Raw genomic sequence first — 72,089 nt, forward strand, 5'->3', positions numbered from 1 at the left:
TAAACCTTGCTCTTCTCTTCGCATTCTGCAATAATCATCCATGAAGTAAGGCCGTAATCTGGGATTATGTTTCGGTTCTCCCTCAGTTGACTTGGTCTATATTTAGCAAAAAGATTATGTAAGGTCAAGTATTATAAACAATGAGATATCACCTGATGTTTTGCAAAACAGCACAGAAAAAATAGATCACGGAATGAATGGAGAGTAACTCGGCTACAAGCAAGAAAAAGGTTTAGAAATTCTAAACTTAAATGCATGTTTATTGTGAATTTGACTCACATTCTAAATTTGATTTTTCATTTGAGTTGTGTAAAATCAGGTTTTGATAGTGACAAACTTTATCTCTATAAATTAGAAATACTGTAGGCAAAACATGCTTCCCTCTCATCCCTAACACAGACGCAAAGAATTAAGAGCTTTTAGTCGCGGTTTCCCATTTTTAAGAGTGGGATATTCTTAATCCACTCACACACGCGCGCGAGTGCGAATATCTGAATGACCACACATTTTACCCTTGTAGGGGAAAAACACACACGCACTACTGCTAATGACCTTTCGCTCCACTAATCACAACTCCAGGCTCCGCCCTGCGGAAGCCCCCTCCCTTTTCCCCGACTGTGCTGCGGCGTTGGCGCAGGTTGATGATGTAAGGCGTAACCGCGGTAGCCTCCAATGTGCAGCTACCGCCCCTGACTCTGGGAGTTGAAGTTTCCGAAAGAGGACTCGTGAGCTGTAAAAACACCGCTCCAAAAGGCTTTCTGTGCGTACTCTCCCTGGCAACTCCTCAGCTAGGTAAGGTTCCTGACACTGAGGCTGGCGCTCTCCCGCTCTTTGGTACCCTCCGAGAATATAAGGGGCACGTTCCGTGCCGTGCCGCCCTCGGCTGGGAACAAGGGCTTCCGGGGGAGAGGAGAATGTGGGATTAGGGAATTGGCTGCCGCGAGCCCTTTGCCGGAGGAAGTGACGTTAGGTCGAGCGCGCGCTCGAGGCCCTCCGAGCCGCGTTCTGATTCGCTGGCTGCATCTCAGCGTCGCTTCCGGCGTGCGTCCGTAGGCGGGGGCCTAGGGAGAAGAGTGGTTTTTCTGTTTTTACGCGGTGGGACGCTTATCGTTGGTATTTGTTTAGGGGTCTGGATTGGGTCATTAGTGCGTGAAGAGTGTAAGTTTGCAAAGGATAAAGGGAGAGGGAAACCGGGACTCTGCCACGTGGTGGCGGTGGCCACAGACCGTGGGCTTGTACCTTTATCTCTTTTAAACCTGCCTTACCTCATCTCTCCGACGTGGGGCTGTTGTAGCCTAGCGCTCCGAAATATAGAGAGAATTGAGGGGAAACTGCTGCAGGTACTGTCAGGCCGAACGATGGTGAGCGCACGAGGATTGTAAGAACACCGAGGCGTTACTTGGTTTCACGGAAATATCTTAAGTGTTAAAGTTCGAGTTTTTTTTTTTTTCTTCTCTGGAGATACGCAGAGGCGAATTACAAATAATTTTATCCTCCCCCCCATCCTGCTCTCGAGACCCCTCCATCTCTCCCATGGAGCTTGGCAGGCGAACAAAGCTCTACTGAGAAACTGGGCAGGTGCATTTTTTAAAGGGTACTCTCCCATTACTGTTACGTCATTTAATTGCATTCTGCAATTATTCTAACATTCGTTCCGATCTTTCTGGAGGGAGACTGTGTCATGAAAATTACGAGGACTTTATTTAATTCAATCGATAAAACCTATGCTCGGTTTTTTTTTTTTTCATTTTTGTCCGTTAACTGATTGTGTCCTCCCTGCCTTAAACTGTGTTAAGCAGTGAGAATACAAAAACGATTGAGATAACTTTTTTAAGCGTATTTCTCTCATTGTAATAGCCTTAGTCATCTTTATCCAGTTCTTCGTTTTATGTGACCACCTGATAACCTATTTCTCTGACTAAAGGAACCAAAATTTTTTTTATTTTATGTAAAATTTTTGTTAAAGCAAACTAAATTCACTCAAGTGTTTCTATGAATACTACAAAATACTGTTCTTAACTATTTGTTGAACTTGGTCGAGTGAATGAATGGAAATGTATTGTGAGCTTCCCTGCATGTCAGGGAGGAACACAAAACTACGTTAAAAAAAAAAACCTGTTGCCCACCAGTGGATTCCAACTCATAGCATCGTATAGGACAAAATAGAAGTGCCCCAAAGAGTTTCTAAGGAGCACCCGGTGGATTCAAACTGTCAACCGTTCGGTTAGCAGCCATAGCACTTAACCACTACACCACCAGGGTTTCCACATGTTTAGAGTTTATAAACTATGGCCAAAACTAGAAAATAATTAGAGACCAAGTATGCTTAGTGAAATCCCTATTTTGCTTAACAGGTAATCAGAACAAGCCAGCACTCAAGCACTTACTGTGTGGTATAGGTAGTCGAAGTTGGTAGATAATCTCTGTGTATCTAAAGTATACAGTAAGCAATAATAAGATATCAAACTCTAGCATCATTTTTGTTGTATTCCACTTATTTGTGTCTGAGTGTGTCTAGCTTATTTAAAACAAAATTCACTTACCATAGTGCATTTCTTAATTGGGAATTGCTAAAAAGAAAAAAAGTGTTGACTAGCTCTTGGCCTTTCCTTGTATTTGATAGGCTGTTGAAAAGCAATAGTGTGCCATGATAAGCAAAAGCAAACCCCGTGCCCTCCAGTCGATTCCGACCCATAGCGACCGTATAGGACAGAGTAGAACTACCCGCCTAGAGTTTCCAAGGAGCGCCTGGCAGGTTCGAACTGCAGACCTTCGGGTTAGCATCCGTAGCACTTAACCACTACGCCACCGATCGGCCAAGTTAAATTTAACTTGACATTTCTTGGATAAGAAAGGTTAAAGCTCCCCCTGGTGTACATGGCATATAAAATATTGCTTTAATTTTCACATTAGAGAGCCAGTCAATACTTTTAGTTTTTGAACAAAATAGAGAACTAGCCAAAAACGAGGCCACTAATTAACAAGAATGTTCTCTGTTGCAGTATTAATTATTGCTTCATGAAGAGAGCAATGTGTGCTTTTAAGTTTGCGTATTTAGCTTAGTGTACCTCGTGTTTTCTCTGCTTTGACTTTTACTTAATGTACTGTGTATGAAAAGGAAATAAGAGTGATCCTAGTAATCACAAAATACATTTCAAAATTTCTTTCTGTCTAGTCTTTTAAGGCTTACTGGGTTCCCCCACCTTCGTTGCCTTAAATTGAATACCTACTTTATTTTCTAGCTTAATTTTTTTTTTTTTAATGAATTCATTTAAGGCTGTCTTTAATTGACTTTTTGGCTGCATCTCAGTCTGTTATCCAAGTGCTGTAAGTGCTCCATATTATATTTCCTTTCTGTTTCTCTGTGCAGCATCCTGAGTCAGACTGTCAGGATGTCTTCCAATTCATCAGTTCTCTCTTAGACTGCAGATAATTTGGAATTTTTCTTATCTTTGAAATTCTTTCTTCATTTCCTGGGTTTCAAATTGATTTTTGTTTTGCTTTTTTTATGTCTTGTGTTTTGGTCACTTTTTTCTCGTTTGTGGCATAATGGTTAAGTGCTGGACTACTAACCTAAAGGTCAGCATTTTGAACCAACCAGCTGCTCTGCTGGAGAAAAGACCTGGCGATCTGTACCTGTTAAGATTACAGCCTAGAAAACCTTATGGGGCAGTTCTTCTCTGTCATGTAGGGTCACTATGAGTCAGAATCAATTCGACTTTATGATCTTCCTGAAATAAAGCAACCAAACTTCTTTTAAAGTCATTTTCAAATTGCTCTGTTATTTTCAATTTGTATCAAGTGAATTAATCTTTTGATGGTTGATTTTGTTGGATTTATTTTTTCCTTCATCTCTTCTATCCTTTTGTAATTTCACTTTGCAGACTCATCTTGAATGGAGTTATTCCCGCCCCCTCCTACCACCTGTCTGCCTACAACTGATTTTGTGATTGCTCCTATCCGTGGCCCTTTCTAATGCTTCAGTCCACAGCAGGTCTTATATAGGTGGTTCAGAATTCTAATCATGTAGTGTTATAAGTTATTTGTCACCTCATGGCTTAGCTTGGGTTCTAATTGAGAAGCTGTGTCTGCTTCCTCCAGGCTTCTGCAGGTTCTCAGTGTGGTATAAACCATAGTCTAATTGTGCCTGTTTTCAGGCTTCTTGATGGAAGTTTTATGAGACCTTGTCCAGCCCCTAGTTTCAGATCATCTGCCTCCCATCTCCTGTCTTGTATTATTATTTCCCCTACTTTAAAGCTGTGAAAACTCTAAGGAGGAGCAATATCTGTTCCATTTCTTGTTTTTGCTTTTAAAAGAGTCTGTACTTTTTATTTTTTTAAGGGAGCCCTGGTGGCATAGTGGTTAAAGCACCAGACTGCTGACCTAAAGGTCATGGTTCGAACTCACCAGCCACTCTGTGGGAGAAAGATGTGGCAGTCTACTTGGTAAAGATTTCTTGTTAGGTTCCATCAAGTCGGTTCCAACTCATAGCGACCCTCTGTACAACAGAATGAAACCCTGTTCGGCCCTTCGCCGTCCTCACAATCGTTGCTATGATTGAACCCATTGTTGCAGTCACTGTGTGAATCCGACTCTTTTAGGGTCTTCCTTTATTTCACTGATGTCTTTCTCCAGGGACTGTTCCCACCTAATAACATGTCCAAAGTATGTAAGATAAGTCTTGCCATCCTTCCTTCTAAGGAGCTGTACTGACTGTACTTCTTCCAGCCACCTCATGCCTGCCAAGCTGTACACTGAGTAAGTAAGACCGAAGGAGAATTGATGCATTCGAAATATGATGTTGGTGAAGAATAGTGAACGTACCATGGACTGCAGGTAGAACGAACAAACCCATCTTGTACAGCCTTAAAGATTTATAACCTTGCCATGAAACAGACAATATACAAATGACAACTTTGGTGAAGGGTAAGGCAGCGCACAAAACTGGGGAAGTTAGCACCACTTGATCAAGACAAGGTCATAGAAGCTTCAAAGACACGTCCAAACTCCCTGAGGGACTGAGTTATTGGGCAGAGGGCTGGGAACCATGGTCTCAGAGCACATCTAGCTCAATTAGCATAATATAATTTTTAAAGAAAATGTCCTACATCCTAGTTTGGTAAGTAGCGTCTGGGGTCTTAAAAGCTTGTGAGCAGCCATCTAAGACATTCCATTGGTCCCACCCTGTCTGGAGCAAGGGAGAATGAAGAAAACCAAAACGTAAAGGAAACGTTAGCCCAAGGGACTAATGGACAACAGCTACCACAGCTTTTATAGACTGAGTCCAGCACAACTAGATAGTGCCCAGTTACCACCACCGACTGCTCTGACAGGGATCACAATAGAGGGCCCCAGAGGGAGGTGGAGAAAATGTAGAACAAAATTCTAACTCACAAAAAACGACTAGACTTACTGTTTGACAGAGACCGAGAAACCCCTAGAGTATGGCCCCCTGACAAACTTTTAACTCAATACTGAAGTCACTGCTCAGGTTCACCCTGCAGCCAAAGATTAGACAGGCCTGTAAAACAGAATGAGACTAAATGGGCATACTAGCCCAGGGGCAAGGACGAGAAGGAAGGAAGGGACAGGAAAGCTGGTAATGAGGAACCCAAGGTTGAGAAGGGGAGAGTGTTGACATGTTGTGGGGTTGGCAACCAGTGTCACAATATGTGTATTAATTAATGACAATTAATTTGTAAGCCTTCATCTACAGCACAATAGAAAAAAAAAAAAAAGATAGTCTTGGGAATCCTATGGGTCGGTTTCATTCTGTCTTAAAGGGACGCTATAAGTAGGAGTTGGCTCAATGGCACACAACAACAACATTATTTTACTATATTTTTAATCCCTTTCAATATTCTATTTATTCCACCAATATATAAGACACACCTACTGTATGACAGGCACCATACTAGTACTGATACAATGTTGAGCAAAAACAGACATCCCTACCTACATTGGGTTTACAGTGTAGAATCAAATCTGACTTGGAATTTCTAAGAGGTGTTCTGGGGATACTTTTTGGTACAAGACTGTCATGATGGGCCCCCTCAAAATATCTGTCAATTTGTCTTGGTCATGATTCCCAGTATTGTATGATTGTTTACCATTTTGTCATCTGATGTGATTTCCCTATGTGTTGTAAATCCTATCACTGTGATGTGATGAGATGGATTAGTGGGAGTTATATTGATGAGATCTACAAGATCAGATAATGTCTTAAGCCAGTCTCTTTTGAGATGTAAAAGAAGTGAGCAGAGAGACGGGACCTCATACCACCAGGAGAGCAGTGCTGGGAGCACAGCACGTCCATTGGACCCAGGGCTCCTGTGCAGAGAAGCTCCTAGTCCAGGGGAAGATTGATGAGAAGGACCTTCCTCCAGGGCCGACAGAGAGAGAAAGCCTTCCCTGGGAACTGACACCCTGAATTTGGACTTAGAGCCTCCTAGACTGTGAGAAAATAAATTTCTCTTTGTTAAAGGCATCTACTTATGGTATTTCTGTTATAGTAGCACTAGATAACTGAGACAGAGACTGAGGATAGTTTAGTTATGGGGATAAGGAAAACTTATAAACTCTTATTCAAGTTACTAGGTGATTATGTTCCCCTCTTCTAAGTTTTGTGACCTAGTAAAATATCAGGGCCTTTGCTAAAGCCCCCAGAGCACACGTCATTAAAATTTTTGTCTCTCAGGCAAAATTTGGTAAACTTTTTAAGTTTACTTCTTCTTGTTGTTAGGTGCCATCGAATCAGTTCCCACTCATAGCGACCCTATGTGCAACAGAAAGAAACAGGGCCCTGTCCTATGCCATCCTCACAATTGTTATTCTTGAGCCCATTCTTGTATCCACTATGCCAGTCCATCTTGTTGAGGGCTTTCCTCTTTCTTGCTGACCTTCTACTTTACCAAGCATGATGTCCGTCTCCAGGGACTGGTCCCTCCTGATAACATGTCCAAAGTACATGAGATGAAGTCTCACCATCCTTGCTTCTAAGAAGCATCCTGCCTGTATTTCTTCCAAGACAGATTTGTTCTTTCTTTTAGTTATCCTGTATGACCTATTATACGTTACATTTAAAGAAAGCAAGAACCATGTAACTACTGCTTAAATTATGTTCTATTATTTAAATTGTGAGTTTTATTTTATTTTATATCTTAGCATGTCTGCACAGACTTGTTAGCTATCTCTGTAAGAAGGATTGTAGCATTTTCCCTAAGGCCAGTAGGGCATTTCCAAGCACCATGCTTAATATTTGGTAGGGATAAAATACATTTTTAAGGTTCGTTCTTAATAACTATTAAAGGGAAATGAAATTTCAGTATTCCTAGCCTTTAATTCTGAAGGTAAGTTCAGTTCTAGTTAGTAAGTAGATATGTGTGATTAAATCCAAATAAAGATATGTTTGAGAAGACCATAGCATTTTAAGAGGCCAGACTGATTACATGACTAACTTCTGTGTTTTGTTTTTAGCCAAGATAAAAGTGAAATTTTTACAGTTACATATTTCAATTAACTATATTAGAAGGGCATCCAAATGTATTGTCTGCACTTTCCAAAGTTTATAAATCTTTAGCATGTATTTTCTTAAAAACCTATTGTGAGTGTACACCCAGGTAATGAAAGCATTCTTTTTTTTACCTAGTTCTATAGCATTAAAAAAGAATACAAGAAAGGTGCTTTCCATCTCTTCTTAACTTTTTAAAAATAACATTTTTTCTACAAAAACAACAGTTGTTTTCGTTATATAGAATTAGAAAATGTAGAAAACCACAGGTAATAATTAAGCATATGTGAGTGTATTTGTGAGCCTGGAAGACATTATGCTCAGCCAAGTAAGTCAGTCACAAAAGGACAAATAGCATATGATCTCACTTTTGTGAAATGACAAGAATAAGTATATATATGGAGACCAGTGTTCATTGGTAGTTCACCAGGAGTAGGGGGTAGTGAAGAGGGGGAATCATTCTCTAGGTAATAGTCACTTTTCTTTATTGTGATGGGAAGGATAGTACTGAACGTGGGTGAATTTGTGTGTGCTTTTTAAAACAAAATTGGGCATAATGTATGTATTGTTTTTTATTTTTATTTAGCATAACCATTTCCTTTATCACTAAATGTTTTGGGGACACATGGTTATTACTAGCTGCTAAGTGTTCATTCCTGGTCCATATTATAGATGAATTGTACTTTATTTAGTCCCTGTTTGCTGACGTTCAAATAGTTTCCAATTTTTCACTGTTAAAAATAACACTTCAATGCGTATACCCTTGTGCATTATTTTTGTGTACATTTATAATTCATTTATAAGAATTTATCCTAAGGAAATAAATTACTGGGTTTAAAGGTCAAAGAGTAAGAACATTTTCTGTGTCGCCTTCTGGAAAACTTTTCCATGACCCCACTAGTGTATGAGAATACCTTTCTCTAGACCTTTGCCAACTTGCTGAGAAATGATACTTAATTGGCATTAAATGATATCTAGGTGATCTTGACCAGTAAATAACATTTAATTGTCTAAATCTGCGTTTTATTTATTACTAATATGGCTTGTCACATCTATTGGTCATTTGTTTTTTTATGTTTGTGAATTACCTGTTTATGTAAAAAATTGCTTTTCACTTTTTCAGAAGCACCAAATTATGTCATCTGAAATGTTGCCAGCCTTTACTGAGACTTGTAATGTTGAAAGAAAGCAAAACTTAAATGAAAATCAAGAGCAGAGTCAGAAGCCAGGGTCAGGTGAAGGGTGTGAACCCATATCTAAACGACAGATGAAGAAGCTAATAAAACAGAAACAGTGGGAAGAACAACGAGAACTTCGCAAGTATGTTTCAAAATGCTTACACTCTACCTCTATCCAGAAACATAGAATATCGGACCTTGTATAAGCCCTTTGGTACATTAAAAATAATTTCATTAAAATTGGGGCTAACACTGTCACTTGGCTGTTAAACCGTATGTGCTCTGAATTACCGCTGTGTTTAGCACTATTGATGAATTTGCATTGAACATTTTTTCTGACCCAGAACCTTCTATAAGTAGTAGCACAGTTTCTGAAACAGCCTGTTTAGATAAGGGATATACTTAGTATCCATGTCTTTGATATAGAACAAAAATAACCAACTCTTGAAGATCAGATTTTGGCCTAAGACTGATTTTGTCAGAAGAAGCATTATAAACTTTGTTGAGGGCAGTTTGGCTGAAGCCATTATTTTATAATATTTTATAATGTTATTTTATAAACTTACTGGGAGAAAATAAGCCAAAGTTGATAGAGACTAGAGAAAAAGTATATGGGAGTTTTTTGGTTTTTTTTTTAACCAACGATTTTATTTTGCTTTCTTTCTATAGCATATAAACATTGCAAGAAAATCATATAGGGTAAGAATGATGAAAGTAAAATTAGTAACTCCCAAATTAAGTACTTATGAATTTTTCTTAGAATATGTAGCATGATACCAAGAATAAACTATTGAGTAGTACTATTAGTTAGTATTTGGATAGAAAGCTGTAGATGGTTTTTGCAAACTCATTTCTTTCCTGTCTACAACTCTTAGATGGGCCTGTAAAACTGCCGATATTTTGACCCACAGATACGGCAGTTTCATATAGTTCAACCTAATGATTTTAAAAAGTAATTGTTTCTTTATTTAGAAGAGTCTTGTGAAAATCTGACTATACAAATGACAACAAAGTTATTTCAATTACTAATTTTAGACAAAAGCGAAAAGAGAAACGCAAGAGAAAAAAATTAGAGCGACAATGTCAACTGGAATCAAACTCTGATGGAAATGACAGAAAACGTATTCGAAGAGATGTTGTTCAGAGCACGCTCCGTCTTATTGTTGACTGTAGTTTTGATGACTTGATGGTATTAAAGGTACTATGAATCAATGTTAAAAATTTTTATAGATGAACTAGGCTGAATCATTCTTGCCTTAATATGTAATACCACTTTGATTTAAATTAATGTTCTAAAGTGTATCCAAAATCAAGTTTTTAAAAATCTGAGCCTCCCTCAAATTAAATTAGCTCATAAATTGTCTTGTATATATGTTTATATGTATATATAGAGAGAGAAAGTCACTCAGGCGCCTTGGAGGAAAGGCCTGGCAACCTACTTCCGTAAAATCAGCCATTGAAAACCATGGAACATAATTCTACTTTGACACACATAGGGTTGCCATGAGTTGGAATTGACTTGATGGCAACTGGTTTTATACAGTATTAATTAACTTTACTTATTCCAGTAATTATTTTGTTAGGATATAAGGAAATTGAATGAAAATTTCAAGTATTTCAGAATAATTACACCTATCTAGTCACCCCTTCTGCTTATTCAGTTCCACTAAGATTGTGGAATGGCCATAGATGACTTTGATAACTTCTTTATATGTGAAATGCGCTCTTCTGTAGGACATTAAGAAACTTCATAAGCAGATTCAACGATGTTATGCAGAAAACCGACGAGCCTTGCATCCTGTGCAGGTATGTGTCTGGAATTTAAAACAGACTATAGTTTCTATCACACATTTATTTATGTATGATCAAAGGATGTTACAAATTTATTCTTACATGCACAAAGTATGTTGCAAATTTTTATTTTCTAGATCAATGAGAATGAATATATTTTTTGTCTAATTGATGATCACATGAGTGTTTTAGGAAAATAAAATATTAAACTTAACTAGTCATTTTGCTCTCTTTCCATCCATGCCTACCAATCACTTACCAGTTTTACTTAACCAGCCATGGAGGTCAGCTGAAAAAAAACATGGACGAAAATGACAAAGGATGGGTTAACTGGAAGGTAATTAAAACAGATTAACTGTCACCTAATTCCAATTGTTGTTAGCTTATAAAGGTCTGGATTTTTGCCTATATTCTACATGATGCTATTGAATATAGGAGTGAGCAGTCTCCAAGCCCTGTGTGTCACTGGTATGTAAGGCTAAGTTTATGCATGAGAGAAGCTAGAGAAGAGAATGATAAGTCTGTTTTTTTTTTTACTTTTAACATATTAAAAATTGTAAAAATTTTGAAGGTCTTTATACAGTCTCTTCCTAGCAAACTGGCTGTACTTTCCATAAGAGTGAGCTCACTGTAAAATTGGAAATACACCTGCATTCTCTTCAGTACTGCCCTACACGGTAGCCACTAGCCACATGTGGCTATTGGGCCCTTGAAATGTGACTACTCTGAATTGAAATGTGAAAATATTGAGTACCAAAAAAAAGGGGGGGAATATCTGTTTCATAGTTTTTGAAAAATATATACGTTGAAATACGTTTTTTCTGTATTTTGTTAAATAAAATGTATTATTAAAATGAATTTCACCTTTTCTCTTTTTTTAATAATGCCACTAGAAAATTTAAATAACATGTGGCTCACATTTTCTTTCTTTTGGGCTGTGCTGTTCTAAGTCATTGGTAGAGATGACTAGTAAGATTGCCTTAAAGTTCTTCAATCCCTGAAGATCTCTGTCCTATTAACAGAACTACTGGGTTATTCCTACACTTTTTTCTTTCTCATTGCCAGTTCTTACAATGACAGACTTTCTCTCTCATACTCACTAATCCCATAATGACTGCATTTATTTTATTACTAGCCTATAATATAGAACATTTTCAAAGGCTATTTTAGTTTCTAAGTATATTTACCAAATTTTTTCTTTGTGCCTATTTTCTTAAGAAATGATGTGATGTTAGCATAAACGTACTTTCAGTAATTCTTTGGCTTATTAAATTTATTATTTATACCACCAGCTTGCCCCAGAGACATGAGATTCATTGCTGTCTATTACTCGGGTCCTTCTTGGGGCCCTTACTAGATACAGGGGTCAAATTTGTGGTATACTATCTTTGGGAAATATGGCTATTTATGAACCAGTAGGTTATATATTTTAGGTGAGCATTCTCCTGTTTCATTCTTGGCTTTTCTCAAAATTATTGAGTAAATGTCATCTGAACCTGGTACTGTATCAGTGTGGTTTGCAAAATCCTGACATGCCTCTGGCCTGACAGTTTTGGTGGAAGAAGTTTTCTAATTTACATCTTTGTAGAAACAGACACATGGAATTTATTGTATCTATAAGTCTTTCCCTCTGCTGACTCATGTAACTTGAACTGGGCCTAAATGAATAGATGGAGAGGAAGTAATTGGCGATGCATTTGTGGCTGGATAACAATGTGAGCAAATACGTGGTGCTAAAAATGCATTTTGTTTTGTTTGAAGAATTAGAGCTCTGAGAGAGATAGCTGCTAAGGTAGGTTAATGTCACATTCAGGAAACAGTTACTAATTAAGGAGTTTGGATTTTATCCTACAGGTAAAGTAAAAACAGTAGTAGTAGTGTTTTCTAGAAATTAAGTTTTCCATCAGTGTGTGGAAGTAGATTGGAGAGGTCTAAGGCCAGAAATGGGGAAATAAAATTAGGAGGCTCTTTCAATAATTGAGAAGTTAGGTGTTAAGGATTCGGTTAGATAAGTAGTAGATTCTAAATGACACAGTAATAACAGTCTTTCAAATTTCATTTCATATGTTTTTCTTGAGAGAATAATTACTTCAGCCAACTTTCACAAAACCTTATTAATTAGTAATGTATTTTCTCTTGTGTCTTAAAGGATATCCACATCAAGCCAGAGCATTATAGTGAACTCATAAAGAAAGAAGACCTGGTATATCTCACATCAGATTCACCCAATGTACTGAAGGAATTAGATGAATCAAAGGCCTATGTGATTGGAGGATTAGTAGATCACAATCATCACAAGGTGGTTTTAAGCTTTTATTTTTGCTTTTGCTTGTACTTAAAATTCATATCAGAGTTTCTCGATAGTCACCATAACACTATTGGTAGCTAATCTTTATCAGGCACCTGCTGTCTGTTAGTTACCTTTCTAAGCAAAGCACTTCACATGTATTAGCTTGCTTAATCCTCACTAAAACCCAGCGAGGTGGGTGCTGTTATCAGCATTTTACAAATGAGGAACCTGAGGCACAGAGAAATTAAGCCTGAAGTCAATAGTGGCGGGTGGCAATGCGGGGATTTGGAACCAGGCGGACTACTCTGGAGCCCACATGCTTAAACACTGTCTGTACGGAGAGAGAATGATGCTGCCTGCCATTCAGGGGGTTACACCAAATGCCCCAAACGTCTGACTGTACTTATGGTCAAGAGAATGTCTCCAAGTTAGCAGTTAAACACGCACACACGCACACACACACACACACACACGACTCTTCAGATAATATTCTCTGATATAAAGTTATTTTAAGGATTATCTATACTGTCATAGATCCTTACTTTAAAATAATTAACGTTCTAGTTGAAGTCACAGTGTCTTTGTTTTAGGGAGTCACATATAAACAAGCATCAGATTATGGAATTGAACATGCACAGCTCCCCCTTGGAAATTTTGTGAAGATGAATAGTCGAAAAGTTTTGGCAGTTAATCATGGTAAGCTATAAAGGGGTACAATGAAAATATAATATCCTGAGTGAACATTGTGGAAAAGAACATTACATTTAAGTTTTAGACAGTCGAAAATTTTACACCTTGCTGGAGACAAAATTGTAAAAAAAATAATCATAACAAGTAAACTGTAGAAATAATACATGCTTATTTTAAAAAACTTGAAAAACGTAGAAAAGTATACAGGAAAATAAAAAAAATTTCTGGGATAGTTGGTGCTAACTTTTTGGTATGTTTCCTTCCAGTTTTTATATGCAGATGTAATATTGATTATTACATAATTGGATTCTTACTCTATTGCATACAGTTTTATAATTTAGTTTTTTCCATTTATCATATTTTTCAGTGTCACTGAATGATTGTTAATGGCTATTTATTCTGTCATCTGAATATACAGTAATTTAACCATTTTCCCATTATCAAATTTTTTTTTTTTTCAGTATTGTTAATAGACATCCTTGAACCTAAGTCTTTGGAGTTTTTTTGTTTTTTTTTTTTAATTTGAGAGAGATGTTAGTGTACAACTATTTATTATATGATAAATACTTTCTATATTGCAGGCCCTAAGGAGTTATAAAAATGAAATTATTATTGATCCAGGGAATGAACTTCTTATAAGACCTTTGATATATAGTGGAAATTACTTTTCACAAAGTAGTCCAAATTAAACTTTCAGCAATGTATTAAAGTGAGACTACTTTGGAGATAGTTTGGAATCAGCTCAATGGCAACAGGTTTAGTTTTTTTGTTTTAATGTTAAAAAAAAAAATCTGGTAAGAAGCTTCCCAGAGTAAGTGGTTCTTTATAGGAAAAATAGAAGAAAATTTAGGTTGATGCTAGGTGGTTTTTTTCCCTAGTTTTATGTTAGTACATGTGTGAAAAGGATAAAGAATAGGAAAGAAACTAAAAAGGTCCTTTGTTGATTGGAAACCCTGGTGGCATAGTGGTTTAGAGCTACGGCTGCTAACTAAAAGGTCGGTGGTTCGAATCCACCAGGCACTCCTTGGAAACTCTATGGGGCAGTTCTACCCTGTCCTATAGGTTCACTATGAGTGGGAATCCATTTGACTGTAAGGAGTTTGTTTGGTTTTGGTTTGGTCTGTTGATTGTAATTGACAAGGGATGATGAGATGAGAACTGAATTGAGGAAAAGCTCGAGGGGAGGGCACAGGCTTCAGAGCCTTTTGGCAGATTGTCCCTGACAGCATACAGGAGAAGGAAAAGAGAGAACCAAGTAGTTATTAAGACAAACTAGCATTCCTAACACAAGGTCATGGATTTTAAAAGACAGTATGCAATATTATGGTGAACTTGGCTAAGAAATGTATGGAGTTTGTCTTTATTACAGTGTTTGAGATTATTCTGGAATACCTGGAAACAAGAGACTGGCAAGAGGCATTTTTTACTATCTTACCCCAGCGTAAGGGAGCTGTTCCCACAGACAAAGCCCGTGAAAGTTCCACGAGTGACAAGAAAACAGCCAGTGTTGAAGATGGGCTGGACAGTGATTCCAGTGAGGAGGAGTATAGCAGAAATGAACTAGATTCCGCCCATGAAGAAGAGAAGCAGGATAAAGAAAATAGCACGGAATCTGCAGTGAACTCTGTATCACACTAGTGTTATCTGGGTTTTGGTTTTTTTTTTTTAGTTTAAGATTAGAAGAAATTGAGGTTCTTTACTGAATATTCAGAATTGGAAGAAAATGATATTTTTATGTTTTTTTTTTTTTAATTTTACAGCTAAATGATAAGTCCTTTAAACTCAAGCATTTTTTTGTATGTGTGTGTAAAATAAAATAAATGTGTGTCTTTTTAAATTGTTTTCTAAGCCTCAGATAAGAGTTTCTAGGGAATTTTACTTTATTAGTAGCCTTCATTCTGTCTCATTGACTGGATTGTATTCTTCAGAATGTGCCTTCTGTCCTTTCAGTTTTATTATTTTATGTTCATATCGGTGTCTTTCTGATCTTTTACATACTTATCTATAGGAGCAGATATTCATAAATCTACTATGACTATGAGAATGCTCTGTTTTGGGGATTACCCACTGTTAGCTTGCAGATTTTACATTCAGTGTAGTTACATCAAAGGACTATAGTGATTTTAAGAAGTATCAGATTGACAGATTCAGCAATTCATTTCTTTTGGACTGTGGAGCCCATATCTATTCATCCTTTGCTGTACATTTTTACAGCTCTAAAACAGTCACTGAAGAGATGAGAATCTCTTTAATATATTTTCTTTATTCCTGAGGAGGTGGTAAATTTTCCAATTATAAAATTGAATTTTTGCAGGCTAAACGATTTTAAAAGGTTACTTTTGAAGAATAATTTTTTTTAGCTGAATATAATAAGAAATTCTTAGCTATCCTTCCAAACTTTTTAAAAATATCTGTTGGCACTTAAAGTGCATAAAGTTAACTTTTTATGTGCATCCTTCTACTATGAAACACGCATATGATAGTATATACATTAGTTTGTCCATATCATGTATGGTTCTCAGTTATTAATTGATGATAACAGGATTAAGTTGTCATATATCCATATTATTGAATGGAGGTTGTATTGAACAACACTAAGCAATTTGAAGTTAATTTCGTGCAAAAATCCATAACTAACATTTTTACTGAAAAGTTGGCAAGGGAGGATGGGACTAAAAGGAGTTGTTTTAATTACGTTGTTGTTAGTTGCTATCAGGTCAGTTCTAACTCACGGTGACCACACGTGTACAAAGTGGAATTACTTCATAGGGTTTTCAAGACTGTGACCTTTTGGAAGCAGATCATCAGGCCTTTCAAGGAGCCTCTGGGTGGTTTTGAACCGCCAACCTTCTGGTTAGTAGTTTAGTGTTTAACCACGTGCACCATTATGTAGAGCAGTTATATTAAAGTTATAGTGATTATTCTTTGTCACAGTTAAAGTAAAATTTCAGGAATCTTCATTGAGTTTGGGCAAAATAAGTTTCTGTTTTTACTCATTGGTCTCTCAAATTACATGTATATTAAAAAGTTTATTGAATTTAATGTTGATGTTCACTGTCTTTTTGTTGCCTTAGTAATCTATTAGTATACCCATTTTAAAGTAAAGTCTGTGAGTAAGGTATGTAAATAAAGAAAAGCACCTGCAATTCTAGAGGAGCCAAGTTTATGTCTTAAGTCGTAAATTTCACATTATTCTGAGGAAATATGGTTTACTAACATGAAACAGTATGCCTTTAATTACATTATTTTATACGAAATAGGGCACAGTTTAATTTTGAAAGGAGGGGAAAACTCATTGCAGGTATTATGTAGTTTAATTTTCATTAATTATAAAAGATCCTTGTCTTATTTAGGCTGTTGATAACAAGAAGAAGATGACATTCTCTTTTGAAATAATTAATTTCTGAGGTATTTAAATGTTTTATTTTTTTAATTACATAAATTTTTCAATATTACTCTTTTTCTCATTTTAATATATCATTTTCTTGTTCAATATTGTTCCTGTTTATTTAGATGCCTTATTTGTTTATACCAGATATAGGTGTATCAAAAGGATATACCAAACCAAAACCAAACCCACTGCTGTCGAATTGATTCCGACCCATAGTGACCCTATAGGACAGAGTAGAACTGCCCCATAGAGTTTCCAAGGAGTGCCTGGTGGATTTGAGCTGCCGACCCTTTGGTTAGCAGCCGTAGCACTTAACCACTATGCCACCAGGGTTTCCAAAAGGATATATGCCTGTTGAAATAATAGGTTTCTTTCTCATTTCATTTGTTTAAAAAGCTTTGGCTTTCATAAGCAAGCTCAATCTTAAGGGAAGGGGTAGATCAGCCATTCTTAAGTCTGATTCTCCAGTGGCCAGTGTATTGACATCCTATATCATTTGAAAATGCTCATAATTGAAGAAGCAAAAAGGAAAGCAGTTCCACTGAAGAAATTTAGGAGGTGAATGTACAATGATAAAATCCTTCAATTACTGACAGTTACAAAGTAAATTGATACACCATTTCGCTTTATTGATAGAAAGGTTACTGAGATAATGTAGATAAAGGCAAGAATTTCCCATAGAGTGCTGAGAACATGTATGGGTGTAAAATGATACAAGAAACAAAAAACAGCAGGACTTACAATTAGTGCTTATTTAGTTCTGATCTCTGTTAGCATAGGGATATTTATCTTTGTTTCCCTAACTCATTGCCAGATACATTAAAAAAAAAAAAAAAAAAGGTATGTGAAGAAGAGAGTCAGTGACAGAATCAGGAGTCAGTGTGGTTAATGAAAAGAGTAGAGAATTGGACTCGGGGTTAAATCTCAGTATTGCCTCTTATTAATTGTGTGACTTTGGGCAAGCTATTCAACCCTTATAAGTTTCAGCGTTATTTATAAAATGAGAATGTTAATACCTGCCTCAGAGAGTGAGGAGGAATCTGAGAGAATGCATGTGAATGATTCATTACATCAGGCACTCAATATGCTTTTCTTCCCATCTGTAGCATAGTTGAGAAGGCAGGGAGCTATGATAGATTTTTCCCATCACAAAACCGATAACAGTAAAAATGTTAAAGAATAAATCATCAATCCTCTGGGGAATGGATTTGAAAATGGCTTATTTTTCTGAAAACTTCAAGTAGCAAGTGGTTGACTTAATGTTTATGACAGTGAAAGACATGGTAAAAATAACTTGTCACAGTGCATAATTTTGGATTCTCATATATTTGGCTTTTGCTGGTGTATTGAATGTAATTTATGCACTCCGTCAGATTTGCTCAGCTTCCACTTGTCTGTGCCAGGCCCTTGGCCACTTAGTTTTGGAGAGACACAGTTTCTGCTGTCATTGCTACCCTGCAGCCTGTTCATCTGTTGGACTGTAACTGTCTCAGCCCTCCCCTCCCCTAGGGTGAATGTTGGGTTTTGTTGTTGTTAGTTGCCGTCAAGTCAGGTCTGACTCATGGTGACTTTATGAGTAACAGAACGAAAGGTCTGAATTGCCCAGTCCTATGCCATCTTCATGATCCTTGGTATGTTTGAGCCCATTGTTGTGGCTGTTGTGTCAATCCATCTTGTTGAGTGTTTCCCTAGTTTTTCCTACCATGGTATTGATCATCCCTGCTGTGGTGGAAAATGCACCAGTTCCTACACCCAGTCCCATGACTCAACTAGACCCCTTGAAGCTCTTATTCCTCTCAATACTCCTAGAGTTGGATGAAGCACCATGCTGCAGGGAGTGGAAGCTAGCTTCCCTGGCAGCTCTATATGACAACCCAGAATGGGGAGTTAACAGCATATGGGACAAACTTTGACCAATGATAGGCACAAATGGAAGGGGACCAGTAGATAAATTCGTGTCCCTTCCTTCCTCAGATGGACTATTCTGAGGTAGAATATTTCTGTAAGCCTGTTGTGGAAATGTGTCATGTGACTGAGCAAATAGTTGAATCTGCTTGTAAAGCTGTGCCCAACTCGGTAACCTACCACTTCGTTGCTTCTCCACTTTCTTTGCCTCCATCCATTTTCCCTTAATTATGCTATTATGAATTTTCAACTACCAGTAAAAGATAAGCACACGAGTTTTGTTTCGTATTCTTTTCTAGGGAACCCCAGCTACAACAGTTGGTACCAGAAGGGCTCTTAGAAGACTGTCAGAATAGGATTTGTTTGTTGAGAGGCAATCTGTCATAGGTCTTGAGAATCCCTGGAGGTGCCAAGAATGCGAGAAGACCCTGAATGCTCTTTACCTGGGCCATTTCTCAGGACTGTGTCAGCAGTGAGCAACTTTGAGGGATGAGGTAAAAGTCTCTCCCCAGACAAAAAGTAGGCTTGTTTCCACTAGCTGTAAAAGTGATGAATCCACCACATGCAAGGTTCCTGTCTTGCAATGCAACCTGTTGCTTGTGCACGTATCCATCATGGGCCTTTAGCAGAGCCACTGTGGGATGTTATGGGCATGGGGCGCCAACACAAATCCACATGAAGCTCTCGGTAGCGTTTTTGCTGTGAGTAATAAAGTCCTTTGTCTCTGACCCAAGAGTATCATCTCTTCCACCAGCATCCATGAAACTGTTGCAGACTAACTTGTGGGTTTCAAGGAGGGTAAAATCTCAGACCCTGCACAGTTCTTAACATCTGTATGGAGGGCAATAATAATAGGATTGTGGAATTGGATGTCTCCTTTTGATGGAATTGCAGGCCTTGCAAAAAGAAATCAATAGGCTTAGAATAATTAATTGTCACTTTAAGGCACACTCTGGAGCCGGAGTGACTCTGACAGTGTTAAAGGATACTAGTCTCCTGCAGCCTCAGGGCAGACTGTACTGAAGATCAGACACCAGGTCTGATTATAACCATGGGAGAGCTGCAATGGAAACCAAATGCCAAGCCTTGACAGATCTTACGTGTCTGGGGGCTCTGATAAGAAAATAGTTGGACCCTGGGGCCTAAAATAATGATATATGGGTTGAAGAGCCTGAGAAATGAACAAATTCCCCCAAACCCTTCTGGTAGACAAAAGCAGTCTCTTCCCCCTTGGAATAAGAGAATCATCTCCCCTCACCAGAAAACCAGGTGATGATCTTGTTTGAAACAGTTGCCTCCCGAGATGATGCTTACTCTCTTTAAGATTCATCTGGAAGAATCTCCTAAATGCCTCTAAACCTCTAGGTTTAAGTACAGGTTAAGTCTGTCACTTGGGGTTGCTGTGAGTTAAAAATCAACTCGATGGCACCTAACAACAACAACTAGGGAACCACGACACCTGCACTAGGAAGAAATCTATTCCCCAAAGGAAGTGCAAGAACTGGGTAATATACACTCTCAGGAACAAGGGGAATACATGCGGAAGTGGATCTGGAATGTGTCAGACCAGGAGGCGCTTAATAAAAGGCTGTTCAGGGCAGAATCCATTTATATAACAGCATTCACCCATAATTCGGGATTCAATATTCTGGCAAGGACACGTGGAGCCAGTCCTAATAGTTTGCTGGAATAAGAAGTCTCCTTAAAGCTGTTCCTTAACAATGATGTATAATAAATGAGGTAAGGGATGTGAGAATTTCCTTAGAATAATGTTGAGGACATAGTCAAATGGCATAGAAAGATAGACATGTTAGACTGGATCTGAGAACTCACACTGTTTTCGGAGAGGGCCCTAAAGACACTCTCCAGCAAGGCCCCACTGTTGAGGGTCATCACTGAGAATCTGCAGGTTGGGATTAACAGAAGAGGAGTGCATCATGGAATGTTCCCTGCTACTTTCCTTCTATTCAAATTGTGGTCATGGGCCAGCATCACCTGGGAGCTTGTTAGAAATACAAAATTTCAAGCCCCACCCCAGACCTACTGAATTAGAATCTTCATTTTTAACAAGACCCCCCAGATGATTCACATGCACTTTAATGTCCATATACTGACAATCACTCTCCCAAAGGGATGGATGGGACTCGGAATGGCAAAAGCCAGCTAAGATCACTTGACTGTCACAAACAAAACAAAACAAAAACCCATTGCTGTCGAGTCAGTTTCGACTCTTAATGACCCTATGGGACAGAGCAGAACTGCCCCATAGAGTTTCCAGGGAGCATCTGGTGGATTCCAGCTGCTGACCTTTTGGTTAACAGCTGTAGCACTTAATCACTACGGCACCAGAGGTTCGAACAAGTCACAAACAAGATGGGCATAATTACCCTAAAGGACGCCAGGACTATAAGGCAATCAGAATGCCTTGTCCCCCAGAGATCCCTGAGGATAATAATCCTAGGAGTGAGATACATGGGCAGTATCATGGATTGAATTGTGTCCCCCCAAAATATATGTCAACTTGGTTAGGCCATGATTCCCAGTTTTGTGTCCTTGTTCTCCATTTTGGATTTTTCTATGTGTTATAATCTCTGCCTGTAGTTAAAGAAGAATATGGTGGGATGTAACACCCTTTCTCAGGTCACATCCCTGATCCAATGTAAAGGGCGTTTCCCTGGGATATGGCCTGCACCACCTTTTATAAGAGATAAAGGGAAAGGAAGCAAGCAGAGAGTGGGGGACCTCCTACCACCAAGAAAGCAGTGCCAGGAGCAGAGCATGTCCTTTGAAGCCAGGGTCCCTGCACAGAGAAGCTCTTAGTCCAGGGGGACATTGTTGAGAAGGGCAACAGGGAGAGGAAGCCTTCCCCTGAGCTGACACCCTGAATTTGGACTTTTAGCCTACTTTACAGTGAGGAAATAAACTTCTCTTTGTTAAAGCCATCCACTTGTGGTATTTCTGTTATAGCAGCACTAGATGACTAAGACAGGCAGTTTACTGAGGTGTTGCTTGATTTACATAATCAGAAGGAAAATTGAGCGTTGGTGTGCAGAAAGCTGAAGTTAGCTACCACAATGGAAAATTGCACTTCAGCTCTCAGTTTCTAGATTGAAATCAGTTCATAGTCCCAGAGCTAACTATTGATTAAAGGCGAGGCTAGGTCCTATTACAGGAGGTCCCTTCAAAGCTATAGCAAATATGTCTAGATAAAATTTCTTTCCATGGAATATGGAACATGGTACCTATCTGAGAGTACGTATCAGTCCTCTTTTCAGCTAGACTATTTCTCAGCCATGAAATGTGACTAGAAGTGATGTTCACTGTTTGAAGGCCAAGGCTTGGCTTTAAGCAGATGTACCTTTTTGTGGAAGGCAGAATAATGATTCAGCAAAGATGTCCACATCCTAATCCCCAGAAACTGATAATTTTATGTTACGTGGCAAAGGGGAACTAAAGTTGCAGATAGAATTAAGGCTGCTAATCAACTGACCTTAAGATTTTCCTGGATTATACAGGCATATCTAATATAATCACCAGAATCCTTAGAAGAGGAAGACAGAAGAGTCAATGTCAAAGTGATGCAATGTGAGAAGGACCCCATTCATCCTTGCTGGCTCTGAAGATGGAATGGGGCCATAAGCCGAGAAATGTAGGTAGCCTCTAGAAGCTGGAAAAGGCAAGGAAATGGATTCTCCCCTAAATCCTCCAGAAGGAATGCAGCTCTGTCAATGGCTTGATTTTAGCCCAGCAAGACCCATTTCAAAGTTCTGACCTCCAGAACTATAAGGTGATAAATTTGTGTTTTTTTAAGCCACTAAGTTTGTGGTAATTTGTTACGGTAGCAATAGGAAACTCTCTTCCACTCACTTTCCTCTTTTGCCAACCAGATGCAGTTGACATTGAGGCCCTAGGTGATGACTGAGCGATTGGAAGGATCTTGGGTCTCTGAATCACCAAGCATAGATAAATCACCTGCTAACTAGGAATATACACTTCGAACTCTTACATGAGAAAAAAATTGTGTTTGGATGATGATATTTGTTACAACTGTTCGTCCTATCCCAATGAATAGAATCTCTGTGCCTCAGTTTTTCTATATAAAAAAAAGTGAACAACAGTAGTAGCTATCACCAATAGTTGTGAAAATTAAATAAGTTACTAAATCTAAAATATTTAAAATGATGATTCACATACAGTAAGTACAAGTGTTTGTTATCATTAAGATTATACATGTGCACACATGCATGCATACACAATTATATTATCTCATAAATATCAGTGCAAACATACTAAACTCTTAAAAAAATAACTGTTACCTAAGAGTGTTTTTTTTTAAAAGTAAAAAAGTTCAATATTAGGAAATCTGTTAATATCATCCACCATTAGCATTGAGTAGTAACTAGCTCCTCAAAGACTCATAAGTTAGAGATAAGTTTTTTATCTTTTCTCTTTGTGGAAGAGGTGGGAATTCTTCCATAGTAGTTTGACAACATTAAAACATTATAGGTTGAGAAAATCAGCTCAGATATTAATGTTCTCAGATTTTTTTTTTCCCTCTAACAGAGTTTAACTGCCAATTCTGATTATGAATGATTTTTCTAGTATCATGGCCCTATGTTTATGAACTAACACTATTAGTGCAAGCTGGAAGTATATAATCACATTTCTTTTACGCATTGAATTAAAATTGACTGCAAATAGAAATATTGTCTCCATTAATGTTTACTTAGTAGCGTCATATATAAGTGCCTTGAGATTTACATATGCCAAGTAAAGAAGACCTATTGACTCTTTGATACCAAAATTTTTTTCTTTTAATAATTTGATGTTATAACAAAGTAAAGGTAAAATTTATGAAAGAATTAGCCCAGTCTAGAATTTCTATCTTTGGGATGTTAAAGGATAATACACTCTTTGAAGACTGAGATTGTTTCCTTGTTGCGTACTCCTCGCTGACATTGGTTTTGCTGGTATGCTCTCCTGAGTTTTAGGCCTGGGAGGAGGCTTTGGTTTGCTGAAATATTCTGCCATGGGTATTTTCATCTTATTTCTTTTTATAAACAATGGAGTCTTGTGCTCAGCCTCTGAAATACAAAAAAAAAAAACTAAATAGGACCATACTGTGATTGAAATACACAATACAGCTTGTAGACATCATAGTTGTTGCTCTGTCATCATTGTTCCTATGTTTGTTTTGGAGCTAGAAGCCGTCAGACCCACTGGGATGTTTTAATTGGGCTATTCTGAACCAACATAGGACTTTCCCAAATTCTTGATTCTCCCTGGTCTGAATTGTGGGATGGGGCAAATGTAGGCTGGGGCTAGACATCTGGTAGGGATACCAAATAAACAAATAAAAAACAAACCCCTTGCCATGGAGTCCATTGTGACTCATAGTGACCCCAGAGGACAGAGAAAATTGCCCCACAGGGTTTCCAAGCAACAGCTGGTGGATTCGAACTGCCAACCTTTTGGTTAGCAGCTGAGTTCTTAACCACTGCACCACCAAGGCTCCTGTTACTCTCTGTCGTATTCCAGGTAACTCCTAGGGCATTCACTTATACCTGATTTCATTGCTCTGTTTTCTTTGGTTGACTTTGTTTCTAGTGAGCATCAGTTGGCTCCATGAGAGTTAATCTGTGAAGGACCAAAACTCTGAGATCCTTATCATTTTGTTGGGTCAGTCCAGGGCTTCTCCCGTGGCTGGACTGGCATAACAAACCTATAGTTCCTGCTGTCCTGCTGTCTTGCTTCTCAAAAAGTGGCTGTCCCTGGTGAGGCACTTTGCCTTTCAAAACAAAATTAATGTCAAATTTATCTGTATGAAAAATTCAGCAATGCTGTCCCTTAAGAGTATAGTTGGAAATCACTATTTTATTTTACTGTTTTCCCTTAAAGCCATAGATCTTTAAAGTCTATGCCTCTAAGTAGCTACTTACTGGTTTCCTTATACCAACTCAGTAATTATCACAAACTGTACTTAACCTGTAGGTACTTCCTTATTTCCTTCAGATCCTTGGCTTGACACTCTAAACCAATTGGAGAAAGAGAAAATGAATTTCGAAGGTACATACAAGTATTGTCTGTAGATGTCACTGTCATTAAAGTATGCATATGTATGTCTTATGTATGCTACCCCAATTTTTTGTTTTTCAGTGCCGTTTTAAATTTACTTCCTAGTGAAAAATTCTTCTGACATTGAGTAAGTATCTAAACAGTATATTAGATGTTTGTCACTAAGGTAGAGAGACTGACCCTTTCTCCCAGTTTCTCATACCATAGAAACTTTAGAGATAAATTGCAATTCAAAATTCTCTTCTGCCCAAATGCTTTTTGAAGAGGCACCTTATGCTTTTTGAATTTTATTTTCTTTTTTACCCAAATTTTAGCTTTAATGCCACTAGATTTTGTCTCCTAGTTTAAATAACATCTTACAACACATTCTTTCACCATATTTTATATAAATATGTATTTTATGTGGTTGAAATTACAATGTTTAAGAAACATTTCTACTGAAATAATTTCCAGCCCTCCTAGTAATTATTTTTCCTCGTGGCAGTACCCAGGACCATGTCAGAGGAAATTAAAGGAAGCAATTAAGTTTATTCTTAAATGATTCTACACAAAAAAGTGATGTCAATGTGATGTACATTTAACAAAATATACAACTAACAATACAATTTGGTTTCCTTTCCTGCTTCTATTTTTAGTTAAACTAAAAGATAATATTAATGAATGTTCTTACATTTCTGCATTGCTACTCTTGCTTTGCCCTCAGTGGAGAGAGAATTTGTCTCAAAAAGAAAGGCTGTTAGGTTAAAGGGAGACATATCAGTACCGGTTACCGTCAAACTGCTTCTGACTCGAGGCGACCCCATGTTTGTCAGAGTAGAGCTGTGCTTCATGGGGTTTTCAAGGGCTGATTTTCCAGAAGTAGGTCACCAGGCCTTTCTTCTGAGTCACCTCTGGGTGAACGTAAACCTCCAACATTTTGGTTAGCAAGCGAATGCATTCACCATTTGCACCTCCCAGGGATTCCAAGAAGACATAGCCCCTGCCCAAACCCTGTGAACAGTAGACCAGAGAACAATTCTCATGTTGCATTTATGACAATGGAAGAAAACAAGTACACTCTGTAGTCATTTACTGAGTAAAGGGGACACTTAAAAATCTCGGTATGCTTAGCGTTTTGAAGGATAGTGACAAGAACATTCGAAGTCTTTACATGCCACATGTCCTCTAGGTAGCCATGTCGTCTGTCAAATTACCTGGTCGGTGGACGCCTTTCTCCAGAGCTGGTCAGCACTTTTGATTTTGCAGGTGAATCTGGGGGTGGTTTAACTGCAAGTGGCCTCCCGGTTTCTGCTGCGGGTTCTGTTGAAGTGTTTCTTCGGCGGTGATTCAACAAGCTGATCTCAGCCAGCTCGGCATGAACCAAAGCCGAGACCCACTCTTTTTCTGATTAAAAAGGGAGGAGGAGATTTTGTAATCACCGTGTTGACTAGAGACAGAGTTAGTTTTTTTATCCAGTACCCCAGTGTGAAAGGCTGCTAATCTATGTTCTAGGTAGGCACCTGTGATGGCTAGTTTACGTGTCGCCTTGGCTAGGCTTTGCTGCCAGTGGTTTGGTCAGACACCAGCCTAGAGTCTGTTATGAAGCGGCTGCATGCGATTAAGTCCGTTGGCCATAATGATGTGGGTGGGCCTCATCCAATCAGTCAAATGCTTTAAGAGCAAAAAGGGAGTTTTCCCAGGTTGTGTTCTGCCTCTAGACTGTAAATAGGCATTTTGTCAGAACTACCTTATTCACTCTTCCCATCGTCTGATCTACACATTTTGGGACAGAAGTTTTTGCAGGAATCTCTAGCCTGTCACCTCACCTACAGATTCTGGATTTGCCAGTCCCTACAATCATATGAGCCAATTCCTTAAAATCAATTTTGTGCTTGCGTACTCGCTCTCTCTCTCTCTGTTTTTCTAGAGAACCCTAAGATAGCACCCATGTGTGAGTCAAAGTTTCTGCAGAAAAGATGGTTCACATCAGCCTAGTTTCTGTTGAACTGTGACATTGTAGAGTCCCCAGCATAGTTGACTCACTGAGGCACCTGTTTCTGTATGACAGTGGAATCATTTTTAAACATTGAGTACAAAAACCAGCCTTATGGGCTGCTGATGAAGAAACATAATGATATTCATACAAAATAAAAAGTACAATATGATCCCCTTAAAACACAGACAGATAAATAGTTACAAGCATATCTAGAAAGATACCCACCAAAGTATTCACAGAAATGATGTCTGTGGTAATTTCATTAATTATTGTTTTTCTTCTTTTTTTTTTCTTTTCTTCTTTCTTTGGTTCATCTGTTTTTTTCCCCCAACAATAAGCATTTATTACTTGTTTCATTATTTAAAAGTTACATTTAAAATAAATAAATAAAATGGGGACTAACTAAAACCCCCTTGTTCCCAAATACCATCCTCAAGTGCCTGCCAAGTAGTCTTTACATTCCTGGGGTAAGGTACTATTTCCAAAATGCTCCCCATTTTAAAACATTAGTCTTTCCCTAACACATTGGTACTTCCTAACACTGACTAGTGTGGTGATTCTCAAAGAGTGATCCCCAGACCAACATTATCAGCATCACCTGGGAACTGTGAGAAATGTAAATTCTCAGGTCCCGCCATAGAGGTATTGCCTCAGTCAGTCTGAGGACCAGTTAGGTTTGAGAACAGCTGCTCTATGCCACTTATGGTTGTCCCATTTGGAACTGGTATGCGTTTTCATGGAACCAGCCAGGGCTGGGTAATGACTGAGTTGATGGTGTTTTGGTGGGGAATTGAAAGAGCTGTTACAATCTGGGACTTGGAAGGTTGTGCTGCTGTCCTACATACCCAAGGAAGGAAAGAGATAAGCAGGCCAGGAGAGGTGCTGGGTGTATAGACTTTCCAGAAGAAGCACAAACCAGCTCGAGCTGAGAATAAAGTCCTCCCTGGATGCAAGTGTTTCACGTCACCCAAATGAGTTCAATTTGGGGCATACTGAATTTGGGTTGGTTGAATGACCAGCATGTGTGTAGTCAGATATACAAGACTGCAATGCCTGTGATACAAAACACTGGGGAAATAACACTGCAACATTATCTTTGCAAATCCAAGGTAGAAGACTTCAGTTATTGCCAGTGTCCCAGTTTCTGACGATAAATTCAGCTCACTGTTTGCAAATGCTTATCCTAATCTCACCTTTTGAACTTGCATGAAGCAACCACTGTAGAACCTCCGCCAGAGAATCAGTACGTAAAATCTCACAGAGCTTTGCCAGGATCTGACAGAGAACGTTAGAGTTACATAGTGAGCAAATAAATGGTGCAAGGCTTATACGGCTTCTTTTATCTTCTCCAGAATCGCATCTTCCCAAATGTCACTCATACATGATGCTCAATTAAGTCAATTAGGATTCTAGCTGGAAAGCCAGATTCCAAAGAGTGCACAGTAGAACCTTAGCAAAAGCAGCATTTCCAAGGCAAGTAAGAGTTCAAGTTTGGCAACATTTTATGGCAGGAGCAATTCATTTTCCTTCTTTCGGGGAACTGATTCTTTCCGAGTGTACCACGGGGCTCTACTGGGGACCTGCCAGTCATAGAGTTGTTCCCATCTTCACTGCTCTTCTCCATAGTGGGGGTGGGGGTGGGGGTGGGAGTGAGAATGGGGATGGGGGTGGGAGTGAGAATGGGGATGGGGGTGGGGGTAGGGGTGAGACGTGTTCTGAGCTGGATTCATCACTCTATCTCGGTTCCTTGGGCATAGTGTTTGGCCCAATGGGACAGGTATTTAATTCCCTTTTGTCAATCAGAACCCTTCCCTGAGATTTTTTGTTCTTTATTTTTTTAATCCTGCACTAAGGACTGAAGTGTGGGTCAGGGAGGAGATAGCTATACCAAAAAAAAAATATTAATTCTAATAAAAATGAACTATAATAAAAAAAAATAGAAGTATAAAATATTAATTAAGCACATGTAATAAAGTTTCCGGTTTGAGCCTAAACTGTGTCTGCTGTTGGAGTTTAGACATGTCTGGAATTCATGCCTGGCTCCTGAACTTCAGTTCTATATATCCATCTGCCTACCAGACATATTAAGTATACTACAGGCACTTCAACTCAAAATATCTAAAACTGAATCCATCTCTCTCTTCCCAAAACCTGCTCCAACCTGCTCTTCCTTCTGGTTCCCCCATTTCAGTGAAAGGCACAGGCATACATTCAGTTGTCCACGCCAAACCCTGGGATTCACCCTGGACCACTCAGTTGCCCTTTTCTACAACATACTACTACACAAGCCTAATAAATTCTATCTTCTAAATATTCCTCAAGTCTACCCATTTCTCTTTATCCCTACTGCCCTGATCCAGTCTAAACCATCATTGGTCATTTCTTGAACTACTGCAACATCCTTTCTTCTAGTCTTGTCACCTGCAATCTTTTCTTAAATTATTATTAATCGAAGAAATATTTGTGTTTGTCATTGATTTAGATGCTGGAGATATAAAAGTGAAATTAAAAGGCAGGAAAATCCACTGCCCTTTATTGAGCTTTGCTATAATATTTTTTGTCTTCAATAATGTCATGTCCTAGGAGAGAACAAGTTAAATTTGCTCCTGATTTCACAAAAAATCAATGCCTATGCTAAAAATAAAAGAGTTCCATGATAACTCTCTAGATCACTGTGACTCTGATGTCTTTTCATCAATATGGTGATTGCACATTTCTCCCAGATTCTTCTTACTCATATATCACTGATTAGCTGTGTTTTTGAGAATATAATTATTATCCTTTTAGTGAGACTAAGTAGAATATGTCTTCCTAGGAAACCCGCTTTCTCTTCATTATAGCAGCTGAGCAGATGCGCAATGGACCACAGAGACCTTCAACCCCTTGAGGTAAATATTTGTTTCTCCAGCTTGGTGTAGAGATAGCTGGGCCTGTAAGCCAGGTTTCCAAGTGTCAGAGAAAGTATGGCTGCTGCATAGGATATCAGTCCATCCTGGATTAGATCTGGGATAATGGAAAAAATCTTCAGTAAGTAGAGTCTCTCTGGGATTCCACCCTTGGAGGTTTCTCAGAGTTGTTCCTTGGAATCCCTCAAAGATCTTTTTGTTCTATGATTTCATTACTTCCTTCAGAGTAACCTTAATACTTTAAGATAAACTCATGTTTCTTCTGCCTTTGGAGTAACCAGAAAACTGCATATGGAGCTCTTTGTATTGTCAGAGCAGACTGCCATGGAGGCTTCTGAAATTGAGTAAGTCCTCTGCATTTAACTTTACCCCAAATGATGGGATTTCAGTATCAGAGGGATCCACCGTTGTCCAACAAAGACTCTGGGGCGCCAGTCTTGGTACCTAACATAAAAATTGTCTTTCTGCCATCCTATCTTTTGTAGGATTTTCTAATTCTCACCCTAACAATCAAATTTCCCTTTTTATAATCTTGATTAGACCTATTTTCTCACTTAATTTTTCTCTTCTCTCATTTATTAAACAAATAGTCACCAGCTATTTGGTAAAATGTGTGCCAGTATATCTCAAGCAAAGTGATAGGTGCTGAAGATTCAGTTGTGAACAAGACAGACAAGATCACTTCTTTCAAAGAGTTTACATTTTTGTGATTTTTTTTTTTTAATCAACTGGTATCCAGCTAAGTAAATATCTGTAAGGGAGAAGATACTTTTGAAAGGAGGGGCCTATAATAATGTCTATAAGGCCAGTTCTACAAGATCATGCTGATTTATTGATGTGACCAAGCAAGCAAGACAGTTTTACTAAAACTTCACTGAGCTTATGGTTGGTTGGGTCAAGAGTTTATATGGTTAGTTGATTTTTGATAATTCCATTTTCAGTTTGGTAACACTTTTTAATTTATTCAACATTCAACTCACCTGGACACTGAAGATAAACAAAACAGACAAGTATGAGATCTTATGGGACTTATATTTTAGCAGGGGTAGGATGGGAGATTGCCAATAGATGAAACATAAATAAATGTGAGCATATCAGATGTGGCAAGTGCTATGCAATAATAATAATAATAACGACGTGTAAAAGGGTACAATAGAGAGTGGCTTGGCAGCTACTTTAGACTGAATGGTCAGGAAAAGTATTTCTGATTAAGTGTTATTTAAGCTGCCACTTGAATGAGAACAAGGTGTCACCACTGAGAGAATTAAGAGGAAAAGATTCTTAGTACAGGAAATAGCTGGTGGGAAGCCCCTAAGGGGAGAATGAATGAATTATAGAGAGATTAACCAAAGTGAAGCGAGTTAGGTGAATAGTGGTTCTGAAGACACTGAATAATATAAAGTCTTTAGCCAGTATCATCAGGAAATCATGTATACACACAAAGTCTGCATCTGCTCTGCCTTTTATTTTCTCTCAAAATTTTAATTATTAGCATAAATTATTATACCCCATTCCACTATAATGCCTTACTTTTAAAATAGTTCCTTATCACGATTATTCTATAACCATCCTTAGAACTTGCCTGTAATTGCTATAGTTTGTTGTTGGTAGTTGCCATCGAGTCGGACCCAATTCAGGGTGACCTTATGTATAACATAACAAAGCATTGGCCCAGTCCTGCACCATTTCATGATCTTTGCTGTGTTTGAATCTATTGTTTTAGCCATTGTTTCAAGCCATCTTTTTGAGGGTTCCCCTCATTTTTGTTGACCCTCTACTTTACCAACGTGATGTACTTTGGGAGTGAGTGGTCTTTCTTGACGTGTCCAAATTACACAGGTCAAAGTCTTGCCATCTTCACTTCTAAGGAGCATTCTGGTTGTATTTCTTCTAAGACTGATTTGTTTGTTCTTTAGTCGTCCACAATATATTCAATATTCTTCACCAACACAACAGTTCAAATGCATCAATTGTTCTTCTGTCTTCCTTTTTCATAATCCAACTTTCACATACATAATTGCTATTATACTTATTTATAACTATTATAAGGAGCCCTGGTGGCTCAGTGGTTAAGAGATTGGCTACTAACCAAAAGGTCAGCAGTTCAAATCCACCAATCCCTCCTTGAACACCCTATGGGACAGTTCTACTCTGTCCTGTAAGGTCACTATGAGTCAGAATTGACTCAATGGCAACAGGTTTTTATAAGAAGGCCTGGTGGTGCAAAGGTTAACAGCTTGACTGGTAACTGAAAGATTGGTGGTTCGGACCCACCCAGCAGCTCCTCAGGAGAAAAGAACTGGTGATCTGCTCCCTTAAAGACTACAGACTATAAAACACTATGGGGCAGTTCTACTACGTCACATGGGGTTGTTATGAGTCAGAATCAACTCTACAAAACCTAACAACAACAACAACATTAAAGACATCATTACAATGTTTTCACCCTTAGTTCACTGTAGTGGACAACGTGGAGGTTACCAAAGGAATCGACAGAAAGAAAAAAAAAATGGCAGATGATAAACGTCAGCTGATTGATTTATTCTTGATTATATGTCATCCTCAGAAATAACTATGAGGAGAAACTTTCAGTGGGCTGATGTGACATATTACTATTAATATGAGCCAGTTTATAACTGCAGGCAGAGAAGTCCTGAGGAAACAATTTCCACAGATAAGAAAGAAAGGTGAATTTTGATTGGAAGAATCTCTGCCTTAAAATCTGTGAAGAAAATGTATAGGTAATAGCAAGAAGATAAGGATTGTGTCTCTCAAGCAATTGGAAGATGATAAAGGAAGATAAAGGGAAAATAGCCCTGGGTTTGTTTGGCAAACATAAAACTTTTATTACGTCTAAATCATAGGTTGTATTTATGTGAGAGTAACAGGATTCCAGGGAATAGTAAGAGTGGGAATGAAAATAGGAGCAGGCCTTTGATATAAAGCTAAGAAAAAAAAAAATCAAACCCATTGCCATCGTGTGGCTTCCAACTCATGAAGACCCCATGTGTTACAGAGTAGAGCTGAGCTCCATAGTGTTTTCTTCCATGGTGCCTCTGGGTAGGTTCAAACCTCCAACCTTTAGGTTAGTAGTCAAGTGCAAACAGCACCACCCAGGAATATCAATCTAAGTAGTTTTAAATCAATACAGTTGTTGATGAGAAAGCATTAAAGAATTTTAAAGATGAGGACGCTAGTGATTTTTTTTTGTATGTTCATGCTGCCCTCCCAAGTGATGGATTTAATAACTCTGCCTTTTACTTTTTTGGAGCCGTGGTGGCGCAGTGGTTAAAATGCGACTGCTGACTGAAAGGTCAGCAGTTCCAATCCACTAGCTGCTCTGCGGGAGGAAGATGTGGCAATCTGCTTCTGTAAGGATTTATAACCTTGGACACCCCATCAGGCAGTTCTATCCTGTCCTATAGGGTCCCTGTGAGTCGGAATTGACTCAAAGGCAGTGGGTTTGGTTTCTGGTTTGCTTTTGGCCTCTTACTTTTATTTCCTGATCCAGGTAGTTTGGTATGCAGACGGTTTTGATGTCAGTTCTGGTGCTCATTTCTTCAGAGAGACAGGAGCCAGCACTCGAGCATGCCTTTGGTGGTGATGGTGAAATTCTTGTCTTCATTTCTTCCTAAATTAAAGTTAAAATAGAATCAATGCCTTTGCTGTCACTTGCAATTTCTACCAAAATTAAATGTAAAATGAAGGAGAAATATTGTAATTAATGAGAGAGATCCATGAAAGTAAAAAGAGATTAGTTTCTATCCTTCCTTAAAATCTAATTATCAAATATTTGCATCCAGAACAAATAGTGATATATTGGTGAAACCATTTTAAATAATGGGCTAAGCCCCAAGAAATACTTTTGAAATGTTTAACATATAATCTTTTTTTTTATATTGCAGCTTCATATACTAACCAACTTATGACACATGGGATTATCTGTTCTGTTGGGGGAGATTTCTTTCCCATGCCTGGAAAGACAGCTGGGAGGTTTTATGCTGTGTCTCTAAAGAGACTAACCAAAAAACCAAATCCCATAGTGACCCTATAGTACAGAGTAGAAGTGCCCCATAGGATTTCCAAGGAGCCCACGGATGGATTCAAACTGCCAGCCTTTTGGTTAAGAAGCCATAGCTCTTAACCACTACACCACCAGGGTTTCATAAAGAGAGTACATGATATTAATTGCTACTTCCTTGCTTTGCCAAAGGGCACCTGAGAGCTGCAGAGTTAGAGAAGCATACTAAATTACTTCCCTTGGTTATTTGCAAGTAGAAATAGAAAGGGTATTTTCTTGTTCTGGGAAGTAAATATACTACTTGCAGTAATAATAATAAAAAAAAATGTGGGGGCTTTAAGTCCAAGAGGAGTTATAGAAGCCATAGATCTGTGTGCCTGCTGCAGGAAAGGGTTTTTAACCTTCAGAAGTGACTGATATGTAAGGACACACAGAAGCTAGTGGCTGAAAGAATCCACAACCTGGGACTGTGATGAATGGAACTGATACAAACAATTCTGTTAATGTGAAATAAAGCTATATTATATTTAGATGCTAATTGCGCTGAGTTAAGGAAAACACATAAAAAAGAACTCACTGGTTGTGATTTCATTTATATAAAATTCTAAAAATTGCATGCTACTCTATAGTGACAGAAAGCAGATGAATGTTTGCCTGTGGAAGGAGGGGCAGAATCTGGAGAGAGAGATTACAAAGTATCTTGAGAAACTTTTGGGAGTGGTTAATATGTTCATTCTCTTGATTTTGGCTATGGTTTTGTGAGTGTGTACATGTCAAAACTTATCAAACTGTACACTTTAAATACGTGCGGTTTGTACCTCAATGAAGAGCGGGTGGCTCAATGGTTAAGCAGTTGGCTACTGTCATGGATTGAATTATGTCCCCCCAAAAATGTGTGTATCTACTTGGTTAGGCCATGGTTCCCAGTATTCTGTGTTTGTCCTCCATTTTTTGATTGTAATTTTATGTTAAAGAGGATTAGGGTGGGATTGTAACACCCTTACTAGGTCATATCCCTGATGCAATGTAAAGGGAGTTTCCTGGGGGTGTGGCCTGTACCACCTTTTATCTTACAAGAGATGAAAGGGAAGCAAGCAGAGAGTTGGGGACCTCCTCCCACCAAGAAAGAAGCACCAGGAGTAGAACACATCCTTTGGACCCAGGGTCTCTGTGCCTGAGAAGCTCCTCAACCAGGCGAGGATTGAAGACAAGGGTATTCCTCCAGAGCCAACAGAGGGAGGAAGCCTTCCCCTGGAGCTGATGCCCTGAATTTGGACTTTTAGCTTACTTTACTGTGAGGAAATAAACTTCTCTTTGCTAAAACCATCCACTTGTGGTATTTCTGTTACAGCAGCGCTAGATGACTAAGAGAGCTACTAATGGCAAAGGTTGGCAGTTCAAACCAACCAGCAGCTCCACATGAGAAAAGACCTGGTAATCTCCTCCCGTAAATATTACAGACTAGGAAACTCTATGGGGCCAGTTCTACTCTGTCCTACAGGGTCACTATGAGTTGGAATCGACTTGATGGCACACAACATACCTTAATGAAACTATTAAAAATATTATAAAACATAGTGACTTATCAAAAAGGTATGTGGCAAAAAAGAAAAGGAAATGATAGAAGTAAAACTAAATAGATAGCTGCAAATTGCTATTTCTTTACCTTTTTAATTGCTAAAGGATTCTCACTGGAAGTTTTGAAGCACTCCTTGATATTTTTATAGGGCCCTGAAATGACATGGAGGAAAAACATACTTAGATCAAACTGAAAAAAAAAAAAAATTGCTTATCACATGGCATATATGCTAGTTGCTGAAATAGATGAGAATACATCTAAATTTAAATTAAGGTCAACTCGGAGATCTGCTTATAAATATTAGGAAACTCATGGACACCACCAGGGCTCCAGAATTGCATTACAACATAATAAAAGCATATTTATATTACAAAACTAATTCTATGCCCAGGACGATAATATAAAAAAAATACTACAAGTTCTTTCTTCAGCTGGTTAAACCGACTTTAAAAGTACATATTTCAGTATAAGACAGATTTTTCTCTGTTCCCTGTCTATGTAACTGTACTTTCTTTAATTAAAGAGATAGTATGTATGTATGTTGTTTGCCCTGTAGACAAAAGAGATGTGTGCTGAGTTATAATTACAGATTTTTTTTTTAATTTTCTTTCTTGTTCATCAGTCTCTCAACCTTACCTACTTCATAATCATTTAACTGAAAAAAGAAAAAGTTGCCATCAAATCAATTCTAACTCATGGTGACCCTGTGTGTGTCAGAGTAGAACTGTGTTCTACAGGGTTTTCAATGGCTGATTTTTCTCAACTATTAGAAATTTTTTTTTTTTTTTTTTATAAAATAGATCCCCAGGCCTTTCTTCCAAGGTGCCTCTGGGTGTACTTGATCAGCCACTGTTTTGGTTAGCAGCCAAGTAAGTTAACTATTTAAGCCACCCAGGGACTCCCAAATCCCCCTAAATTACCCTGAAGCCACTTAAAGCTTTGTTTAATTTCATTTTACATTGACTTAAAGATATACTCTGTGTAAGAGATGCTATCTCCTTTACTGAAGCCACAGTTCACACAACAATTTTTTAAAAGGTAAAAATAGTTTGTGCGTATATACAATACTAACTGAATTCATTATCTCTAGCTGAACAAAGATACAAAAATAAAGTGTAAAGTCACCTCTCTCCAAGTAGTGAGAACAAAGTTATGGGTGAAGAGTCCATCAAGTTAACATTCACTTGTGGGAACCAGTACTCTAGCTATTTTTAGCAGAAAGGTAAATAATACAGTAAGTTGAACCACAAACCCAAACCCACTGCCATCAAGCCAATTCCAACTCATAGCGACCCTGTAGGACAGAGTAGAACTGCCCCATAGGGTTTCCAAGGCTGTATATCTTAACAAGCAGAATGCCACATCTTTCTTCCATGGAACAGCTGGTGGATTTGAACCACTGACCTTTTGGTTAGCAGCTCTAAGTGCTTGTAATATCATTGGGGAAGGAGCCCTGATGGCACAATAGTTAAGCACTTGACTGCTAACTGAAAGGTGGGTGATTTGAACCCATCAGCTACTCCCAAATAAAAAAGACCTGGCGATCTGCTCCCAAAAAGATTACAGCCTAGAAAACCCTATGGGGCAGTTCTTCTCCATCATATAGGGTCTCCATGAGTTGAAATAGGCTCAATGGCACCTAACAGCAACAATGACGTTGTTGGAGGGGCTGGAACAGTGAACTCTTGTCTTGATCTTCACAAATGATTCCAAGAGCAGCACCCTGGAACTGATCTATGGGGAGGGAGGTAGAATGGCCCCGCCTTTACCACAATCAGGAAGAAAGGGAGCCAGGAGGCTGTTGCCACTTCAATTACTGTCAACATCCTTGAAGCTAGAGGTTAGGTACCAGAATGCTGCTGCAATGAGAAAGCCACTGTATCTGCTGACTTTGCCTTTTGACATTTATAAATTCAGAATCCGGACACTGGAATGTTGTGTCCGGATTCTGAATGTTGTGTCCCCTATCTCCACAATCATGTGGGACAGCAGAAAGCAACCAAAAAGATGACCTTGGCCTCACAACTGCCATATGAATCTTACTAGATGGCAACACCTAATACCCATTTGGAATCTTACTTGCAAGTGACTCTTAGAAATGTAATGTTTTAGGTTTCTAGTCCTGCAGAGTAAGAATGGACACCAGAAAGAAGACAGAATAGAAGGGCTCTGACTTTCCATTGTTTATGGAAGAGAGACAAGAGGCACTCTTAAAGGATGAAATGAGTTAACAAGTATAAAAACCACAGAATAGTGTCTGTCACATAGTAACTGCTCTAGAAATGATTGCTCTTATCCTTGTCTTTAGAAAGATAATATTTAGCCACATTATAACAAAATAATTTTCTTGTGCCCTGAGACCTTTGGCATGGGGTTGCTGGGTAGTACAAGCAGTTAATGTGCTCAGCTGTTAACCGAGGGGTTGGAGGTTCAAGTCCACCCAGAGGCACCTCAGAAGAAAGACCTGGTGATCTACTTCCAAAAAAAGAGCCCTATAGAATACAGTTCTGTTCAGATGCACATGGGGAAGCCGTAAGACAGAGTCAATGATGGCAATTGATTTATATAGCAACGGGATACTGATTGGTTTAAAGTCAGGAAAGGTGTGCGTCAGGGTTGTATTCTTTCACCATACCTATTTAATCTGTATGCTGAACAAATAATACGAGAAGCTGGACTATATGAAGAAGAACCGGGCATCAGGATTGGAGGGAGACTCATTAACAACCTGCATTATGCAGATGACACAACCTTGCTTGCTGAAAGTGAAGAGGATTTGAAGCACTTACTAATGAAGATCAAAGACCACAGCCTTCAGTATGGATTACACCTCAACCTAAAGGAAACAAAAATCCTCACAACTGGATCAATGAGCAACGTCATGATAAAGGGAGAAAAGATTGAAGTTGTCAAGGATTTCATTTTACTTGGATCCACAATCAACAGCCATGGAAGCAGCAGTCAAGAAATCAAAAGACGCATTACACTGGGTAAATCTGCTACAAAGGACCTCTTCAAAGTGTTGAAGAGCAAAGACGTCACCCTGAAGACTAAGGTACGCCTGACCCAAGCCATGGTATTTTCAATCACAACATATGCATGTGAAAGCTGGACAATGAATAAGGAAGACCGAAGAAGAGTTGACACCTTTGAATTGTGGTGTTGGCGAAGAATATTGAATATACCATGGACTGCCAAAAGAACAAACAAATCTGTCTTGGAGGAAGTGCAGCCAGAATGCTCCTTAAAGGCAAGGATGGCGCAGCTGCGTCTTACATACTTTGGACATGTTGTCAGGAGGAATCAGTCCCTGGAGAAGGACATCATGCTTGGCAGAGTACAGGGTCAGCGGAAAAGAGGAAGGCCCTCAATGAGGTGGATTGACACAACGGGTGCAACAATGAGCTCAAGCATAACAACGATTGTAAAGATGGCGCAGGACCGGGCAGTGTTTCGTTCTGTTGTGCGTAGGGTCGCTATGAGTCGGAACCGACACAACGGCACCTAACAACAACAGGGGAAAGGGAAAAACTAGGTATGATTTCTACAATCCAGAATTTCTTTCTTCTGTACTACCTTGCCCATTGCATTTTGCCACATTTTGTTTTTGGTTAATCCCTTTTTACTTCAATTCAATTAACATTAATTGAATTGCTTACTAAGGACCAGGCACTATGCTGGGACTTGGGAAGGTATCAAGAATGGCAAAAACACAGAAGGCAATACCACCCGGCCCTACCCTTGAAGAGTTCACAGTTGCGTAGGAATGATGGAGCTGTGAAATTCCATCCCTATTGGGTTCTCTGGACTCACTTTTTGCCCGTATATCAATGTTGACTAAACATTCTCTTTTAGCACCTTTTAGCTAATTTTGTAGGAATTAGAGACTAGAATTGAGATTAACAGTAAAACATTTTTTGTAATGAATAACCTATTTCACAATAAGGAACTTTTGTGACTATTTTTAAATTACTGCAGCCATGTTAGCAATTGTATAAATCCTCCCCCTTCACCCCCCCAAGTTGTTTGACTGAGGCCTGAGGAAACATTTCATCAGTTGGGAAACTCACCAGAATGAGGCCGTGGGGGCATCTTGACTGTTTGTGAGGCAGGTGAGACTCCTCTGACCGGGCTCTCCAGGGCTGCGGTGCTGGGTGAGTAACTGCATCCAGCAAATGGTGCCTGGTCTTTCTCTAAGTGGCCAGCACTCCAGATTGTTCTGAATGTGTTCTCGTCATCATTCACAGTACATATAGGGATGTTATTCAAACCTGGGTGAATGAGGAAAAAAGACTAGGTTTTTGTCAGTTCTCTATGAGTCAGAATCAATTTGACAACAGATGCTTTTTTTGTTGCTGTTTCATTTTGGTTTTTTGGGGGTAGTGGATATGAAGTCCCTGGGTGGTGAAAACAAATAGTTAATATGTTTTGCTACTAACCAAAGGGTTAGAGGATCAAGTCTACCCAGAGGTGCCTCGGGAGTCTACTTTCAAAATAGCTACAGAGCACAGTCCTACTCTGACACACATGGGGTTGCCGTGAGTTGGAATAGACTCAACAGCAACTGGGTCCACCATCCGTCTGTCAGTTGGCTGGACTGTGGTGGCTTGTGCATTGCTATGATGCTAGAAGCTATGCCACTGGTATTTCAAATACCCATGGTGGACAGGTTTCAGTGGAGCTTCCAGACTAAGACAGACTAGGAAGAAAGGCCTGGTGACCTACTTCTGAAAATTAAACCCAAATCAAATCCATTGCCATCAAGTCAATTCCGACTCATAGTGACACTATAGGACTGAGTAGAACTGCTTTGTAGGGTTTCCAAGGCTGTAATCTTTAAGGAAGCAGACTGCCACATATTTCTCCTGCAGAGTGGCTGGTGGATTTGAACCACTGATTTTTCAGTTAGCAGATGAGTGCTTAATCACTGTGCCACAAGGACTCCTCCAGTGAAAATCCTATGAATAACAACAGAATATTATTGGATTTAGTGCTGGAAGATGAGTCCCCTATATTGGAAGGCATTCAAAATACACAGTGGCCACAACAATGGACTTGAGCATATCAATGACCACTGAAGTTAGGGGAGAAAGGAACTAACAACATTAACAGTAGTGGATATTTGTCAGTTTTACCCAGTGTCCCTTTCTTCCTTCCCTTTAGTAATAGTAACCAGATATTTTGTTCTATTGTCCTCCCTCCAGAGTTCATACAGCTGTGTGCTTTGGAAAGGGTTGAGCCCATTCCCCTTGCCATGGTGATTGGTTAACTAAACCATGATCTGCTAATCCATGCATGCCATTTTTCCAGGCCACAGAAACTTGTTCAGAGATAGGCATGCAATTTGATGTGTGCTGATAGTATGTGATCAGGGTTTTGCTAAAATCTGTGGGAGAGAAGCCAGTGTGGCACGCAAATGTGAAGCTAAAAACTGATGTAACTGTGTTGACCCTATGAGGGAAGCAAGCCAGATCTAGGATGAGGCTGACATTGTGAAAGGCAGAGTAGGGAGATGAGCTATCAAGTCAAATCAAACTTGAAGCCTACCTGACTACTGGACAATAGACACAGACACGATGATTGGGGTAGGAGAGAGAGTAAGGAAGGTAATGTTCTTTTTTTACTTCTTCCTCTTCTTCGTGCTGTGTACTAAGTCAGTTCCCAGGACCTTTTAATGGTTTTCCTACACCTGTCTCAAGCTTTGTTTTTGGCCATTGTTAGTTCCATGCCTGGCAACATAGTAGGGATGCTTGTTGTTACCTGTCTGGAAGGGTGTGGTGGCCTCCTCATTCTCTTTATCTCCAGGCTCTGCTCTTCTCCCAACAAAGGGTGGTTCATTTTTATCATGACAATGATTTTCAATCTCATTTTTTCAGCCTCACATGCCTCAAGAATATGACACATTTCCATTGGTTGTGGGAGTCACTATGCAGTGATTCAAATTTCAGAAGTATACCTCTCCCCTAGGAATAAGGCTCTCAGGGATGAGTATGAGGGCATATTTGGATTAAGCCCAATGGGTGATTTTGATATGCTCTCCTGGGGTGATACCACAAACTTACCCCATCCTCGGGAATTAGCTGTTCACTCAATCCAGTTCAAACGGTTCAGCTTGCTTTCCTGTATTTAATAGGCTTGGTGAGACTACATCTCAACATCATTACCTTTTCTCTTGTAGCTAGTTAGTTGTTGTTTGTTTTCTGTAGCAACCAAAATATGTGTAAATTGTGTACACCTCTTTTATTCTTCATTCCAAGCTAATAGAATCGCCTGTCTTGGGAGATACTGCCATTGATGTCTCCTGGCGGCTCAGTGTTTAAGAGCTCAGCTGCCAACCAAAAGGTAGGCAGTTTGAATCCAGCAAACACTCCTTGGAAACCCTACAGGACAATTCTACTCTGTCCTCTAGGGTTTCTATGAGTCAGATTCTACTCGGCAGCAACGGGTTTTGTTTTTCTTTTAACTTCCAAGAAGTCTATTGTATTAAGTTAAAGTTAAAGTTAAAAAAAAAAAAAAGGGAGTGTGTCTTAGTTAACTAGTGCTGCTATAACAGAAATACCACAAGTGGATGGCTTTAACAAAGAGAAATTTATTCTCTCACAGTCTGGAGGAAGGTCCTTGTCATCAATCTTGAAAAGCTTCTCAGTGCAGGGACCCTGGGTCCAAATGACGTGCTATGCTCTCAGTGCTACTTTCTTGGTGGTATGAGGTCCCCATGTCTCTCTGCTCACATCTCTCTTTTATAGCTCAAAAAAGACTGGCTTAAGGCACAACCTAAACTTTTAGATTAAGTCCTGCCTCATTAACACAACTGCCACTAATCTCACCTCATCAACATCACGGATACAGGACTTACAACACACAATAAAATCACATCAGATGACAAAATGGTGGACCATCACACAATACTGGGAATCATGGCCTAGCCAAGATGACACACATTTTTGGGGGATACAATTCAATCCATGACATTCCACCTTTTGGCACCAAAAAAATTCATGTCCTTGCACATGTAAAACATATTCACCCCATCATATCATAGCAAAAGAACTTGGATCAACTACAAGTCCAAAATTCAAAATTTCCTCTTCATCTGTGAAATCTAGAATACAAGTTATCTGCTTCCCAAGCTCAGCGGTAGAACAGACACAAGCTAGACATTTCTGTTACAAATGAGAGAAATTGGAGGGAAAGAAGGGATAATAGACACCAAGCAAGTCAGTAGAACACATTACATTAGCCCTCAAGTCTTGAAAATAATCTTCTGTTCTCTGAGACCATTTATATAATAGCCCTGCCCTCCAGATTCTAGGAATTAGCCACACTCCCTAAATTCTAAGTGGAAGCCCCTCAGCCCTGGGTTTCAGCTCTGCCTTCCAGGCCCACTAGAATGTCACCTCTGCTCCCTTGAGTTTGGGTGGCCCCATTAGCCTAGTCTGAGTGGTGACTCTACCCTTTGAGATGCCTTATGTTGGAGCCATACCCTTTGAGACTGAGGCAGCTCTGCTTCCTGTGTTCCTTGTCTCTTCAGCTTGTTTCTTTGTTCCTTGGCCTCTCCACCCCTTGGGCTTCACCACCCATGTCTGTCCTGCTGGGGCAAGTGTTCCAAAGCTATTTAGCTCCACTGGTGAGTGCCTGGAGACACCCCACTCTGCCAGTAAACTTCAGCTGAAAGGCAATCAGCCCTCTTGCTCCATGGGTTCACAAGCCTAGCTCCAACAATAAGTTCTCAGAGGCACTCCACTCTGCCATGAAGCCTCCTGCCCAAAGGCATTCAGCTCTCTCACTCTGTGGATCAGCTGCAGTGCCATCTCTTGCTGATCTCCTGGTTCTGCTGCTGCCATTTCTCTGCTGCTGCCATGTCTCTGCAGCTGTCTGCATCGTCTCCAGTGTAACAGCTTTCCTTATTTGCTTCTGAGTCCTAACAAGAATTGCCTTTGACGTCCATAATTCCACCAACAGTCTCGTCAAGATAATCTAGGCTTTTATTATTAGGTACTTTAAAACTCTTCCAGCCTTTATCCATTCACAGTTTCAAAACTGCTTCCACATTTTAGGCATCTGTTAGAGCAGCACCCCACTCCCGGTACCAAATTCTGTTTTAGTCATCTACTGCTACTATAACAGAAATACCAAAAATGGATGTCTTTAACAAGGAGAAATTTAGTCTCTCACAGTGGGAGGAAGGACATAAGGGAGGGAGGGAGGGAGGGAGGGAGGGAGGGAGGGAGGGAGGGAGGGAGGGAGGGAGGGAGGGAGGGAGGGAGGGAGGGAGGGAGGAAGGAAGGAAGGAAGGAAGGAAGGAAGGAAGGAAGGAAGGAAGGAAGGAAGGAAGGAAGGAAGGAAGGAAGGAAGGAAGGAAGGAAGGAAGGAAGGAAGGAAGAGGTAAGGAAAAAAAGAGAGGGAAAGAGGAAGGGTAAAATGCATACTTCTCCAAGGCTGATATTTAACAAGTAGATGCTGACGTTGTTATGCCAGTTGTTAAAATATTAAAATACTTTCATATCAGTTGATAAAATAGCTGTTGCCCTAAGCATTCTGTGTGGCCCAATTGCTCTGGCCACTTCAATTTCTTTCCTGGCCTCCCTCCTGACCATCAAGCAACCCAAAGGTTAATGCCCTGGCACAGAAAGGCCCTCTGCTCTAGACCTGGTGCTGGCACCTGGTCCCAATAATCAGTGCTTGTGTTTACCAGTGGTTAAATATTTTAGATACCATCCCTGTGTTAACCAACTGGAATCATCTAGTAGTCTGAGTGTAGAAGAGAGAGACAGATTCTAGAATCTTGAATCACCTTACCTTTTATGTGGCAGACTCTTCTGGGATGAGGAGTATGCCTGACTAGAAAACAACTTTCATTTCTAGCCATGATAGGGCTGTCTTTTCTCTGAAACCAAAGAACAGATGTTGGGGATTTGAGATTCGTACTCATGGGGGTGTTGGTTTCCCTTTTTCCACTGTTGCCACAAAAATTTGACCCCACCTTGATTAACCTCACTTCCAGATATGCTGAGACCCTGAAATCATAGAATAACAATAGTTCTGACAAGGGGTTCTTGACATTTTCTTATACATCATATATTTTCCATCTTCTTGATTTGGATTTAATTGTTTCTCATGTCAAAGCAATGTGAAGCTCTTTTACTTTCAGACCAAACTTTTGGAAACATTGAAATCAATACAGGCACAGAATGAAACAGAAAAAAAAAAAAAAAATTCCCTGGAAAAATCAAAACATTTTTGAGAAACTCAAAATATATTCTACATTTAATTGCATTTAGGGTCACTTGGTTGGCTTATCACCATAAAAATACTTTACATAGTAACTATCAAATTTTATATAGTAAATTAAAATGATGGCTTTAAAATACAATATCCACAAATGTTCTTTATATTAAATAAACTTTAAATAAGGATCTTTGATAGTGTACCCTAAAACAAAACAAACAAAAAAAAACAGCATCTTACATTTGTATCATCTTCTGAGATGACAAAACCTAAAGAAAAAAAAATCCAATAGTAAAAGAATGATATTATGTCTAAGATTATAAGCTGGAGAACATTTGGCCTTCTGTTGTTTGCAGTATTCAGTTATATTTAACGATGTTCCTTCAGTCACTGAACAAATATTTATTAGACACCTACAGTGTCATTGGCCTAGGGAATAAAAGATAATGTTTATGCGTATGCGGGAGTTCACAATGTTATGAGAAAAAAAAGTTCTGGAGTAAGAACATAGGAAAGAGTTATTTAAACTTTCCTAAAGATTATATACTACTTTCAAAATCTAAGAAAGATATTTTCCTGGTATTTGTTGTATACATCTTATCTTATACGGAAACTGAAATACACCTTTTATTTCCAACTGTGGCGGGACTTTTTTTGGGGGGGTGAGGAGGTTTGTTTTTGTTTGGTCAGAATAATTTGCAGTGGCAAAATATCATATTTTAGAAATTGATGTCAAGATTTTGTTGGGGAGATTTTTTAGTTCACTCTCTTTTTAGAGTATTCTGCATGCAAGATTCTCATGGTGTATATTCAGAGTGTATGGTGTATAAATTACCAGAACTGCTGCTATAAAAGATCAGGTTTTCAGAAATTTCATGTTGATATACACAAATTCTAATACTAGCCTAGGTTGAATAAAATATATTTAAATATTTTAAGTTCAGGAAATACTATTATCTACCAATAAGAAGTATATTTTCTCATTGTGTCTTCTGAATATCACAATGGGGAGTTAGTTCCAACCTCTCTCAAAACTTAGACTTACTCAGTCTTCTTTCTATGTGGGATCTTTTTATACAATTAAGTCAATAAATTCATTTTTTTATCTGTATTGGGAAAAGAGGGTATAGTAGGCAATTTGGAGAGTGGAAAAGACAAAAAACTGGAGTAAGAAATGGGATTTTGGGTCCCAACTTTGCCATTAACCAGCAAATGACCAGAGATGGATTGCTTCATTTCTTAGATTTTGATTTGCTCATCTGTAACCTGATGGAATTGACTTAGATGCCACCTGGAATATTCTGTTATTCCATTAGGTGCATCTGCATCACATTAATTCTGTTAGGTTAGTTTGAAGGTGGTGATACACTCTTTAAATTCTAGTACAAAAGGTCAACAAGCAAAGATAGCAGAGAATTCTTCTTCCTCTTGTGAAAATAACCATTCCTCCTGGAAGACTGAAAATTAGTATTCACCGTTTATAAACTTTTTAAGAATTTCTGGAAGCAGTGTTTACCTTTATGTTACCTCTTGAATCTACCTACATGTTAGTAAATCACTGAATTTTATTTAAACTAAATAACACAAAAGCCTCGAAATATGGGACTTTAAAAAAAGATCAGCAGCCCACCTAAGGTCCCCGGGTGGTACAAATGGTTTGTGTTTGCCTGCTAATCTAAAGCTTGGCAGTTCAGACTCATCCAGCAGCAATGTAGAAGGAAGGCCTGGCAATCTGCTTCCATAAAGATTACATTCAAGAAAACCCTGTGGATCAGTTCTTCTTTGTAACACATGGGGTTGCCATGAGTTGGAATCAACTCAAAGGCAACAGGTTTTTTTTTTTTTTTTAATTAACCTACCTAGTCTTAATTCTAGTGATTTTTACTTGGAAAATACCATGGAAATCTATATGAAATATTACATACTTGTCTAAAATAGCAAATATGTAAAATGCATCCTTACAAAGAGAAAATGGTTTATGTAATTAATGAAGAATAGCTAAAAGATGCTATGAATTCCTAGGAATGTAAAGATGACTGTTTGGGTGATGAAGACTGAATAATTTTGCACTTGCGGATCCCCCAGCCTAGAATGCACTCCACTCAGATCTTCCTGTGGATTCTTCCCTCCCTCCATTCATTTCTCTGTCTAAATGACATTTTCTCCAAAAAGCCTCCTACTCTCAAGTAGTGCCTGCCATCATCCCAGCCTTTCTCACTCTTTATTCCTTCCCCTTCTTAAGCTGTCCTTCTTAACTCCCCAACATTTTAAAAATTTATTTGTTATTTTTCTGCTTTTCTCAATAATAGGATGTAACAATCAAGCAGGCAATGATATACCCCAGTTTTCACCTAGAATACTGCCCATCACATAGTATATGCTCAATACATATTTGTTAAATTGAAGCTAAGTATTTTCCACAGAATAAGTGCCTTTATCTATAAACTTAGCTGATTTTCTTTGTATGATCTCTTTAAAAATTGGTGGTTTGCTTTAAAAGATAATACCCCATTTCCTTAAAACACAGTTTTTTTTTTTTCCTTTCACGCAGTCTTGAAAAGAAGGTGAATTTGAGGTCCGTTCACTAAATCACACCTAAAATTTTGAAGATCATTTTAATAATTAATTTAAAATTATACCTGAGGACTGTTTTAAAAGCAGGTGATCCGGTTGGCAGGAACCAAAATTTGTGGACACCTTCTAGTCTTGTAATGGGTGTAGACTGAGTTTTCCTTTACTTCCTTTAATCTTTCACCTGATCTGGGAATTTTTAATTGGTGGAGACAGGCTAATGCTTCTAAAAGAATATAACTGTCTCCTCCTAGTTTCTCCCACTCTTACTCCAAGGAGCCCATGAGACTCCCTGGTTGTTAAGATACACTACATAGCTTAGCAACATGATAACATTCCTTGTGGTAGTCTGAATTCTAGAACCTTTTCACCTGCCATTGTTCTCAGGACTTTAGTTACCCACAACTTGACAAAATCATGTGGCAGCAAGTGACTTTTCTTAATTTTTGACATACAATAGGGTTGCATCAAATGCAAGATGAAGAAGAAAGATAAAACAAAGAACAATTTAAATTGTATTGATCATTCTTCCCACAATTCTACTCAAAGAACACATGCTATGTGGACATAATCAAACTTGTTGTTGGGGGCCATCGAGTTGATTCCAACTCAGAGTGAACCCATATGACATAGTAGAACTGCCTCATAGGGTCTTCTAGGCTGTAATCTTTATGGGATCAGATCATCAGGTCTTTTTCCCACAGAGCAGCTGGGTGTGTTCAAACCACAAACTTTCTGTTATCAGCTGAAAGCTTAACTTTTGCCACCAGTCCAAAACCTATGAGAAGAAGTTGTGCATAATTTTCAGGGTTTCCCAGGCACTGGGAGTGAAATACATTGTTCTCGTAGTCAGGGTGTCAGTGCTCATGGTTTCTTCAACAATCAACCTTGAAGGAAAAATTGAAATGTTAATTAAAAATCATAAAAAACTGTTAACTAATATAGTTAGAAAAAATATATATAGTTAGAGGAAGTCATAAAATTGTGAAAGATGAAGATGGAATCACACACAGTAATTTCATAAACATATACATATACCTTATTGATATCAGAATGGTATCTACTGATGCTTCTCAATATTTTCCACTTCAGGGCACACGTGAATTTTAACTTCTGAATTATAATCACTGAAGGCAATGTAAATAACTACTGAAAGTCAAAATATTAATTAAAAACAATGGAAGAATGAGTCTGATTTAGGCTATTTTCTTTTTTTAAATAAAGCTTTTTTTAAAAAATATACACAACAAAACATAACACCCATTCAGCAATTTTCACATGTATAGTTCATTGACAATGGTTACATACTTCACATCATATCACCATTCTATCTCTGCCCATATCGTTTTACCACTGTTAACTTAGACTCTCTGCTCCTTAAAGTTCTTATCTGCACTTTAGAGTTAACTGTTGTCATTTTGATCTCATATAGGTAATTCTTTAAAAGGGCACAATGCTCAAGGCAAATATTATTTATTGGGCTAAGCTGTTGTTTAGTTTAAAGATGACTTCATGCGATAGGTTCAGGTTAAGGTTTAAAAGTTGTTTCCAGGCAATAGATTCGAGGGTTCTTCCAGTCTCAGTGTATCCAGTAAGCCTAGTTTCCAAAAAGAATTTGAAGTTCCATTCTACATTTTTACTCCTTTTGATCAAGATTCACCTATTGAGTCCCTGGTCAAGAGGTTCAGTAATGGTAGCTGGGCACCATTCATTTCTTCTGGTCTCATCGCAAAGGAAGTAGTAGTTCATGGAGGGATGCCACCATTTTTTATCCACCATGGTTGAAGTCCAATTTTCTGATTCTTCAATCTCTGTTTCTTTATACAACCATTCAGCCATCAAGTCCTATAGATTCTACGTGCACGCTATCTCTACGTTTTCGTTTCAATTCCTACTACCAGTACTCCAATTCAGACTCTCATTATCTTTTAACTAGAAATTATTTTGATGACAGTTTCTGATTTTCCCCACCTCCAGTCTCTCTCTACTCCAATAACGCCTGAATACTGTTGCTGGATTAATCTTTCTGATTGTGATATATCCTTCTCAAAAACTTTAAATAACTCCCTTCACTATTTTGTCCAAATTCCTCACCATGGAATTCAAAATCCTTCAAAAATTATCTCAACTTACCTTTCTATCCTTCTCTCTCCCTTCTACCATCAAAATTTCTCTGGGAAAGCAAAATAGGACCTCTCAGTGTTCCCTGGACATTCCCTCATTTTCCCCACTCCCCACTTCTCCCCTCTACCTACAGCTTATTCCTTATACTCAGATGTGTACGTTTTGGCCTGACCATCTCTTCCAGGAACTTCCTCTTAATTCCTGCCACCAAGTGAGATCGTTCCATCTTTTTTTTTTTTTTTAATTGAACTTTAGATGAAGGTTTACAGGACAAACTAGTATTTTTTCAAATGGTTAGTACACACATTATTGTATGACATAGGCTAACAATCCCACGACATGTCAACATTCTCCCTTCTCAACCCTGGGCTCCCTATTACCAGCTTTCCTGTTCCTTCCTACCTCCCAGTCCCTGCCCCCAGGGCTGGTGCACCCCTTCAGTCTTGTTTTGTTCCGTGGGCCTGTTCATTCTTTGGCTGAAGGGTGAACCTCAGGAGTGGCCTCATTACTGGGCTGAAAGGGTGTCTGGGGGCCATACTCTCAGGGTCTCTCCAGTCTCTGTCTGGCCAGCAAATCTGGTCTTTCTTTTTGAGTCAGAATTTTGTTCTACATTTTTCTCCAGCTCTGTCAGGGACCCTCTACTGTGATCCCTGTCAGAGCAGTCAGTAGTGGTAGCCAGGCACCATCTAGTTGTACTGGACTCAGTCTGGTGGAGGCCTTGGTAGATGTGGTTTATTAGTCCTTTGGACTAATCTTTCCCTTCTGTCTTTAGTTTTCTTCATTCTTCCTTGCTCCCAAAGGGGTGAGACCAGCAGAGTATCCTAGATGGCTGCTCACAGGCTTTTAAGATGTAGATGCTACTCACCAAAGTAGACTGTAGAACATTTTCTTTATAAAGTCTGTTATGTCAGTTGAGCTAGGTGTTCCCTGAGACCATGGTTCCCACAGCCCTCAGCCCAGCAATTCAGTCCCTTAGGGAGTTTGGGTGTATCTTTGGAGCTACCATGGCCCTGCCTTGTGCAGGCTGTGCTGGCTTCCCCAGTATTGTGCATTGTCTTACCCTTCACCAAAGTTACCGCTTATCAGTGTTTTTCCATCCCCACTACCCCCCTGCCTCGTAACCATCAAAGATAGTTTCTTTTTGTATGTAAACCTTTTCATGAGTTTTTACAGTAGTGGTCTCATGCAATATTTGTCCTTTTGTTATTTCACTCGGCATAATGTCCTCCAGATGCATCCATGTTATGTGATGCTTCACAGATTAGATTCATCATTGTTCTTAAGCATTGGGTAATACTCCATTGTGTGTATGTACCACAGTTCATTTATCCATTCATCTGTTGATGGGCACCTAGGTTGTTTCCATCTTTTTGCTATTGTGAACAATGCTGCAATGAACACAGGTGTACATATATCTATTAGTGTGACAACTTTTATTTCTCTAGGATATATTTCTAAGAGTAGGATTGTCTGATCATATGGTATTTCTATTTCCAGCTTTCTGAGGAAATGCCATATCGTTTTCCAAAACGGTTATATCATTTTGCATTCCCACCAGCAATGCATAAAAGTTCCAATCTCCCCGCAGCCTCTCCAACATTTGTTATTTTCTGTTTTATTGATTCGTGCCAGTAATGCCGGGTGAGATGGTATCTTATTGTGGTTTTGATTCGCGTTTCTCTGATGGCTAGAGATCATGAGCATTTCCTCATGTGTCTGTTGGGTACCCGAATGTCTTTTTTGAAGTGTATGTTCACTGCATTTCCTTTGCCCGTTTTTTAATTGGATTATCTGTCTTTTTGTTGGAGAGGTGTTGGATTTTCTTTTATATTTTAGAGATTAAACTTTTGTCTGATCTGTAACAGCCAAAATTTTTTTCCAGTCTGTAGGTTCTCTTTTTACTCTTTTGGTGAAGACTTTTGATGAGCATATGTTTAATTTTTAGAAGATCCCAGTTATCTAGCTTATCCTCTAGAGCTTGCGTGTTGCTGGTTGTGATTTGTATCCTGTTAATGCCGTGTATTAGGGCCTCTAGTGTTGATCTATTTTTTCTCTATTAACTTCATGGTTTTTGGCTTTATATTTAGGTCTTTGATCCACTTTGAGTTAGTTTTTGCATATGGTGTGAAGTATGGGTCCTGTTTCATTTTTTTGCAGATGGACATCCAGTTTTGCCAGCACCATTTGTTAAAAAGACTGTCTTTTCCCCATTCGATGGAATTTGGTTCCTTGTCAAAGATCAGGTGACCACAGGTGGATGGATTTATATCTGGGTTCTCAATTCTGTGCCATTGGTCAATGTATCTGTCGTGGTTCCAGTACGAGCCTGTTTTGACTACTGTAGCTGTAATAGTAGGTTCTGAGGTCATGTAGTGTGAGTCCTCCTACCTTATTCTTCTTCTTCAGTAGTGCTTTACTTATCCAGGGCCTCTTCCCTTTCCATATGAAGTTAATGATAAGTTTTTCCATCTCTTTAAAGAACGTTGTTGGTATTTGGATTGGGATTGCATTGTATTTTTAAATCACTTTGGATAGAACTGTCATCTTCAAAATGTTGAGTCTACCTATCCATGAGCATGGTATGTTTTCCCATTTATGTAGATCCTTTTGGTTTCTTGCAGTATGGTCTTGCAGTTTTCTTTGTAAAGGTCTTTTACATCCCTGGTTAGATTTATTCCGAAGTATTTTATTTTTTTAGAGGCTATTATAAATGATATTGTTTTCCTGATTTCATTGTTGTCTTTATTGGTGTACACGAATCCAACTGATTTTTGTATGTTTATCTTGTATCATGCTACTCTGCTGAATCTTTCTATTAGTTCCAGGAGTTTTCTTGTGGAGTCTTTTGGATTTTCTTAGTATCGTATCATTGGCAAATAGGGGCAGTTTAACTTCTTCATTACCAATTTGGATACTGTTTATTTCTGTTTCTTGCCTTACTGCTCTAGCTAAGACTTCCAACACAATGCTAAATAGGAGTGGTGATAAGGGTGCATCCTTGTCTTGTTCCTGTTCTCAAGGGGAATGTTTTCAGCCTTTCTCCATTGAGAACGGTGTTGGCTGTTGGTTTTGCATAGACGCCCTTTATTATATTGAGAAATTTCCCTTCTATACCTTATGTTATTGAGAGTTTTTATTTGGAATCGGTGTTGGACGTTGTCAAATGCCTTTTCTATGTTGATGGATATTGGCTGTTGGTTTTGTATAAAACCAAAAACCCATTGCCGTTGAGTCAATGCTGACTCATATGGACCCTACAGCACAGGATAGAACTGCCCCATAAGGTTTCCAAGGAATGCCTGGTGAATTCAAACTGCTGATCTTTTGGTTAGCAGCCAGACTATTAACCACTAAGACATCAGGGTTTCCTGGTTTTGTATAGATGTCCTCTATTATGTTGAGGAATTTCCATTGTATTCGTACCTTATTGACAGTTTTTTCAGGAATGAGTTTTAGACTTTGTCGAATGCCTTTTCTACATCAATTGAGATGATCATGTGATTCTTTTCATTTATTTATGTGGTAGATTACGTTGATTGATTTTCTAATGTTGAACCACCCCTGCATACCTGGTATGAGTCCCACTTGGCGTAGTATATTGTTTTTTTGACATGATGCTGAATTCTACTGGTTAGAATTTTGTTGAAAATTTTTGCATCTGTATTCCTGAGAGATATTGGCCTGTAATTTTCCTTTTTTTTTTGTGGTGTCTTTGTCTGGTTTTGGTATTAGGGTTATGCTGGTTTCATAGAATGAATTCAGAAGTATCCCTTCTTTTTCTGTGTTCTGAAATATTTTGAGTAGTACTGGTGTAAGCTTTTCTCTGGATCTTTGGTAGAATTCTCCAGTGAAGCCATCTGGCCAGGGCTTTTTTTGTCAGGTTTTTTTTTTTTTTTTACCTTTTCAGTTTTTTCTCTTGTCATGGGTCTGTCCAGATTTTCAGGGTTATTTTGTGTTAGTTTGAATAGATACTGTGTTTCTAGAAATTTGCCTATTTCCTCTAGGTTTTCAAATTTGTTGGAGTATATTTTTTCATAATACTCTGTTATGATCTTTTCTATTTCAGTTGGGTCTGTTTTAATGACCCCCATTTCATTTCTTATTTGGGTTATTTGCGTCCACTCCTGTTTTTCTTTTGTCAGTTTGGCCAGTGGTCTGCCAATTTTGTTCATTCTTTCAAAGAACCAAGTTTTGGTTTTGTTGATTCTTTCTATTAGTTTTCTATTTTCTATTTCATTTATTTCTGCTCTGATTTTTTTATTTCCTTTCTTCTGGTGGCTGTGGGCTAATTCGGCTGTTCTCTTTCTATTTGTTGGAGTTGTGTAGCTAATGTTTTGATTTTGTCCCTTTCTTCTTTTTTGATGTGTGCATCAATTGCTGCAAATTTACCTCTGAGGGCTGCCTTTGCTGTGTCCCAAAGGTTTTGGTATGATGTGTTTTCATTCTCGTTTGATTATAAGAACTTTTTGATTCCATCTTTGATTTCTTCTATTACCCAGTTGTTTTTAAGCAGGGTATTATTCAGTTTTGATGTAATCGATTTTTTTTTTCCTTGCTTTTTCTGTTGTTAATTTCTACCTTGATGGCATTGTGGTCAGAGAAGATACTTTGTATTATTTCAGTGTTTTGGATTATGTTGAGGGTTGCTCTGTGGCCTAAGATGTGGTCTATTCTGGAGAACGTTCATTGTGCATTGGAAAAGAATGTGTACTTTGCAGCTGTAAGGTGGAGTGTTCTATATATATCTATGAGATCAAGTTGGCTGATTGTGTTCTTCAGCTCTTCTGTATCTTTGCTGAGTTTCTTTCTGGATGTTCTGTCCTTTACTGAAAGTGATGTGTTGAAGTCTCCTACTATTATTGTGGAACTGTCAATTTCTATTTTCAGTGCTGTTAGAGTTTGTTTTATGAATTTTGGAGCCCTGTCACTGGGTGTGTCTCTTGTAGACAGCATATTGATGGATCCTGTTTTCTTTTTTTATCCATTCTGTCACTCTGTGTTTCTTTATGGGTACATATAGGCCATTTACATTCAGTGTAATTATTGATAGCTGTGAGTTTATTACTGTTATTTTTTTTTGTGTGTGGTGCTAATGTGTTCATTGTTCCTCTTACTCTCCTATGCTGAGTTCCTTTTTTTGTGTATTTCTTTTTCATTTCTTTTGTTTTTGTAGATTTTGTTTTTATTGAGACTTTATATTTTTCTTAGTTATTTTGATGGGTAGGTTTGTTAACTTTCTTTGTGATTACCTTGAAATTTACCCTTACCTTCCTAGGTTTGAACCTGTCTATTATTACTTGGTATTGCCTTGCCTTCCTCTCCATTAGAAAGTTCTGTACCTATACCATTTATTCCCTCTTTTATTGTTCTGACGTTGTCATTACAGATTAACCTCTCTGGTTCCCTGTTGCAGTTCTTTTGGTTTTGGATATTTCTTCAGAGTTCATTTCCAAGGTTGGTATCTGGCTGGTACAAATCTTGCACCCTAGATTCAGGCTGTGGTTTGATGTTGTTTGTTCTTAGACTGAAGGACTCCCTTTTATAATTCTTGTAAGTTTGGTTAGGTTTTTACATATTCCCTTAATTCCTGTTTATCTGGATATGTCCCAATTTCACCATCATATTTGAATGAAAGTTTTGCAGGATATATTATTCTTGGTTAGCAATTTTTTTTCTTTCAAGGTTTTATATATATCATCCTATTGCCTTCTTGCCTCCATGGTTTCTGACAAATAATCAGAGCTTAGTCTTATTGTTTCTCCTCTGAATATGACTTTTTTTCTTCAGCTGCTCATAGGACTTTATCTTTGGTTTTAGCAAGTGTGATTATGATATGCCCTGGTGTTTTTCTTTTGGGGTATATCCTACATGGGGCTCGTTGAGCTTCTTGGATGGTCAGCTTTTCATCATTCATGATATTAGGGAAGTTTTCTGTCAGCAATTCCTCAATGATCCGCTCTGTGTTTCCCGTTTCTCTCCCTGTTCTGGAACTCCAATCAGTTGTAAATTTTTGCTTTTGATTTTATCGCACATAATTCTCAGGGTTTCTTCATTTTTCTTTGTTCTTTTTTCAGATTTTTCCTGAAGCAGTGTTGTATCCAAGTGTTTGTCTTCAATTTCACTGATTCTGTCTTCCATCATTTCAAACCTGTTCCTCAGCCCTTCTATGACACTGTCAACTTCTGAAATCTTGTTGTTTATCTTTTTGATTTCTAATTGTTGTTTTTGCATGATTTCTAGTTGTGAATTTATTTTGGCATTTTGTTCCTGTATTACTTCCCTTAATTTCTTCCCTTTTTTTGTCCGTATTTTCTATGAATTTTTCTGCCTTTTCCATAAATTTTCTATTTTTTCCTCATTTTTGTCTCCTTTTGCTTCAACTTTTGGATTGCTCTGAATATTAGAGACTTGAACTCCCTGTCAGGTTGTTCTAGTGCCTTTCCCTCTGCTAGAAAGTCATCCGGTGTTTTATTTTGGATGTCTACTGAAATCATCCTGTCCTGTTGTTTTTAAATACATTTTGAAATTGTCTTCTGTCTTTGGGACGTTCAGTAGTTATTTTCTTCATTTCTTGGTAGTAGATTTGTTTGGTTTGTCCTGCTTTTTTGTTTTATTTGGTTATGTCTGAGCAGACAGGCTGTGCATTCTTTGTTGTTTGCTTGTCTGTGGTCATGATACTTTTTGCTTCCTTGTCCAATGAGCAGGGCCAGTCAATCAGCTATGGTGCAACAGGGCAGATCCAGCTGAAGGGGAGGGGCTGGGATGGGTTGTTTGTGGCACTTAATAGGGCCAAGAGGGCGGGCCAGGAATCAGTGCTGGGCAGGTTCCAGTAGGCCATGCCTGTGCTGCTCGGGGTTGTGATGTTCAATGCATGGTGCAGGTAGGCAGGAAAGAGGGGGGATATTGTGATGTGTGGATCTAATAGTGGAATGGGAAAGAGGAAAGACAGGAGAGAGAAACAGGAGCCAAAAACAAAGAAAGAAAAAGAGTGCTAAGGGAGCTTGCCATTGGAGTGGAGAGATGAGAAACTGAGAAATGGAGAAAAGCAAAAAGGAAAAGAAAAAAGAAAAATGAGAAAAGAAAGAAAAAAAAATAACAAGATAAAAATTTGGAAAAGAAAACAAAGAAAAGCCCCCAAAAGTCCTGGAGTCCCACCAGTGGGGTGCTAAGACCAGGAAAGTGACTCCCAGGCTGCACAGTGTAGCCTGGCTAGAGAGGGTATAGATGTCACACAGCACCAGGTATTCAGGAGACAGGAAAAGAAGATAAGTGTAGAGAGATGAGAATTGAGAAATGGAGAAAGACAGAAAGGGAAAAAGAGAAATGAAAAAAAAGAAAGAATGAGAGAGAGAAAAAAGAAATACCCCCAGAGGTCACATCTATGCAGCTGTACAGATTGGGGTAGTGGCTCCTAAGCCATGGAGTGCAGCCCAGCTAGAAGGGGCTCCCAAGCTGCAAAAAGAAAAAGAAAAGAAACAAACAAAACAAACCAGAACAAAGCAAAATGAGGGGGAAAAAAAGCCCCAGGGATCCCACCAGTATGGTGTCACAGGCTGGGGGCGGGAGGGGGGGCGGTTCCCCAGTTAAGCATGGCTTCACAGACTTTCAAGAAGAAGGAAAGGTGGCACATGGAGGCAGGTGTTCCAGAGCAAGGAGGGGGAGGTGGTAGGAGGCACAGAAGAAACCAAAAGAACAAACACCAGCTCAGGGGCCTGGCCAGTAGGAGCAGGGCGAATCCATGCAACCTGAGGCCAAAGTAGTGCCTCCTGGCCAAGAGACTGCCACTGGCGGGAAGCAGAGGAAGCTGAAGGGAGGAGAGAGAATGGGGAGGTTAGGAAAGCATATATCGGATGCTCTGTCTCCTTCTGGGAACTTTGTGAAGCTGCTTTCCCATATTCCCTGTCCACCCATCTCTGATAAGGGTGGGGAAAATACAAACAGCATGGACGCTGCACTTCCTAGCCAGCTGAGCCACTGCAGCCAGACAGGAAGCTCGAAGGTAGAACAGCGGGGAGAGGATGGGGAGTAGGAAAGTATGTATTGCTGGTTACTGAGTGCTGTCTCCTGCTGGGAATTCCATGAAGCTGCTTTCCTGTGCTCCCTGTCTGCCGTTCCCTGACAGGAGTCCGAGATGGTGGATCCGTGCTGCATTAGCTGATGGGGCCCTGCACACATATCTCTCCTCGCTCTCTGTCCTCTGTCAGTTTCTTAGCCATTAGGTGCTTGGCTGAGTTCTTTATCTCTTCATTTGATACTTCAGGTTTCAGGAATGACATTTTTCTCTGTTTTACTTAGTTTTTCGAGTCTTTGAGGTAGAGGGACAGCATGGTGCTTCTGTCTACGGTACCATCTTGGCCAGAAGTCAGGCTAGCTTCTTGATTGGCCCCAAGAATTAAAGGCTCAACATTTCCACATACCTATAACCCATTTATGACTTGCGCCTCAGCATACCATGTGGGAGCGCTAATAGACACAAAACTACCTTTCTGTACTTTATGGCGGATGTAAATTATTTTTGATGGTAATTTTCATATTTTGAGATTTTTCATTCTACGTCTTGTATCAATTACAAATCGACTTTACACAGCTAATAACAGAGACTGGAAATGACAGTATTTTAAACAAGATGGAAATGTATTTCTCCCTCATGTAAAATAATTCCAGAGATAAGTAGTCCACAGTTGGTATGAAAGCTGGAAAATTCACAAGAATATGGAAATTAAGCAACAGACTTTTTCTTGCCAATTCATTTTTTATCATGTGTTTGATTTAGTGATGTCAAGTACATTAATCCTGTTGTGCAGCCATCATCAATAATTGTTACCAAATTTTCCATCACCATAAGCAGAAACTCACTGCTTCCTAAATAATGACTCCCCTTCTCTTCTTCCCTCCCACCTCAGATAAAATTTTGGTATCTATACATTTGCCTAAATATTTTGTATAAAACCTGTTGCCATAGAGCCGATTCTGACTCACGGCCACCCTATAAGACAGAGTAGAACTCCCCCATAGGATTGCCAAGGAGCGGATGGTGGATTCAAACTGCAGAGCTTTTGGTTAGCAACCAAACACTTAACCACTGCACCACCAGGGCTCCATTTCATATAAGTGAGATCCTACAATATTTGTCCTTTTGTAGTTGACTTTTTTTTTTTTTAGTTGACTTATTTCACTCAGCATACTGTTTATAAGGGTCATCCATGTTTTAGTATGCATCAGGACTTCATTTCTCTTTATGGCTGAGTAATATTCCATTATATGTATATACCACATTTTGTTTATCCATTTATCTGTTGATGGACATTTAGGTTGTTTCCACCTTTTAGCTATTGTGAATAATGCTGCAGTGGACATTGGTTTACATGTATCTGTTTGTGTTGCTGCTTTCATGTCTTTTGGGTATATATTTAGCAGTGGGTTATTGGGTCATATGGTGGTTGTATGCTTAACTTTTTGAGGAGCAATCAAACTGTTTCCACAGAGGCTGGACCATTTTGCATTCACACTAGCCACAGAAAAGGGTTCCACATCCTCACCAACATTTGTTGTTTCCTTTTTTTAAAAAAAGCCTTAGTCACCCTAGTAGGAGTAAAGTAGTATCTTATTGTGGTTTTGATTTGCATCTCCCTAGTGGTTAATAATGCTGAATATCTTTTCATGTGCTTGTTGGCCATTTGTATATCTTCTTTGGTGACATGTCTATTCAAATCCTTTAAATAACATTTAAGGTATCCCATTGTTTAAAAAGTAATAGGTTAGAGAATAAATCAAAAGGGAAATTATAAAATATTTTGAGACAAATGAAAATGAAAGCACAACATACCAAAACTTATGGGATACAGTAATGCACAGTGGGAAATCCATAGCTGTAAACACATACATTAAGAAAAAAGAGGAGGCAGAGCCAAGATGGTAGACTAGTCAGATGCACTAAGGCATCTTGCTGCAGCAAACCCCCCAAAAAACAAGTAAAACAGATACAGATATCAATCCTGGAACCCTTAACTTTAAATGAAGGGATAAAGTATTAGATCAGAAGTCACTGAGAAGAAGAAACTGATAGAAAACAGGGAAGAATAGAATTTCGAAGCAGAGGTTCCTGGCCAAACTCCATGACTCAGCATAGCCATCTTGGAATAAAGGCAACAACCCTGCACAATGAAAGTCAACTTCAAGGAATTCCCAGTAGGAGAGAGAGGTACATCAGAGACACACCCAGGACTAAGAACACATTTGCTGGTTGCAACTCAAGGAGAAGCCCAGGCTCTCTCACCAGGTAACCACAGAAGTACACTCCCACAACACTCACCCCTCTAGTGAACAGTGGCTATAACCACCCCGTCCCAACAGCCTTGACTACTGACAACCATAGTATCAACCCACACTATTGCCCTGCTGCATCTAGCTCTTTTTCTCCTGCCCTCAGCCCCCACCTCTCTCCTCTGCCCCACCATCCGCAGACCTTAGAGAACCCAACCCAAACAACAAGCCCTCCCCCACTGGCTCAGGACCCCTCCTGCTACCCACCATTGCCCAAGGGGACCCAGCCCAGACCCCATCCAAATTGGTAATGAAGAAATAAAACTATCCCTATTTGCCGATGATATGATACTATATATAGAAAACCCAAAAGACTCCATAAGAAAACTACTGGAACTAATAAAGATTCAGCAGAGTAGCAGGATACAAAAACCAGTTGGATTCCTAGACACCAATAAAGAGAACTAAGAAAAAGAAATCAGGAAAATAATATCATTTATAACAGCACCTAAAAATATAAAATAATTAGGAATAAATTGAACCAGGGAAGTAAAAGATCTACTGCAAGAAACCAAAAGAGATCTACATAAATGAAAAAACATACCTTGTTCATGGGTAGGTAAACACAACATTGTGAAAATGTGAATTCTACCCAAAGCAATCCACAAATACAGTGCAATCCCAATCCAAATACCAACAGCATTCTTTAAAGAGATGGAAAACTAATCATTAACTTTATATGGAAAGGAAGAGGACCCAGATAATTTAAGCAGTATTGAAGAAAAAGAGTAAAGTGGGAGAACTTGCACTACCTGACCTCAAAACCTGCGATACATCTACTGTAGGTGAAACAGCCCGGTGTACAAGGACAGATACATTGACCAATGGAACAGAATTGAAAACCCCAATGTAAATCCATCTACCTATAGTACCCTGATCTTCAACAAAGGCCCAAATCCATCAAATGGGGAAAAGACAGTCTTTTTAACAAATGGTGCTGGCAAAACTCAATATCCATCTGCAGAAAAATGAAACAGGACCCATACCTCACACTATACACAGAAACTAATTCGAAGTGAATCAAAGACCTAAATATAAAACCAAAAACTGTAAAGATAATAGAAGAAAAAATAGGATCAATGCTAGAGGCTCTAATACCGGGCATTAACAGGATACAAACCATAACCAACAACACATAAACTCCAGAAGATAAGATAGATAACTGGGATTTTCTAAAAATTAAACACTTATGCTCATTGAAAGACTTCACCAAACGAGTAAAAAGAGAACCTACAGACTGGGAAAAAAAATTTGGCTATGACAAATCTGACAAAGGTCTAATCTCTAAAATCTACAGGAAAACCCAATAGTTCTATAACAAAAAGACAAATAACCCATTTAAAAAATGGGCAAAGAAAACATTTCACTTCACCAAAGAAGACATTCAAGTAGCTAACAGACAAATGAGGAAGTGTTCCAGGTCACTAGCCATTAGAAAAATTCAAATCAAAACTACAACGAGATACCATCTCACCCCAGCATTGCTGGCACAAAACAAAAAAATAGAAAATAACAAATGTTGGAGAGGCTGTGAGGAGAATGAAACTCTTATGAACTGCTGGTGGGAATGCAAAATGGTACGACCATTTTAAAAAACCATATGGCACTTCCTTAGAAAGCTAGAAATAGCAATACCATATGAATCAGCAATCCCACTCCTAAGAATATTCCAGAGAAATAAAACTCATCACACAAATAGATGTATGCACACCCATGTTCATTGCAGCATTGTTCACAATAGCAAAAAGATGGAAACAGCCTAGGTGTCCATCAACAGATGAATGGATAAACAAACTATGGTACATACACACAATGGAGTACTAAACAATGATAAGGAACAATGATGAAGCTGCAAAACACCTCGCAACTTGGATGAATCTGGAGGGCATTATGCTGAGTGAAATAAGTCAATCACAAAAGGACTAATATTGTATGAGACCACTACTATAAAAACTCATGAAAAGGTTTACACACCAAAAGGAGGATCTTTGATGGTTATGAGGGAGGGGAGGGGTGGGGATGGAAAAACACTGCATAGACGGTAAGTGGTAAATTTGGTGAAGGTTAAGACAGTATACAATACTGGGGAAGCCAGCACACCTTCTACAAGGCAAGGTCATGGAAACTCCATAGACACATCCAAACTCCCTAAAGGACTGAATTACTGAACTGCAGGCTGTGGGGACCATGGTCTCAAGAAACATCCAGCTCAACTGACATAACATAGTTTATAAATAAAATGTTCTACATTCTACTTTGGTGAGTGGCATCTGGGGTTTTAAAAGTTTGTTAGTAGCCATCGAAGATATTTCACTGGTCTAACCCTGATGGGAGCAAGGGAAAATGAAGAAAACCAAAGACATAAAGGAAAGATTAGTCCACAGGACTAATGGACCACAACAACCATGGCCTCCACCAGACTAAGTTCAGCACAACTAGATGGTGCCTGGCTACCACCACTGACTGCTCTGACAGGGATCACAACAGAGGGTCCCAGATAGAGCTGGAGAAAAATGTAGAACAAAATTCTAACTCACGAAAAAAAAAAAAAATCAGACTTACTGGCCTGACAGAGACTGAGGGAAGCCCTAGAGTATAGTTCCCGGACATCCTTTTAGCTCAGTAATAAAGTTACTCTTCTTTACCTTTCAGCCAAAGATTAGACAGGCCCATAAAACAAAATGAGGTTAAAATGGGCACACCAGCCCAGGCGCAAGGATTAGAAGGCAGGAGAGGACAGGAAAGCATGTAATAGGGAACTCAAGGTGAAGAAGGGGAGAGTGTTGACATGTTGTGGGGTTGGCAACCAATGTCACAAAACAATATGTGTACTAACCATTTAATGAGAAGCTAGTTTGTTCTATAAACATTCATCTAATGTACAATTTAAAAAAGATTATAGGATGGAGTGGAAAAAAAAACCTAAATATAAAACTCAAAACTATAAAAAGTATGGAACAAAAAATAGAGTCAACAATAGGGGCCCTAATATGTGGCATAAACAGGATACAAATTATAATTAACAATACACAAACACCAGAAGATAAGCTAGATAAATGGGATCTTCTGGCTATGACATATTTACTAATGGTCTAATGTCTAAAATTTGCAGGAAAATCCAACACCTCTACAATACATAATCCAATTTAAAAATAGGCAAGGGATATGAACAGACACTTCACCAAAGAAGGTATTCAGGTGGCTAACAAACATATGAGGAAATGCTCACGATTACTAGCCATTAATGAAAATCAAAACTACAATGAGATACCATGTTACCCTGACATCACTGGCAGAAATGAAAAAAAAAAAAAAAGACAGAAAATAACAAATGCTGGAGAGGCTGTGGGGAGACTGGAACTCTTATGCACTGCTGGCAGAAATGCAAAATGGTAAAACATTTTGGAAAACAATATGATGCTTCCTTAAAGAGCTAGAATAGAAATACCATACAATCCAGCAATCCCACTCCTAGACATATATCCTAGAGAAGTAAGAGCCGTCACATGAATAGACATATGCACAGCCATGTTCTTTGCAGCATTATTCACAATGGCAAAAAAATGGAAACAACCTGTCTATCAACATATGGATGGATAAACAAACCATGCTACATATTTGCAATGGAATACTACACAGTGATAAAGAACTTTGATGAATCTGCAAAACACCTCACAACATGGATGAATCTGGAAGGCATTATGCTGAATGAAATAAGCCAATCACAAAAGGACAAATATTGTACAAGACCACTAGTATAAAAACTTATGAAATGGTTTACACACCAAAAGAAGCAATCTTTGATGGTTATGAGGGGAGGAGGGATGGGGAGGGAAAAACACTAAGTAGACAATAGGTAGGTGGTAATTTTGGTGAAGGGTAAGACAGTACACAATCTGGGGAAGTTAGCACAACTTGATCAGGGCAAAGTCATAGAAGCTTCACAGACACACTCAAATGCCCTGAGGGACTGAGCTACTGGGCTGACGACAGGGACAAAGGTCTTGGGGGACATCTAGCTCAATTGGCATAACAGTCTATAAAGAAAATGTTCTACATCCAACAGTGGTGAGTAGCACCTGGGGTCTTAAAAGCCTGCGAGCAGCAATCTAAGATATATCTACTGGTCTCATCTTAGCAGGAGCAAAGTAGAATGAAGAAAACCAAAGACACAAGGGAAAGATTTGTTCAAAGGACTAATGCACCACAACTACTACAGCCTCCACTGGACTGAGCCCAGAATAACTAGATGGTGCCCAGTTACCACCACCAACTGCTCTGGCAGGGAACACAATAGAGCATCCCAGACAGAGAGGGAGAAAAATGTAGAACAAAATTCATATTCACAAGAAAAAAAAAAAATGGGCCAGGCTTGTTGGAGAAACCCTGAGAATATGGCCCAGTACACCCTTATAACTCAGTACTGAAGTCACTACTGAGGTTCACAGATCAGCCAAAGATTAGATAAGTCGATAAGGCCAACAATGACACATGTGAGAAACATTCTCATAGTTTAAACATGTATACGAGACTAATGGGCACATCAGCCCATAAGTAAAGATGAGAAGGCAGGAAAGGACAGGAAAGCTCAATGAATGGAAACAGGGAAGCTGGGGTGGAGAAAGGCAGAGTGTTGATGCATCACAAGGTTGGCAACAAATGTCACGAAACAATTTGTGTATTAACTGTTTAATAAGAAACTAATTTGCTCTGTGTCATGGATTGAATTGTGTCCTCCCAAAATACATGTCAACTAGACTAGGCCATGATTCCCAGTGTTGTGTGATTGTCCACCATTTTGTCATCTGATGTGATTTTCCTATGTTTTGCAAATCTTACCTCTATGATGTTAATGAGGCAGGACTCAATCTACAAGATTAGATTGTGTCTTAAGTCAATCTCTTTGAGATATAAAAGAGAGAAGGAAGTAGAGTGACTTGGAGACTTCAAATACCAAGAAACAAGAACCAGGAGAATAGTGCATCCTTTGGGCCTGGAGAAGCTCCTCAATCAGGGAAGATTGATGACAAGGACCTTCTTCCCCCAGAGCCGACAGAGAGAGAAAGCCTTTCACTGGAGCTGGCACTCTGAATTTGGACTTCTAGCCTCCTAGACTGTGAGAGAATAAACTTCTCTTTGTTAAAGACGTCCACATGTGGTATTTCTGTTATAGCAGCTTTAGATAACTAAGACAGTCTGTAAACTTTCACCTAAAACAAAAACAAAAAATAAAAGGAAAGAAAGAAGGATCTCAATTCAATAACCTAAACTACCACCTTAAGATACTGGAAAGAGAAGACAAAACTAAACCCAAAGTATAGCAGAGGAAAGAAAATAAATAAAGATTAAAGTGGATATAAATGAAATAGAGTACAAAAAATGAATAGACAGTTGATGAAACCAAGTTGGCTTTTTGAAAGGATCTATAGAATTAAACTTTTCGCTAGACAAAGAAAAGGAGAGAGAAAATACAAGTAACTATAGTTGTAAGTGAAAGTTAGGTCATTAATACCAACCTTACAGAAATAAAAAGAATTATTAAAGAATACTTTATGAACAATTATACACTAGAAAATTAAGCAACCTAGAGGAAATGGACAAATTCCTAGAAACAAACAAATTACCAAAACTGACTCAAGAAGAAATAGAAAATTTCAACAAGAAACTTGTAACAAATAAAGAGATTGAATCAGTAGCCAAAAACCTCCCAACAAAGAAAAGTCCAGGACCAGCTGGCTTCACTGGTGAATTCTATCAAACATTTAAAGAAGAGTTAGCACCAGTTCTCAAATTCTTCAACAGGTTAGAAGAGGAGGAAACACTTCTTAACTCATTGTATGAGACCAGCATTACCCTGATACCAAAACCGAACAAAAACCCCGCAAGTAAAAAAAAACACACAGGCCAATAGCCTTTCTAAACACAGATGCAAAAATTCTCAACAGAATGCTATCAAACTGAACTCAACAGCATAAAGAAATGACTATACACCGCAACCAAGTGGGATTTACCCCAAGAATGGAAGAGCAGTTCAACATTAGAAAATATAATACACCACATTAATAGAATGAAGGTGAAAAAAATATATATGATCATCTCAATTGATGCAGGAAAGGTATTTGACAAAATCCAACACCCTTTTATGATTAAAAAAAAGTCTCAGCAAAATAGGAATAAAAGAAAACTTCCTCATGATAAAGAGTACATATAAAAAACCCGTAATTTTTCTGCCTCATTAACAACATAGAGGCAGAATTTACAACACATAGGAAAATCACATCAGATGACAAAACGGTGAACAATCATGCAATACTGGGAATGATGTCCTAACCAAGTTGACACATGTTTTGGGGGTACACAATTCAATCCATAACATTGTATACTTTATCCCCCTCCAAATTCATGTCCTCGCCACATGTAAAACACATTTATCCCATCATATCATAGCAGAAGTCTTAAATCAACTCCAAATCCAAAATCCAAAAATTTCTCTTTATCTGTGAAATCTAGAATACAAGTTATTTGCTTCTAAAGTACAATGGTGGAAGAGTCACAAACTAGACATATCCATTACAAATGGGAGAAATTAGAGGAAAGGAAGGTATAACAGACACCAAGCAAGTAAGCAGAACACATAGTAATATTAGCTCTTAGGCTTGAAAATAATCCTCTGTTCTCTGAGACTGTTTAGGCAATTGCCCTGCCCTCCAGACTGGTTGTTAGTAACACTCTCTGTATTCTGGATGGAGGTCCCTCAGCTCTGGGCTTCACTTCCACCTTCCAGGCCCACTGGGACACCAACTCTACTCCCTTTGCCTTGGCAGTTCCATTCTCCTAGATCATCTGAGTAGCGACCCTACCTCCTTGGCCATGGCAGGCCCTGTTCTTCCGGCCCTTGGGTATGGTAGCCCTGCCCCCTGAATTTTGGGCAATGGATCTGCCTCATTCCACTAACACTCGTGAAAGACACCCCCAAACTCTGGAACTGAGTTGGTGAAGATTTGACTCTTTGAAACCTAGAAGGCTAAAAAAAAATGGCCCCACTATTTGAAACCCCAGAGCCCATGGCTCTACCCTTTGAGACCCTAGAGGTCGTGGCCCTACCATTCAAGATTGAGGCAGCTCTGGTTTCTGTGTTCTTTGTCTCTTCAGTTTCTGCTTCCTTGGCCTCTTGGCCCCTTGGGCCTTACCGCCCATGTCTGCCCAGCTGGCACAAGTGTTTCCAAGCTCTACTGATAAGTACCTAGAGGCAACCCACTCCACCAGGAAGTCTCCTGTGCAAAGGCAGTCAGCTCTCTTGTTCCATGCGTGGGCTCCAGTGCTGTCTCTAGCTGGTCTCCTGGTTCTACTGCTGCTGTTTCTCTGCTCCTGCATCTCACCATCTGCTCCATCTCCAGTGTAACAGCTCTCCTTGCTTCTTTCTGAGTCCTCACCAGAACTATCTTTGATGTCCATAATTCTACCAACAGTCTCTAGTCTCTTCTGGGTAATCTAGGTTTTTACTGTTACGCACCTTAAGTTCGTCCAGCTGCTATCCATTCACAGTTTAAAAACTGCTTCTACATTTTAGGTAGCACAGCACTCTACTGTTAGAGCAGCACTCTACTCCCAGTACCAAACTCTGTCTCAGTTACCTAGTGCTTCTATAACAAAAATACCATAAATAGACAGCTTTAACAAACAGAAATTTATTCTCTCACAGTCTAGGAGGCCAGAAGTCCTAATCAAGGGTGCCAGCTCTAAGGGAAGGCTATCTCTCTCTGTCAGTTCTGTGGGAAGGTCCTTGTCATCAATCTTCCCCTGGCCTAGGAGCTTCTCAGTGCAGGAACCCTGGATCCAAAGGACATGATCTGCTCCCAGTGGTGCTTTCTTGGTGGTGTGAGGTCCCCCTGTCTCTCTGCTTGCTTCTCTCTTTTATATCTCAGAAGAGATATAAAATGGTGCTTGTAGATTGTCCTGCCTCATTAACATAACTGCCTTTAATTCTGCCTCATTAACATCCCAGAACTAGGATTTACAACACATAGGAAAATTACATCAGATGACAGAATGGTGGACAATCACACAATACTGAAAATGATGACCTAACCAAGTTGACACACATCTTTGGGGGACACAATTCAATCCATAACAGCATCTAAAAGAATAAAATACCTAGGAATAAAATCTAAAAATATATATTTTATTGTGTTTTTGCTGAAAGTTTACATAGCAAATTAGGTTCCCATTTAACAGTTTCTATATTTTTTTTATATATATATATATATTTTATATATATTACTCAGTGACCTTGGTTACATTTTCCACATCGTGTCAACATGCTCATTATTTCTGTTCTAGTTGCTCTGTTTCCATTAATCTAGCTTTCCCTCCCTCCCTCCCCCATCTTCTTATCTTTGTTTTGGGATAAATGTTGACCTATAGATTTTTTTTTTTTTTTTTTAAGGAGCATAGTACTTACAGGTGATTTTCTTTCTTTTTTTTTTTCTCTGAGCCAATCTGTTATTTAGTTGAAAGGTGACCTCTGGGAGTGGTTTCAATTCAAAGTTTAAAGGGTATTTCAGGGCAATAGTCGCAGGGTTTCCTCTAGTCTCTACCAGTCCAGTAAATTTGGCCTTTTTTAAAGAATTTGAGTTTTTTTCTACCATTTTCTCCTACTCTATCTCAGACCTTCTATTGTGTCCTAGGACAGAAAGCTTGATAGTGGTAGGTAGTGGTAGCATTATCTAGTTCTTCTGGTCTCAAGATAGATGAGGCTGTGGTTCATGTAGGCAGTTAGTCCTATAGACTTTGGTTTCCTTCTTTATCTTTTGCTCCTGATGACTAGAGACCAATATTTGTATCTTGGATGGCTGCTCACAAGCTTTAAAGGCCCCAAACACTACTTAGCAAACTAGGATGTAGAACATAAACTTTAGGGACTATGTTTATGTTGTGTTAGTTGACAAGTTGTCCCACAAAACTATATTCCTAAGCCTTCATACCCATTAAACAAATCCTGCGAGGTGCTTGATTGTATCTGGAAGATATCCATGACTGTGTCCCCTATGTGTTTTATTTTATATATATATGCAGAACAAACATGTATAGGCATATGCCTATAGATACACCTATACATGCACACATATATCAACACATACCTTCCTATACACAGATACACATACTTATCTACCTATGTAACCACTCAAGTATTTATTGGTTGTTACTGCTGTTGTTTCAGAATTGTATATGTTATAACATTTACCAGTAATGTCCCTTATTCTTGTGTACTTCTTAGTGTCATCATTAACCTTGATCAAGTTGTGCACACTTCACCTACATTCAGTAATGCCTTTCCCATCACCAAAAATAACAGGTGTCTACTTTTACTGTCTAGAGTGATTCCCCCTCCTTACCCTTCCTATTCCTGTTAACCACCAAAGAACACTGATTTTCACATGTATACCTATTTTTGCCTTTTTATAAAAGTGGGATCACACAATACTTGTCCTGTTTTAATTGACTTCACTCAGCATAATGTACTCCAGATTCATCCATATTAAGATGTTTCACGGACTCCTTGTTATTCTTTATAGCTGCGTAATATTCTATTGCATGTATACAACATTTTGTTTATCCATTTATCCATCGATGGGCAATTAGGTTGTTTGCATCTTTTTGTTATTGTGAATAATGCTGCACTGGATGTAGTTGTGCATATGTCTATTTGTGTCACTGCTATTAGATATCTAGGGTATACCTAGGAGTGGCATTGCTGGATCATAAGGTATTCCTATTTCTAGCTTTTTGAGAAAGTGCCATACCATTTTCCGTAGTAGTTATACCATTTTACAATCCCACCAGCAGTGCATAAGTGTTCCAGTCTCCCTCATAGCCTCACCAGCATTTGTTGTTCTCTGTTTTTTTTTTTTTTTTTTATCAGTGCCTTTTTTACAGGGGCGAGATGGTATTTCATTGTAGTTTTGATTTGCATCTATTTAATACCTAATGATTGCAAGCATCTTTTCACGTGTTTGTTGGTTGCTTAGTGTCTGTTCATGTCCTTTGCCCATTTTTTAATTAGATTTTTTTTGTCTTTTAATTGTTGAGTTGTTGAAGCTTTCCATATATTTGAGATTAGACCTTTGTCAGATATGTTATTCCCAAAGATTTCTTCCCAACCTGTAGGTTCTCTTTTTACTTTTGTAATAAAGTCTTTTGATGAACATAAGTATTTAATTTTTAGGAGGTCCCAGTTATCCATTTTGTCTTCTGTTGTTTGTGCATTTGCAGTTGTGTTTGGTAATTTTCTTAGCCATCTAGTGCTGCTATAACAGAAATACCACAAGTGGATGGTTTAACAGAGAGAAGTTTATTCTCTCACAGCCTAGTAGGCTATAAGTCCAAATTCGGGGAGCTGGCTCCAAGGGACGTCTTTTTCTCTGTGTCAGCTCTGGGGGAAGGTCCTTGTCATCAGTCTTCTCTTGGTCTGGGAGCATCTCAGCATAGGAACCTCAGATTCAAAGGACATGCTCTGCTTCTGGCACTGCTTTCTTGGTGGTATGAGCCCCCCACCCCCCCGTCTGCTCATTTCCCTTTCCTTTTTATGTCTTGAGAGAGAAAAGATGCTGCAGGCTACATCCCAGGGGAACTCCTGTTACATTGGATCAGGGATGTGACCTGGGTAAGGGTGTTACAATCCCACCCTAATCCTCTTTAATATAAAATTACCATCACAAAATGGAGGACAACTATGCAATACTGGAAATCATAGCCCAGCCAAATTGTTAAACACATTTTTGGGGTGACATAATTCAATCCATGACAGTGATAGGTTTCTGAAAAAAAATTAGGTCACATAGTTTTGTCCCTATATTATTTCCAGGAGCTGTATGTTTTTAGCTTTAACATTTAGGTATTTGATCCATTTTGAGTTAGTTTTTGTGAATGGTGTGAGGTATAGATCCGGTTTCATTTTCCTGCAAATGGATATCCAGTTTTGCAAATACCATTTGTTAAAGAGGCTGTTTCTTCTTCATCGAATGGGCTTTGACCCCTTGTCAAAAATCAGCTGCCCATAGACGAATGGATTTACTTCTGGGTTCTCAATTCTATTCCATTGGTCTGTGTGTCTCTCATTGAACCAGTACCAAGCTGTTTGATTACTGTGGCTATATAGTATGTTTCGAGATCAGGAAGTGTGAGGCCTCCTACTTTGTTCTTCAGTATAAATTCGGCTATTCAGGGCCTCTTTTCTTTCCATATTAAGTTTGTGATTTGTTTTTCCATTTCACTAAAGAATGTTGTTGGAATTTGGATTGAAATTGCACTATGTCTATAGATCACTCGGGGTAGTATCGACATTTTCACAATGTTAAATCTTCCAATCCATAAGCATGGGATGTTTTTCCCCTTATGTAGGTCTCGTTCAGTTTCTTGCAGTAGTGCTTTACAGTTTTCATTGTGTAGGTCTTTTATATCCCTGGTTAGGTTTATTCCTAGGTATTTTATTCTTTTGGGGGCTATTATAAATGGTATTGTTTTCTTGATTTCCTTTTTAGAGTTCTCCCTGTTAGTGTAAAGAAACCCAACTGATTTTTGTGTGTTGATCTTCTACCCTGCCACTTTGCTGAACCCATCTATTAGTTCCATAGCTTTCTTGTGTTGTCTCTGGAATTTTTTATGTATAGGCTCATGTCATCTGGGAATAAGGATATTTTTTACTTCTTCCTTTCCAATTTGGATACACTCTATTTCCATTTCTTGCCTTTTTGCTGTAGGTAGAGGACTTAAGTACAATATTGAATAAGATGATGATAGTGGGCATCCTTCATTCATGTTCTCAAGGGGAAAGCTCTCAGCCTTTCTCCATTGAGAATAATATTGGTTGTTGGTTGTGCATACAAAGAAAAAATATATGCCCTTAACTATGTTGAGGAATTTCCCTTCCTATTTTGTTGAGAGCTTTTATCAGGAAAAATGTTGGATTTTATAAAATGCCCCTTTAACATCAATTGATATGATCATGTCATTCTTTTCCTTTGTTTTATTTATGTGTGAATTAATATTGGTTGACTTTCTAATGTTGAACCACCCTTGCATTCCTGGTGTGAATCCCACCTGATCATGTGTATTATTTTTCTGATATGCTGTTGGTTAGAATTTTATTGAGAATTTTTGCATTTATATTCATGACTGGAAGAGATCCATATTTACGCCTATTTCCAAGAAAGGTGATCCAACCTAATGTGGAAATTATCAAAGAATATCATTAATATTACACATAAGTAAAATTTGCTGATGATCATTCAAAAGTGGTTGCAGCAGTACATGAACAGGGAACTGCCAGAAATTCAAGCTGGAATCAGAAGAGGACATGGAATGAGGAATATCTTTGCTGCTGTCAGAAGAATCCTGGCTGAAAGCAGAGAATACAAGAAAGATGTTTACCTGCGTTTTATTGACTATGCGAATGTATTTGACTGTGTGGATCATAACAACTTATGGATAATACTCCTAAGAATGGGAATTCCAGAACATTTAATTGTGCTCA

At 38.8% G+C, this 72,089-nt stretch overlaps 2 protein-coding genes across 6 annotated transcripts; one reads left to right on the plus strand and one right to left on the minus strand.

Moving 5' to 3' along the window:
- The first annotated feature begins 652 nt into the window (after window positions 1–652).
- On the plus strand, window positions 653–16,501 carry TRMT10A (tRNA methyltransferase 10A). Of its 5 annotated transcripts, XM_049885665.1 has the most exons (9): window positions 845–1,158; window positions 4,636–4,758; window positions 8,634–8,830; window positions 9,724–9,886; window positions 10,423–10,494; window positions 10,742–10,816; window positions 12,629–12,778; window positions 13,360–13,465; window positions 14,829–16,501. In XM_049885665.1, exons 3-9 carry the CDS (start codon window positions 8,646–8,648, stop codon window positions 15,095–15,097), a joined length of 1,020 nt encoding a protein of 339 aa, XP_049741622.1. In that variant the 5' UTR covers window positions 845–1,158; window positions 4,636–4,758; window positions 8,634–8,645; the 3' UTR covers window positions 15,098–16,501. The 5 variants fall into 5 exon arrangements, with proteins under 5 accessions (XP_049741620.1, XP_049741622.1, XP_049741623.1 ...); XM_049885663.1 differs by lacking the exons at window positions 845–1,158; window positions 4,636–4,758 and adding an exon at window positions 653–792; XM_049885666.1 differs by lacking the exon at window positions 4,636–4,758 and having other exon boundaries at window positions 846–1,158.
- Window positions 16,502–23,636: 7,135 nt separating this feature from the next.
- Window positions 23,637–44,180, minus strand: C5H4orf17 (chromosome 5 C4orf17 homolog). Its single transcript, XM_049887066.1, has 8 exons — window positions 44,111–44,180; window positions 39,382–39,582; window positions 35,399–35,463; window positions 33,205–33,342; window positions 27,999–28,080; window positions 26,024–26,213; window positions 24,741–24,784; window positions 23,637–23,839 (listed from the first exon to the last, which is right to left on the minus strand). The coding sequence occupies exons 1-8, from the start codon at window positions 44,178–44,180 to the stop codon at window positions 23,637–23,639; spliced, it is 993 nt and encodes a 330-aa protein (XP_049743023.1).
- Between the last annotated feature and the right edge of the window lie 27,909 nt (window positions 44,181–72,089).

The sequence above is a fragment of the Elephas maximus genome, chromosome 5 (genome assembly GCF_024166365.1).
Source record: "Elephas maximus indicus isolate mEleMax1 chromosome 5, mEleMax1 primary haplotype, whole genome shotgun sequence".
Classification (NCBI taxonomy): Eukaryota; Metazoa; Chordata; class Mammalia; order Proboscidea; family Elephantidae; genus Elephas; species Elephas maximus.

What these genes read in the sequence shown, in the direction of transcription:
- TRMT10A (XM_049885663.1), top strand. Translation starts at nt 8,646, where the DNA reads ATGTCATCTGAAATGTTGCCAGCCTTTACTGAGACTTGTAATGTTGAA. An exon ending in ATGACTTGATGGTATTAAAG is followed by an intron (nt 9,887 to 10,422) that starts GTACTATGAATC and finishes GCTCTTCTGTAG; the next exon opens with GACATTAAGAAACTTCATAA. An exon ending in GAGCCTTGCATCCTGTGCAG is followed by an intron (nt 10,495 to 10,741) that starts GTATGTGTCTGG and finishes ATCACTTACCAG; the next exon opens with TTTTACTTAACCAGCCATGG.
- C5H4orf17 (XM_049887066.1), bottom strand. Translation starts at nt 44,180, where the DNA reads ATGGCTAGAAATGAAAGTTGTTTTCTAGTCAGGCATACTCCTCATCCC. An exon ending in GCCCCCACGGCCTCATTCTG is followed by an intron (nt 35,464 to 39,381) that starts GTGAGTTTCCCA and finishes ATGTCATTTCAG; the next exon opens with GGCCCTATAAAAATATCAAG. An exon ending in GAAAGGCGTCCACCGACCAG is followed by an intron (nt 24,785 to 26,023) that starts GTAATTTGACAG and finishes CAATTGGTTTAG; the next exon opens with AGTGTCAAGCCAAGGATCTG.